Source organism: Nelumbo nucifera, chromosome 3, assembly GCF_055504915.1.
Source record: "Nelumbo nucifera cultivar China Antique chromosome 3, China Antique-T2T, whole genome shotgun sequence".
In the NCBI taxonomy this organism is placed as follows: domain Eukaryota; kingdom Viridiplantae; phylum Streptophyta; class Magnoliopsida; order Proteales; family Nelumbonaceae; genus Nelumbo; species Nelumbo nucifera.
In genome coordinates this window covers 68,543,492-68,615,580 of record NC_142651.1, presented here as the reverse complement: position 1 = coordinate 68,615,580, position 72,089 = coordinate 68,543,492, and the positions used below count along the sequence as shown (strand labels likewise).

The 72,089-nt window shown below is 40.6% G+C and overlaps 2 protein-coding genes and 1 pseudogene across 2 annotated transcripts in view; all 3 read right to left on the bottom strand.

Annotated features, from left to right (window-relative positions):
- Positions 1 to 5,198, bottom strand: part of CKI1 (Signal transduction histidine kinase) — a 13,015-nt gene extending 7,817 nt beyond the window's left edge. Inside the window, exons 1-5 of the mRNA XM_088900381.1 lie at positions 5,103 to 5,198; positions 4,283 to 4,328; positions 3,613 to 3,717; positions 3,271 to 3,467; positions 2,472 to 3,164 (exon numbers count right to left, since the gene is read on the bottom strand). Of these exons, the coding sequence (XP_088756507.1) occupies positions 2,472 to 3,164; positions 3,271 to 3,467; positions 3,613 to 3,717; positions 4,283 to 4,328; positions 5,103 to 5,198 (1,137 nt within the window). The remainder of the gene's footprint in view (positions 1 to 2,471; positions 3,165 to 3,270; positions 3,468 to 3,612; positions 3,718 to 4,282; positions 4,329 to 5,102) is intronic.
- On the bottom strand, positions 5,168 to 7,286 carry LOC109114231 (RING-H2 finger protein ATL46 pseudogene; annotated as a pseudogene).
- A 34,135-nt stretch (positions 7,287 to 41,421) lies between these two features.
- On the bottom strand, positions 41,422 to 54,436 carry LOC104590737 (SSUH2-like protein). The gene is made up of 4 exons (XM_010249480.2): positions 54,174 to 54,436; positions 50,831 to 50,893; positions 41,989 to 42,035; positions 41,422 to 41,891 (listed from the first exon to the last, which is right to left on the bottom strand). The coding sequence occupies exons 1-4, from the start codon at positions 54,330 to 54,332 to the stop codon at positions 41,804 to 41,806; spliced, it is 357 nt and encodes a 118-aa protein (XP_010247782.1). The 5' UTR covers positions 54,333 to 54,436; the 3' UTR covers positions 41,422 to 41,803.
- Positions 54,437 to 72,089: the final 17,653 nt, after the last annotated feature.

The following is a 72,089-nucleotide window of genomic DNA, read 5'->3' as shown; positions in this document are numbered from 1 at the left end:
CTGATTATTTTTCCCTTTATGCTTCAATTGTTTGCATTACAGTTTCAATTGCACACAAATGAATTAGAATGCAAACTCTAGATCACTTCTGCTCCTGATTTTAATTTTACTTCATCTGCACTGCAAAACAAAATAAAACTTAAGGGCCAATACAAGACCTACACTATTTCAGCCCCATGGAGGGAGATGATACAAACCATCCTCCAAGTAGAAGACCCACTAGGCCTCCACATTGACCACATGTTCAGTTTCAAAATTAACACCAGCCCTATACCCCATCTTGTATTGTTAGTTTCCCCAACTAATGGTATCCATTCAAAGTTTTCGATTTTTAATATAAAACTTGCCCACAAATAAGGGTTTATTGTGGACATACATCAAGGGTTTTTTTTATTTGCCCCATGAAAGAAGCTAATGAGAAGATGTGAGGCCTATTTGCACTCCCAAACTGATTTTTCTCTTGGAAGATACCTGGGTCATTCAGAAAGCTCAATAAGCAGTCTAAGTAGTGTCTACCTGTTACATATACAAGGGCTTAACCCAAATAAGGCTATCAAATTGCATATCAATTTGATGATATTGGTTAACATGTGTCTACTACATCAAACATGATTTTAGGTTTTATCCGTTATTATATCAATTTGATGAAATCAAATTGCATATCAATTCTCCGTTGTCGTCAGTGTTGATTCACCATAATGTTGTCAATTCCACTCACATGGAATTAATTCCCTTTTTCTCTTTTATGAAAATCTACCATATTGGGCATTTGGATGTTGCTTTTTGTTCTTTTTTCATTATCTATGAACCAATAACTAAGCATTTTTTTAAACCAGCAAATAGATAGAAAAACTGAAAAACCAAAGAACCGAACCAATCAACCGGTTAACTGATTGATTTTGGTTCAGTTTCGGTTCAGGATTTTACAAAAACCGAATGATCGGATCGATTTAAAAAAAAATCCCACTGTTCGGTTGCCCCTACTGTTGGTCACCTTTATTGTACTTTCATTTTTGCTTTAATAAATTTATTTTTATTACCAAAAAAATTGTTCTCAAAACCTGTGGGCAAAGGAGAATCATCGAGAGCAAAGCTACTATTTACTATTTATGGTAATTTTTCAGACTTACTAGTTACAGCAAGTCTCATAATTATCACTTTTAGTAAACTCATAGTTCACTATTTTTAGCAATTTCTGGTGTCTATAAAGCCAGTTACTCTTAGTGAGATCAATAATGAGTTGTTAAGAATTGTTTGAGGAATTAGTCCTTATTGGAGTGTTCCTTTAGGCTATATTTGATTTGAAGGAAAAGGTAGGGAAAGGAAGGGAAAGGTGGGGAAACCTCATACAAGGTTTGTAAAGGTGTCCCTACCTTTCCCTTCCTTTCCCTACTTTTTCCGTCAAACCAAACACAGCCTTAGGTTACCTATGGATCTGTCTTAATTTCAAAGCAAGTAGAAGTTGTTGACTTATGGGTAAGCTTCTTAGTCAAAATTGGAGCCTGTAAAGGGACATCCATGTTCATAACTTATAAGTTGAGTCAATAAATAGGATCACTGTAATTGGAATTGATTTGAAGAAAAGAAGTTTGGCTTAATGAATTCTGGTTGTTGCCAGAATTTTTTTTTTTCTTTTTTTCCTCTCTCCACCTGTGTCTTGACCTTTCTCATTGTTGTTTACCCCAACAGCAAGAGTTCTCTCTCTTTTAATTTCTCTGCAAGCTATCTACTTGCTTTTCCATCCACATTCTTTATTCCTAATCACTTAAAGCCCTTCCATCACCCCTACAAAGCCCATCACTGATGTTAAATCACTAGGACCCCCACCCCATCCTACATCAATTATATCGACTAATGGTTGGAGTGTCATATAGTGGTAGGCTGGATCACACACAAAAAAGGGGGGACTATGGATGTATAGACATGTAAAGGGAGATAAAGCATTTAATATCAGAACTAAGGGTTCAAATAGTATGGACACCAAGACCAAAAAAAAAAAGAATGGAAAACACTCTAGCTAAACAAAGGTAAACAGAAACCAACTTTTTTTTGGGAGGGGGAGTTACATCAAGGGATGTGGACCCCTAAGATTGTACACACAACTATGAATTGGTTGGGGTAGTTGAGGCTGTCAAATATTTGAAAATCCATATTCTTTTATATAAATCAACAAAATGTGCCTAGCTACCTATCAAAAAAATTAGAAAATGAAAGTGTTAGTTTACTTTTTCATAAAAACTTATGGCATTAAAATCATAAGTTGCGAAGCTAAAAATTATACATTGTACATTGGGGGATACCTCTTTAAATGAAAGTAGGATGTTCATATAAATTACATTATATCTTGGGGGATGCTTCTTTAAACTAACAATTAACAACCTAATGTTCATTTAAACATAAACAAATTTATTTTTAGTTAAAAAAGAAAAGCAACAGGATAAGTTTATTGGTAATAAGTAATCATAACATACCAATTGAACTCCACCAAGTTCAAGAAGGCCACAATATAACGTATACTTCAATCCCCAAACATTCACGCCAAAAGCTTGTAAAGTGCAATTTTGAGGTTCACATGAGATGTTAAAAACCCGACCCACCAAATCACTATTTGGTTTCATTATTTGGATTGAGACCATCTTATTATCAAATATTATGTTAGTATTTGGAGGCCCGGTCTGTGTAAGAACTTTCCCATCTCTTGTAGCCAAGTATAAGTACCCACCATAAAGATATATATCAGAAAACAAACTTCTTAAAGCAATTGCTGGAAACCCAAGAGAGATCACCCCTTTTCCATTTATAGAAACTGTGTGAAGGAACAAGAGATCTTTAGCTTCAATCCATGCTGTCCTTAATGAAGCATATCCATTTTTTCTATTCAAGGCTTCTTGAAACCATGCTTCATTTACAATAGCCACAGAGTTCAAAGTAAGTGCTTGTCCAACTCGTTTCCCAGTCTCGTGATCTACTAGTTGTGTATACCAATGATGCACAATAGTGGCATTTTGAGTAGACCCAAGCGAAGAATTTGAGGTATTAGAATACACTACAAGAGTTTGATTGTGGTGCTTGTAATATGAGAATAAGATGCCATCCACTCCAATATATGAAATTTGTGTCAAATCTGGAACTGCCAAAAATATCAAAAACAAATGTGGAGCCACCTGCAACAGACCAAGAAATGCAATAACTGCATTTTATTAGTTGCATAGAAGTTTGGTTATGGGAAGTAACTTCATTTAATAATAGTATTAGTAGATACACACTAACCTTAGTCTCTACTGTAGAGAATGACAACTCACTCCCATTAAGATAGGAACTTAAAACTCTTGCTACATCCACAGTTGATGAATTTAGTGGAAGTAATAATTTTCCTCTTGTTTCAATGCTCAAGCGTGATTGGTTATGGGCAGCAATTGAAATCAATTTAACAGTGTGCTCAATCCGACTAGTTGTAATATACCAAGCTGTGATAACTAAATTAGGAATTAGCAACACCACCAATCCCTTCATGTCAATTTGATAGAATGTACAACTTCAGGTTAGTTATTTTGTCATATATAACAAAATTTATAGACAATAAATTTCATCATAATGTTATAAAAGAATTACCAGAGCAATGAATAAGCAAACAGGCCGCAACACCATTGAAGGACTGAGCTTCATTGAAACTTTTGATTATGGCCGAGTCAATGGCTAAATTATGCACTTCTGATCCTGTGTTTCTATTTGAAGATAAAAATTAGGTAACAGATTTATAAAAGAACTAAAAATGAAAAAGAGGGCAGATTGCTAACACAAGGTAAAATCATAATATCAAGACACAAAGCCAAGGTTGTACAACACAAGGGTGTCTATCCACCTACTTGGGCATCATCTAGGCAATGAATATTCAAGAATAAACTTTAACATTAGAAAGAGAAATCAAACTTCATTAAATAATAGTGCATATCAACGAGCAAAGCATACTCAATCATCAAACAAAAAGGAAACGGTAAGACTTCAATTTCACTAACAATCACATGATAACTTTGCCAAAAAACAGCAATGAAGAAAAAGTGAGGATGTAGATTGGGAACTCTAAAGGGGTAACCTGACTAGAAACTCAAGACATAGTATAATAAGGGATGAAGAAAAAGTGAGGTCTTACTCTATCAACGAACAGAGATGGGAAAGTCAATACTAAGGTCTAACTCTATCAACGAACAGAGATGGGGAAGTCATGAGGTCTGATCGAATGTAAAAGACCAGGAATTCCAGCAAAACGAAAGAAACAACTTACCTAACAATAGCCTGGGATCCAAGCGCAACCACGGCTTCCTCTTCCGCTACCAAGATGGAAAAAAACAGAATGACAAGCTTTATCTCTCTCTCTCTCTCTCTCTCTATCTCTCTTGCCTCCTCTTCTCGGGAGAAACACAAAAAAGTAAAAACAGTGAAGTAGAAACTAGAAAGGCTAAATAGCAGTTGACAATGGCGTCTATATGGCGGTTCACAATGGCGTAGAACAGTGGAACAATAGTGAATTGCAGTTAGTTTCAAACAGTTTAGTTGATTTTCAAACAATAGGTTGCAGTGGGCCAGCGGCTCCCCTTCTAATGTACAGGATTTTTTGGGTTTAAATGGGGGTTTTTATGGGTAGGTCCACCTCAGAAAACGAAATCTCGAATAGCCTGCTACGGCATTCGAAACCCCCGTCGACCACTCGACCCCACTAAACAAATTAGTTTTACGGGAAACTCCACCGAGTTCGCATTACCGCCCCCCCACCGCGCTTCACCCCACACGACGTGCGAGACACTTGTCCAGTCGTACGCGGTGGAGCGTTCCTGCGTGCGACGCTAAATAGACGGACGTTAACCCTGCCCGTTAGCTGCAAAACTCATTCAAAAGGGCTTTAGTCTGCGACTCTACAAGCTTTTCCCATATTCCCCCCAAGCTCAAATCGGAGCCCTATTCTCTGCCCGAGCTCGAATCTTCGCCCCCATCTCCGGCACCGGCGATCACTCCGGTCATCAGGTAAGCTCTAACCCTCGTTTTTTGTCTAGGGCTTTGGTTTTTTCATTAAACCCTCCTTTGATGTTTTGTTTTTCTTTTCAAACCAGACTTTTTTTACCCTCTTCCACATCCCTCTCCGGCACCAGCAATCGCTCCGAGCCACCGTTTTTTAATTCAACAGATGATGCTTGGTACAGCATCTGGTTTCTTGTTGCCTTGAGGCAACGAATTCCAAATTTTCAGAAGCCCGGTATCTCCCCTTCCTCTAATTCCTCCATGGAAAACATTCCACTGTTATGAAGGGCATCTCTTATTCCTTCCAATTGCATTTCTTCATCAAACTGACCTTCCAGGTCAAGAAATTCATCAGGATTGGCTTGTTCAAAGAGACCTGAGTAAGAATTTCCTCCATTTCCACTGGTTTCTGACTAAAGCAAACCCATCCTCTCCCTCGCCTGGACACCCCGCTATCCTCCCTTAAATCGTCAAAATCAAAAACCAGATTCTCAACGGCAAGGCTAGGGCTGTAAAGCGTCCCTCTACAGAGAGGGCATGTTGAATTTGACAGGAGCCATGCGTCTATACAATTAATATGAAAAGCATGACTACACATAGGAAGCAACCTCAGTTTGTCTGGCTCTGAAAATTCACATAGGCAAACTGCACAGTCAAACGGCTCTTGCAAACCCATTATCTCTTTGTAGTGGAAAACAGGGAGAGCATCTATGAAAGCTTGATCTAGACCAGAGTGATGTAGATGGAAGAACTGTTGCAATTGCCTTTGGAGAGCATCAGAGCCAGAAATTTCCAGGTATCTATTAAACTGAGATGTCGAAGAGGAAGACTGTTGCTTTATTAGGAATCTAACAAACAGGTGGAGCAGGCCGGAGATGAAGAAAATAACGGCTAGAATAACTATAATAGGAAGAACAGCAGGGCTGATTCCACTGCTAGATGATGATGGAGTTGATTCTTTCTGGTAATTATTGTTATTATAAGGAGATGAGAATGAAGATGAAGGGGAAGAAGAAATAGGAGAAAGCAGAGGAGCGAGAGGAGGTGGGTGGGTCAAAAAACCAATGGCCGCTAATCCTAGCTTCGAGCTTCCTTCCAACTGTAAACGGAGGGGGCCTCCAATGATCGAAACTTGGGAATGAAGGAGACCGATGAACAAATGGGGCCCTCAACTGTTGTTGAACGCAAGGAGCCTCTGAGAATCCTTCCAATGGCCGCTAAACCCAACTTAGAGCTTCCTTCCAATGGCCGATGAACGAAGGGTGATGATGATGCGCAATCCGGGCACTCCTAACTAGCTGCTGACTGGCTCCTTGTTGGCAACAGATAGCACCTGAGAAGATGAAAAGAAGGATTCCCGAGGATATACCTAGTGGGAATACTCCAATGCTTAAGTCAGAACGCTAGGGAAGGAGAAAAGAAGAGTGCGAAAGCAAAGAGTGTAGGTCGCACTTTTTCACTGTGCTCGAGAGATTAGCTCGCGAGCAAATATAGATTCAGTCTTCAAGTACGAGGGTGCGGAAATATTCAAAAGTCTCAGAGTCCCTTTTCCCTTCTGTCTCAAGGGCTTTTATAGGGGCACTCTTGTCAGATCGGGCGTAACCGCCACTGGGCCCCTGCCACAGTCGTTACCTGCCAGGGCTGCGCAGGTGGCCGTTGCGACGTACTCCTTGCTCGGATGGGCGACACGTCTCCAAAGGGCAGGCACGCCTCTGCCTGCTGAGAGACATGGGTGCAGACTGTCGAAAGAACAGGGACTGCGTCGTCAGTCAAGGGACGTGGCGCAGTCTGATTGGTACGGTTCCTCAGATAGAAGCTTCCTGAGAAACACTCGCGCTGCTCACTTGCGAGCTACTTTGTAGCGAGCTTAGGAGTACTTCAGGGTTACCCTTATTAGAATTGGTCTCTGGAATGACTTATCTGCTTAGGGGAACCCAGAGCTCGTGTTGTAGCGAGCTGCTTTATAGGCTCGTTACTTAGCTGTTACCAGGCTATGATGTTGAGTTGTCGCTCGTGCTGAGTTAGGTCCATGTGTCATCGTTTCGTAGGTTGGGCCAAATCATCCTCCATCAATTGCCCCCCACTCTTTGAGCTGAGAGTGTTGCCTTAGCGCAAGGAGTTCATGAAGTATGATGGACTGATTTGACCAAAATTCAAACTTGATTGACTACTCACATTAAATGCGTTCGCGGGAATCAGGAGATTTTCTAACTTTTCGAACTCCGAAAACGTGTTGTAGTGGCTCTTAACTCCGGATGTCGTGCAGCCGTCATTACCTCAATCATAAGAGACGTGCAGCCAATCGCTTTTCGGTTTTCAGAAGGCAGCGGTCAGTACACCTGCGAACCTTCGGATCCACCTTAATCTGGGCCGTTGATTCGGAGGCGTGGAGGCTATAAAAAGAAGGGCCCTCTGGGACTCATTTTCCCTCACGCCATCTTGTTGTCTTCGGATTCTGAGGTCGCGCATCTATCAAGTCTACTCGAGTTCCTCAGTTCACTTCGTCCCGTCCCTTTCGGTGAGTCTCGATTACTATCAATCATGTCTGGGTACTTGTACCACACTCGTCAACGGGGCGATGACCAGGATGATGGTGCTCCCTCGAGCTCGGGGGGAACTTGGGAACAGGCCCCGGGGGCCCGGGAGACCTCCGGTGACGGAGCCTCCACTTCCCGGGGAAGGGAGCCCGATACTTTCAGCCCTTCCTCCATGACAGAGGGGAGACTTAGGTCTCTAATTAGCTATTTCCACCTTCCCAGGGACCTCATCTACTGCCTTCCCACTGGTAACTTTTCGTGGGAACATGGTCCCAATGAGATAGTTATCTACCAGGAGCAGCTCGAGGCTGGCCTGCGTCTCCCCCTACACCCCTTGATAGTGGAGGTGCTAAACCACTTTAACGTCACCATCATCAATCAGCTTCATCCCAACGCCGTTCGGAACATGGTTGGGACTATATCCTTGTGTTGTGAATATTGTCTTCCCTTGAACCTCGACATTTTTTCTGCTATCCTTTGTATAAAGAAACCACTCCCGGGGCTCCACCGGAGAGGCGTCTCTACTACTTCTCTCCTCGTCGTGGCTACAAGCTCTTATACGAGCTTCCAAATAATATTCTCGCATGGAAGCGGGATTATTTTTTGGTCCGCAACCCTGAGGGGTGGCCCTTCCCTACTTCTTGGAGGGGCACCATCCAGGACTCCGGGGTCGAGCTGGACCCCGACACTCAAAAAACGATGCTGTCCTGGGCATCAGTTGGATTCCTCTGTTCGGATTACTTGACCCAGGAGAAGCTTGTGCAGGCCGGCCTGAGCCCTGGTAGGTTGCTTCTTTAGGTCGCGTAGTACCTTGTCACAATGTTGTGTATATATACATATACTTTGTTCTTACCAAACTGATACTTTATGGTTTCTTCTTGGCAGCCATCATGTCTGGTGTTGATTTGCGTTGCCTTCTATCAAGCAACCAAAGGCGCAAAGTAAAGAGGTCGCGCCCCGACCAAACTCCCCCCTCCGGGGGTACTAAGTTTGGGCCTGCTGAGCCGAGCTTCACCTCTCCACCGCCCGAAGTTCCGCCGCCTCCATTCGAAGGGGGTGCCGACGCGGCCAGCCTCAAGGAGAGCGAGCTCCCGCAGCAAGAGATAGTCCCCTCGGGTCCCTCTCGGTCGTTTCCCTACCTGCAGCTCCCAGTGGGGAACTGGGAGGGCGTAAACGACTTCGTCGTGGCTCGCAGGAGGAGCCGGAGAGCGATTTGCAATGAGGAGGTTGCTAAGTGGGGAGCGATGGAGCCTGGGGATCTTGTTGCGCTTGCTACCTCTCACTGTATGGTGGTAAGTGGTCTTTCTATCCTCCTTTGTCCTCCTTTCCTTTTTTGTTGTCTTTTGACTCCTGTCTCTTGTTGGCAGGTAAACACCGCCATACACGGCATGGCCCTCCAGACGCACGTTCACTCCTGTGACGCTCATAACCAGGAAGCTCAACATTCAGAAGCTTCAAGGCGAGCTCCTTCACACTCGCAAGGGGAGCGAGTCCCTAGAGCTGCTCGTCCGAGACCAGGAGGCGCAAATTGCCAGGCTTTCTGAAGAGAGCACGCGTTACAGGGGGGAGTCATCAAGGGTGGCAGCGGAGAGGGAGCTCCTTCGCCAACAGGTTCGGGATTTAGAGTCCACTTTTTTGGATCGAACTCGGAATTTCGACAACATGGTGGAGGTCGAGCGAGAGAAGGCGGTCTGGGACTTCAAAGATTCCCAGGAATATCATGACCTCCAGGTATAGTACGGCTCAAGTTCGTACCGCTCCAGGTTCAAGCTCTGTGGGTGGTTGGTCCGGAAGAAATTCTCCGGGCTCAACCTCGACGGCATCACTATGAAGGGCCTATCTCCCGAGACGGCGGACCAGGCGGAGGAAGAGCTGACTCTCCGGAGGACGAGGACGAGGAGGCGGATCCCTAAGGCTTCAGCGGCGTTTGTCTGGACTTCTGATGGCTCCCGGGTGCCATAAACCCGGTCTTGAAAAGATCTTTTGCTGGGCGGTTGTGCCCTTTCACCTTCTGTCAGACTTTCCCAAGCTATTTAGCTCGGTTGTCGCTTTGTCATTTGCTATTTTTCTTTCATGTATTTTTCTTTTTTTTTTTTGAAACAGTGATGAATTTTCCTTTTTGCCAAAATGATCTCATCGTTTCAAGTAACTTAAAACTACTTACTCGAAGTAGGACACTTCGGCAATTGTTGTTCCGAGCCGTCTTTTGACGTTTTAAGGCATCCCTATGGTGCCACGCATGCCCGAGCTATGTGTTTATCAATTGTTCCTTAGTTCAACCAACGCGTTGAGACGAGCCATGCTTCGTAGGATTTGTACCCGAGCTGCTTACACCTCTGCCATTCCATACTTCGCTTATACCACCAAAGCGGCCAAGTCTTTCTTGATGCCGAGGTTTTGGTTAGCTCGGCGCTTTAGCCCTTAGACTGAGGGGGTGACCTGTAGTCTGTCCCTGAAGTTTACCCATGCCGTGGAGGCGACTAGGTCTTATTGCACCGAGGTCATGTTAGTTCGGCATTTTGGCCCTTAGACTTTGGAAGTGACTCGCGGTCTACTCAGTTGTTATAGGTAATATCGTCTTAAGTTGACAATATTTCATCCCCGAGGTACTTGTTTCCCTTCGAGGGTCTCGAGCTCGTATGTTCCTTCCCCGAGAACTCATTTCACTCGGTAAGGCCCTTCCCAATTCGGTTCGAGCTTGCCAACACTAGGTTCGGGTACCATAACTTTCCGAAGGACCAGGTCGCCAACACAGAGGTTGCGCTTCTTGACCCTGGCATTATTGTACCGGGCTACTCTGTTGGTAAGCTGCAGTCCTGATGTATGCGAGGTCCCTTACTTCGTCGAGTAGGTCGAGGTTGGTACGTAGTTCGTCTTCATTTGCCTTGTCGTCGTATGTTTCCAATCGTAACGAAGGAATCTCAATCTCGACTGGAATGACTGCTTTGGTGCCATAGGTGAGGTTGAAGGGAGTTTCTCCTGTGGCGGTCTTTTTTGTAGTTCGGTAGGCCCATAAAACGCTGGGTAGTTCGTCTACCCACAGTCCTTTAGCTCGGTCTAGGCGTGCTTTTAGTCCGCGAAGAATAGCTCTGTTCGTAACCTCTGCTTGTCCGTTCGCTTGAGGGTGTGCAACCGAAGTGAAATTCTGTCATATTCCCATATCTTGGCACCAGTTCTGGAATTTTATGTCCTCGAACTGCTTGCCGTTGTCGGAGATTAACACACGAGATAGACCAAAGCGGCACACTATATTCTTCCAAAAGAAGTTCTGGACATTTAGGGTTGTAATCGTTACAAGAAGTTTAGCTTCTACCCACTTAGTGAAATAATCTACCGCTACCACTAAACTTCCTCTGGACTGTCGCTGGTGGGAACGGCCCAAGTATGTCGATACCCCATTGTGCGAAAGGCCACGGGCTGGTGAGGTATCTGAGGTCAGCAACGAGCTGATGATGGATGTTGGCGAACTTCTAGCATTTGTCACACTTTCTGACAAACTCAACAGCGTCCACTTTCATCGTTGGCCAGTAGTACCCCTGTCACAGTGCTTTTTGGGCAAGGGTCCTGCCCCCCAAGTGTCTGCCGCACAGGCCTTCATGAGTGTCGCGGAGTACAAGCTCGGCTTCAGAAGGTCATAGGTAGTGCAAGTAGGGGAGCGTATAGGATCTTCAATACAGCCATCCGTCTATTATGACGTATTTGGCCGCCTGACGCTTTACCCTTCTGGCGGCATTGCGGTCCGCAGGGAGGGTCCCGTGTAGCAGGAAGCTCGCAAGTGGGTCAATCCAGCTCGGCTCTGCTTGAACGACGGGAGCGACCTCCTCTGCCCCCCCGAGAATGCTAGGCCGAGGCAGGTCCTCTATGTACACGGTCCTCATGGTGATATCACTAGTGCTGGCTAACCGGGACAGAGCATCGGCCTCAGCGTTCTTCGACCTCGGGATTTGCTTGATGAAGTGTGACCGAAAGTTGAGCAGATGACGATATGCTTGGTAATCTCCTGTGACTTGGTTGACTTCGAGCTGGGAATCGCTGCAGATGACGATATGCTTGGCTTTTACTTCACTGGCTAAAGCTAGCCCGGCTATCAACGCTTCGTACTCCGCTTCATTGTTGGATGTTGCGAACTCGAAGCGTAGTGCGTACTCAAGTTTTGTGCCACTTGGGTCGTGCAGAACTATTCTGGCCCTGCTGCCCTGCTGGTTCGAGGAGCCATCTACGTGAAGGATCCAGGGCTCCTCATCCCAGTTCGCGCGTGGCGTAACTAGGAGAGATGCTGCACTGGCTGCTACCTCACGAGGCTCGGACTCAACTGGCCTGGGAGCTCCGGACTTGCCCGAACTGGGGGCCTCGTGCTCAACCAGCCCGGGTATTTCGGAGCTGAAAGTGCACTCCGCAATGAAATCTGCCAAGGCTTGGGCCTTAATAGCAGTTTGCAACTTGTATTGGAGGTCGTACTCGCTGAGCTCAACGGCCCATTTCGTCAGTCGACCAGAGACCTCGGGCTTAAGTAAGACTTGCCTCAGAGGTTTGTTGGTGAGGACGATAACAGTATGAGCTTGGAAGTACGGGCGGAGCTTTCGAGATGCGATGACCAGTGCGTAGGCTAGCTTCTCTATTTCTGGGTATCTCGTCTTTGTTCCCTACAATACTTACTAACATATAGGTCATTGGACCCAATCTACTTCCTTTATCAGTACCGAGCTGACCACTTTGTCACTTGCCGAGAGGTACAGCTCTAAAACATCGCCCTCTTCGGGTCGGGTTAAGATTGGTACACTAGCGAGGTATTTCTTGAGTTCGTCAAATGCGAGCTAGCAGTCTTGGGTCCACTCAAACCCTTTGCTTTTAATTGCTTTAAAGAAAGGCAGACAGCAGTCTGCCGACTTGGACATAAAGCGGCTCAGGGCGGCTATGCGGCCATTCAACCTCTGAACCTCCTTCAATTTCCGGGGTGGTCTTATATCTAGGATGGCCTTAATTTTATCCGAGTTGGCCTCAATGCCGCGTCGGTTGACGATGTACCCCAGGAATTTACCCGAGGTAACACCGAAGACACACTTGTTTGGATTTAACTTCATGTTAAATTGTCACAGAATTTGAAAAACATAATGTAAGTCTTGTATTAATTCATGTGAGAATTGGATTTTGACGGCCATGTCATCTACATAAAACTCTACTTTTCTGCCAATTAATGGCTTAAATAGTTTATTTACAAGCCTTTGAAAGGTTGCCCCAGCATTTTTCAATCCAAACGGCATAACCTTGTAACAATACATACCCAACTCTGTTATGAAGGCAGTCTTTTCTTCGTCCGCCGAGTCCATCCTGACCTGGTTGTAGCCCGAATAGGCGTCTAAGAAACTCAGCAACTCGTGCCCCAAGGTCACGTCCACTAGGCGATCGATTCTGGGAAGGGAGAAGCAATCTTTTGGGCAAGCTCGGTTCAGGTTGGTGTAGTCGGCGCACATGCGCCACTTGTCGTTAGCCTTCTTTACCAAAACGGGGTTGGCTACCCAGCTTGGGTAATGGACTTCTCTTATGAAGTCGGCTGCGAGGAGCTTCCCGACCTCCTCGTCGACTGCTTTCCATCGCTTTGGGGCTAGGTTGTGTTTCTTCTGTCTAACGGGCCTAACTACAGGATCAGTATCAAGTTTGTGAGTTATGAGATTAGGGTCTATGCCGAGCATCTCTGCAGCAGACCATGCAAAAACATCTAAGTTTTGAAGTAGGAAACTTGCTAGTTCGGATCGCAGGGGTTCCTGGACTGAAACACCGACCTTAAGTGTCCGAGTTGGGTCTTCTGCTGAAGTTGGAATAGCAACTGTTTCTTCTGTGGGTGCAGCTCGTTCTTCGCCTTGCTCCGTAGATCGCTCCAGTTTGAGGTTGTCGGCCACCTTGGTCTTTCCCTTGAGGGCAGCGACATAGCATTTACAAGACTCAAGTTGGTCGCCCCGCGCTACCCCCACTCCGAAGTCTGTAGGGAACTTCATTACCAAATAATAACTGGAGACCACCGCCCGTAGGGCATGGGTGATCGGCCGGCCTATTATGGCATTGTACGGGAAGGGGGTCGTGACCACCAAGAAGTCATGGTTGAGCCTTACTACGCTAGGCCATGCGCCGACTTCCACAGGTACTGTTATTTTCCCCAGGGGCCTAACTTCTTCTCCGCTGAAGCCTACCAAGGGAGTATTCGCGGGCCTCAAGTCACTTCCCTGCAGCTGAAGCTGGTCGAATACGGCTATGAAGAGGATATCCGTCGAGCTATCTGAGTCAACGTGGACGCGCCTGATCTCAAAATCATTGATCCTTAGTTTTATGACGAGCACGACGTCGTAGGGGTAGTGGACCCCGCACGCATCGTCCTCCGTGAAGATCGGTTCCTCTATCTTCGGCCGCTTCGGCGGATTCTGTTCTTCTCTGGCAGCTTTGCGAACTGATGTCCGAGCTGCCGCCACGGTACAGTCCGCAACGATCGAGCCTCCAACTATCGCGTGGATGGTGCCCCGAACTGGCCTCTCTTCCGGGGGCTGCTTCTGTGATTGAAGCTAAGGGCATACAAAACTGTCTAACACATGCAAGACTCACTGGCTCTTACCAATTGCATCTGTGATTGGAAAGCGTCTACATGATCATTCAGGTCGAACGACCCATCATACTTATCGAGAGAGGGGAGCTTGAAGTCCTTGGGCATTGGAACGGCCAGGAGCTCAGGAGATAGGGGGGATGGAACAGAAAGGAGATGAGCTTTTACTTCACCCGAGCTTACCTCTTCCCTGCCTCTGAGCTTGGGCAGGTTGTAGGTGGCAATTCGGCGAGCTCGGCGGCAACGCCTTTGCTTCTTGGTGGGCTCCGCGTTGGTGCTACTCGCCTCCGTACTGTCAGGGATAGTTTTCGTAGGAAGCGACTTGGGCTGCTGGTGATGGCTGCGGACGGAGGGGTCCTGCTTAAGAGTTTGCAGCCAGGATCTCGAACCGGTTCTCCAGAAGTGGGGCTTCGAACTTCGATTGCTGGGGTGACACAGGCCTGGCAAGTTGGGATCCTCCCGACCTGACTGCCCGCGGCGAGACCGGAGTGGCTGGTCTTTCCTTCCTGCAGCGGGAGGAGGCTTGGCTCTTAGGGGGGTTCTAGGAAGCCTCTTCTTGGCGAGAAGGGCACTCATTCTAGCAACGAGGCCTAGATTGTCACGAAGCCGGGTGCCGAGGAGGGAGCTGAGGCAATTGAGGGAACTGCTGCTGATAGTGATATTGAGAGACTTGGTGCAGCACCTGCTGCTGGTAGAGCTGAAATTGCTGAAATTGCTACATCTAGGCTTGCATGGCCCGCATGGACTGCACCAGGTTGTCGATTTGGCTCTGGCTTGTCGTCAAAGGGACGATAGAAGGCTCAGTGAAGGTTGTCCCGACCGAGAAAGGTAGGGGGACGCTCAAGGGTGCCATTACTTGCGGCACGTTCAAGCTGGGGACTCCATCCGCGGAGAGTGGAATAGTGAACTGCCCAATGCAGACCACGGGAACCTGGAGTTGTTCCCCGGCGATGTCCATCTCCATGCTCCGTCCGGCGTTGCTTGAAGAAGCCATGGGTGCTAAGTCTTAAAAAGGGAGTTGCAGAAACTAAGGTGAAGCGTATTCCTACAGACGACGCCAAATGATGATGCACGATCCGGGCACTCCTAGCTGGCTGCTGACTGGCTCCTTGTTGGCAACGGACGGCACCTGAGAAGATGAAAAGAAGGATTCCCGGGGATATACCCGGTGGGAATACTCCGATGCTTAAGTTAGAAGGCTAGGGAAGGAGAAAAGAAGAGTGCGGAAGCTAAGAGTGTAAGTCGCGCTTTTTCACTGTGCTCGAGAGATTAGCTCACGAGCAAATATAGATTCAGTCTTGAAGTACGAGGGTGCGGAAATATTCAAAAGTCTAAGAGTCCCTTTTCCTTTCTGCCCCAAGGGCTTTTATAGGGGCATTCTTGTCAGATCGGGCGTAACCGCCACTGGGCCCCTGCCACAACCGTTACCTGCCAGGGCTGCGCAGGTGGCCGTTGCGACATACTCCTTGCTCGGACGGGTGACACGTCTCCAAAGGGCAGGCACGCCTCCGCCTGCTGAGAGACATGGGTGCAAACTATCGAAAAGGACAGAGACTGCGCCGTCAGTCAAGGGACGTGGTGCAGACTATCGAAAAGGACAGAGATTGCGTCGTCAATCAGTCGAAAAGGACAGAGACTGCTACTATGTAGTGAGATTAGGAATACTTCAGGGTTACCCTTATTAGAATTGGTCTCTGGAATGACTTATCTGCTTAGGGGCTTGAGCGAGCTGGTTTCCCTAGCTCGCGAGCTAAAGTAGCCTCGAAATATCCCCTTTAGAGTAGCTCGGGGAACCCGGAGCTCGTGTTGTAGCGAGCTCCTTCTTCAACGAGCTATGATATAGCGAGCTGCTTTATAGACTCGTTACTTAGCTGTTATCAGGCTATGATGCTGAGTTGTCGCTCGTGGTGAGTCAGGTCCATGTGTCATTGTTTCGTAGGTCGGGCCAAATCATCCTCCATCAGGTGTCTTCAACGATCGATGGACGGTAAACCAAGCTTCAAGCTTCCTTCCAATAAAGAATGAAGGGTGCCTCCGATGGCCGGTGAACGAGAGCGAAGAAATTTCTTCTTCTTTTTGCATTCAGGGGTATAATAGGAAAACTCAAAAAATATTTCGCTGACGTGTGAGGTAGGTGGAGTTGCCCATAAATATTGATTTGTTAAGTGGGGTCGACTGGGGTTTCGAATGTCGTAGCAGGCTATTCGAGATTTTGTTTTCTAAGGTGGACTTGCTTGTAAAAACCTCTATTTAAACCCATAAAATCCTATACATTAGAAGGGGAGCCACTGTCCACTGCAACCCTCTCGTTATTTAAATATCCCACACCAACCCTATTGTTCGAAAATCAACTAAACTGTTCGAACCTAACTGCAATTCACCATTGTTCCATTGTTATACACCATTATGAACTGCCATATAAACGCCATTGTCAACCGCTATTTGGCCTTTCTAGTTTCTACTTTGCTGTTTTTACTTTTTTGTGTTTCTCCTGAGAAGAAAAGGAAAGAGAGATAGGGAGAGATAAAGCTCGTCACTTGAGTTGAAATGGAGTCGTCACCCATCAGTTATGGAAATGGAGGTGATGGGACCTGCAAGAATAACATCAAAATCGTTCTTATAAAATAGTGACTCCAGTACCTCGAGGCACCAACTAAACTAGTTCGGACAACACTTGAATGGGAGAAGAAAGGTGTTAGGCACTCGTCTCCCAGTTCCAATAGGTGGGGCCTACATGGGGTTCCAAATAAAAAAAACATAAAATGCAATTTTGCAACCAACTAAATAATAACAAAACAATCAATAACAAACCAATAGAAGAGAAACCACACCATAACATTTTATACATTTATTGTTTTTTATATTTATTTTTTTATTTTTTATTTTTTATTTGAATGTTTTTTACCATTTATTTTCTCTCTTTTTTCTTTTCTTTTCTTTTTTATGTTATTAATAATCCCTTTTTTTATTTTCTTATGACACCTTATTTGCATTTTTGCTTTATGTAATTATTATTTTATTTTCTATTTTTTAATCTTTTATGATTTTATTATTTTTATATATATTTTATTACCATTTATTTTTTTTACCTCCTTGTTTTTTATTACTATTTCTACTGAATTATCCTCTCTTGCGAATGCATCCTAACCATCGAACTAAAATACCCAAATCTGTTGATTACCGCTGTTATCATAAATTTTCATTTTTATTATTTTTTTGCTATTTATCTTTTTTTATTACTACCCTTTTTTTCAACTTTGTTTTGTTTTCCAGCAACTGACATCCCTCTTCATTGTGGTCCAGAAATATTGCTCACCCACCCAGATCTGTCATCTCCCCCCATGTCACTGGTTTTTGAATAATATTTTATTTCTTCACTCTCTTTTTTTCTTTTTACCCTTAACCACTGCATTGCAGACTTACTTGGCCACCCTCTCTTACTCCGGCATTAGTGACATCGAGCAACGAATGGTAAAAATAGCAGAAATGCAAAACGACAGATTCAGCAGAACAAGAGGAAAAAAACTTACAAGCTGAGATGCTAAGCCTTGACAGTCATTCGTTCACATCAGAGAGTTGATCGCAAAGAATAGAACGAAAACGCCACCGCGGTAATCATTGAAAAATAACAGAACGAAAACGCCACCGCTGTATGACCTGAGATGATACAGAGAACTTACCGGGCTGAACCAGCTCCTTCGACAATCTAACTATGTTGGCCTGAGAACGACGATCGAACGGGAAGCTTTAGTTCGTTTTTTGGTTCTACTCCTCCAACCAAAATGAGAAGAGAATGGCTTCAAGTGTCAGCTTTTTCCGTCAGCTCGATCAAATGAAAAGTAGTGAACAGTGAGAGGTAAGGGGATCGGAGGTGGAGAAGGCCACCATTGTTGCCACTATGTGTTAGGTGGAAGAGAAAATGAAAAGTAGTGAACAGTGTCCCCCCGAATTGATTTCGGCCCCCCTCGAATTAGGTTAAGCTTGGATTTTATATTGGGGAGCAAGGATATTTTTGGTAATTTTCAAAAAGTTAGGGGCAATTTTATAATTTCCAGAATGTTTGGTTAAACCGGGTTTAAGGGTAGATGGCAGAGATTGTGGGTCAAAATGTGAAGGGTTGCGATGGGTCTGACGGCAAAGAGGGGCTTTGTGTGTACAAGCTAATAAGATTGACAAAAACGAAATATTTTTAGATGGATGGGTAAATAGTGGTAATTTTTGTTGAAATTTAACACGGTAAGGTTTTTTAGAATTTTGGGTTGAATGGTGGGGTCAGATTGGCCCAACTCGACCTGGATCGGGCAAATATGGAAGGGTAGTAGTTCGATCAATCTAGGGCTTCAAAATGAAATCTAGGTGCAATGAAGGGGCAAACAAAGGTATTTTGGGCTGAAATTTTATAGGTGGATATTTTAGGGTGTCCAAGGTCTACCGGTAATGTCGGTAATGTCTGATTGATTTAGGGGTGTAAGATTGTAAAAATTTGGATCAACGAAGGGATCTAGAACAGAACCTTGGTTTGATGGAAGGGTGAATGGGAGAATCTTGGGTTGAAACTTTATAGGCAGGTGTTTTGGTATATTTTAAGTTTAATGGTGTGGTCTGATCAGTTCGAATGTGTTAAGATTGAGGGCATCTGGGCTGTGGGTGTTTTAGGCTAATGAAAGGGGTCAAAATGGAATCTTCACTTGATGAGAGGGTAAACGGAGGTATTTTAAGTTGAGATTTGTTGGGTAAGTATTTTGGGAGATCTTGAGTTTGGTGGTGGTATCTAATCTGAGGGTCAAAGTGTATATGGGGTTGATTGGGGCCATCGGATTGGTATTAGGTAAGTTTATGGTGGATCTGAAGGCTTTTGGGATTGAGAGTTGGTTTTTCTAGGTGTTTTCAAAGAGGTTGGAAGGGTCTGATCGAGGCGTTCATGGTGAATTAGTGGGTTCAAGTGGCGGACCAAGCAAAATTCGGGTGCCGATAGCTGCCCCTCTTTGTTGTGAAGTAAGAAACTACAAAACAACAAAGACCAAAAGAAGCATACCGAGATTTTTGTGAATGATAGGCTTGGAAGAGGGGCAATACAAGGAAGGAGGAATAAGATGAAGAAAGGGACTTCTCATGCAGCATTGTTTCATCATGTTCAGGCCATTTATTATTGGCAAAATGACCGCTCCTTGATATCAAGAACCTTTGGAATCAAGGTACATTTGTAGTAAAAGAAAACTTCAAAATAAACACATAATGTTTAAAATATTTGCTTTTGGTAGAGTGCCCCTCATAGGTATCAAAAACCTTACAGAATCAAGGTACATTTGCCGCAAAAAAAAAAAATCATATCAAAAGTAAGTCAAAGCGTAGAGGCTGACATGACCAATGGGGGGACAAATGTGGCTCTAAGGCATAGAAGATATGACCAATGGGATGATAGATATGGGTCAAAGCATAGAGGTTGATATAACCGATGGGATTTCTAACGTGGGTCAAAGCATAAAGGCTGACATGACCAATAGGATTTCTGATGCGGGTTAAAGCATAGAAGCTGACATGACCAATAGAATTTTTGACACGGGTCAAAGCATAAAGACCGACATGACCAACCGGATTTTTGATGTGGGTAAAAGCATATTGGTATGACCAATGGGATTTCTAACACGGGTCAAAGGATAGAGGCTAACATGACCGATGGGATTTCTAACGTGAGTCAAAGCATAGAGGCCTGACATGACCAATGGAATATGTTGACTCGAGTCAAAGAATAGAGGTTGATTTGATCAACGGAAGATAGATGCGGGTCAAGGCATAGAGGATGACATGACCAATGAGATTTCTAACATGGTCAAAGCATAGAGGCTAACATGACCAACTGAATTTTTGACACTAGTCAAAGCATCGAGGCTGACATGACCAATGGGATTTCTGACACAAGTCAAAGCATAGAGGCTAACATGACTAACGAGAGGACAGACGTGGGTCAAGGAATAGAAGATGATATGACCAACGGGAGGATAGCTGTGGGTCAAGGCATAGAGGCTAACATGACTGACGAAACTTCTGATGCGGGTCAAAGAATAGAGGCTGCCAACGGATTTTTGACGTGGGTCAAAGCATAGAGGCTGACATGACCAACAGATTTTCTGACGTAGGTCAAAGCATAGAGGCTGACATGACCAACTGGATTTTTGACGTGGGTCAAATCATAGAGGCTAATATGACTGATGGGATTTCTGACATGGGTCAAAGCATAGAGACTAACATAATAGGATTTCTGACGTGGGTCAAAGCATAAAGTCTAACATGACTAACAGAATTTCTGATGTGGGTCAAAGCATAGGGCTGACATGATCGACGAGATTTTTGACATGGGTCAAAGCATTGAGGCTGACATGACCAATGAGATGCCAATGTAAATACCATCAATGAAATTGAGATTTAAATACTTTAGCTAACAAATCTTTAATTAAATTATTAAATCAAGAAGTAGAACATCAAAGTGTGAGATAAACACTCGAATGGATTTTGTGAAAAATAAGGCAATAGTTTTCACGAAAGAGCTCAGAACAACCAACTTATAAGCACACAGAAAGATATGATGTGATGGTAAAGCCAAGATAGAAGCTGAATATGCACTGTAAAAGGTTAAAAACATCTCCTCAAATTGTAGTGCAAGGAATTATTTAATTATCAAGCAATGCACAAGGACACGAAATATGGGAATGGGGAGAAGAAAAATCTTCAAAAATCAAGGGATAAAGTGCCTTCAACCTCAACTCCTATGAGAGTGATTATGTCCAAATGGGTCATTTCTAGTTTGTATAAGGTGAAAGTGTATGTCCCATCTTTAAAACTATCACTTAAAACATGTTGACTTCAAAAGCATGCATGTTGGAATTGTTAGGTGTTAACTAAGGATTCACAATAGGAAAAAGCCTTTATCACAGGGGGCCTACCCCAATTTTTCTTCTTCTCTTTTTTTTTAGGTTTTTCTTCTCTTTTTTTTGCTAACATAAATGATGGGTTATGAAGTTAAGACATCATTAGAGAGAAGGTCCTTCATTGCTGGCCAAATAGGTTTGTCCAATGTTGATTTGCTGATTTTTCAAAGATCAATGAGGCCTTGCTCATTAGGATGAAACATGGCATTGGGTGGAGGTTACAAATGATGGGTTAAAAGGCCTAAATAAAAATTAACACATGCATAAAATGCTCAGATCACCACCTGAGAAATTTAAGTGAACGTCTATTCTCATCATCACATTTTCATCATCTTTTTCTTTTATTCTCTATTTTTCTTTCTTTTGAATTTTTTAGGCTTTCTTCATAGCCTATGGATGGAGATTGCTCTTTATATTCTTCATCAACATGAATCATGCCTTCTTATTAATTAGGGAGAACTTTATTTTGGGACGAAATGTAAATAAACAAGAAAGATCAAGATCAATGGGTGGGTGTTACCATGAAAAATTCCATAGTGATAAAATCATCTTAACTGCCCCATTTTGTTTTGGCTAACTCTTGATCAGGGAGGAGGAGGTGGTTTAGATCAAAAATATTTTGCACGAAAGGCTGCAAATTGAGCTTTCACTTCCTCTAAACTCTTTTGAAGTTCGAGGTATTCAGTATATGAGACCGAGGCTGGTATCTTAGGATCTAATGAAGAAGCAGGTAAGCACGTAGATGAGGAGGTGATTGCATGATCACTTTGAGATGAGTCTTGTGCCATGGATCGGGCGACTGATCTGGTTATTATATGAGCCGAAGGTTTAAGTTTCCCAATGGTGCTCTCCTATCAACATAATTTAGTTAGCAATTGCTTTTTCTTCATTTTGCTCTTACTCGCTCTCTTTCTTTCTTTGATTTTTTTATTATTTTTGGAAATTTTGTTTTTTTTTTTTATTTTAATCTTTATTCATTCTTTATGCTTTTCACTTTTTAACATTGACTTTTATTGCTTATTTTTATTTTATTTTACCTTTATTTTTATCATTTATCTTATTTTATTTCATTATTATTTCCTTGATATTTCCCTTCTCTTTGGATTTTTTCTTTTTCTTTCCTGACTTGATCTGATTTTTTTTATTGTTTGACTTGGATTTATAATTTTTTTAATTTTTGATTTTTTTGATTTTTAATTAATTTTGATTTGATTTTGTTTCTTTGCTTTTTCTATAATTACTTATCCTAAAGAAATAAAGCTAATCTTTCCTATTTAAATGTTTTGGTTTCTTTTTCCCTCTTCTTTCTTCTTTTTAAAAACTTTTTTTAGATTTTATTATTATATTTTATATTTTATATTTGTTATGAATTTGCACTTTAGTTTTTTTTTTCTTTTTGTTTTGAATTTTTTCTTATTTTTTAATATATTTATGCTATGATTAATCTTTCTTAATAATCCAAAGGAAATATGTGGAAGTTTTCTTACTCAAATGATTTTGTTGTTGTTGTTGTTCTTTTCAATTCATTTTTCATTTTTTTCCTTTTTACCTTTTTCCATTTTTTATTTTGTTTGTATTTCTACTTTTACTGATTTTTTGAATTCCTTTTTTTACTATTTTTATTTTGATTTTCATATATTTGTATTTTTTAAATTGTTAATTGTTTATATATATATATATTTTTGTTTTTTTTAATTTATTTTGTTTATTTTTTTGACAATTTACTTTATTTTTGGATTTTTCATAATTTTATTACTTTTTTATATTTTTTCCTTTTCTTTTTTTCTTTTTCCTCTTTTAAAAACTTGACCTTTAATTTTTCTCTTTTGATTTTTTGAATTTATTATATATATATATATATATTTTATTTGATTTTCAATCTTTTTTGGATTATGGTTGTTTTATATATTTTATATATTTTTCTTTTTTCTCTTTTTCTTTTTTCAAATTTTTGTTTAATTTAATTTTTCTCTTGTTTGTGTATGTGTGCTTAACCAACCTTATTACCCCTTTTTATTCCAATTGTTTTTTCTATTTTTATGATTTTATGATTTTTATTTACTTTTTTAATTTTTTATTTTATGTTTTTTTACTTATATATATTTATATATTATATATATATATATATATATATATATATATATATATGTTTTGTCCTATTGTTCTATTCTGTTTTAGTTTTATTGGACTCTTGACTTTTTTATCTATTTTTTTTCATGTTTTTTACATATTTTTTGATTTTATGTCATTAACTTTATGTGGGACCCACAAGGGGTACATAAACAAACAAAGCTGAGGTGGCAAACACCCTAACTGACTGAGTTGTAATGTGATGCATAAGGGGAGGGTTTGACACCTAGACTCAAGGCTCCAACAAGGTTGCTAGTCTTCAAACCTCCACCCATCAGACAAATGGGCTTCTTTGGTTGGTGACTGGTTTAGGTGTTCAATGCGACTATTGGGACCAAGGCCCCAACGACCTGCCACCTAGAACTCTTCCTAATAGGACATGCCTGAGATGCAAAAATTAATGCAAAATGGTGTGTGCAAAGTGTGAATAGGCAAATAAGCAATAAACAACTCACTAATAATAATCAGAAAATAAGCAATTATTATAATAACCAAGGAAAATAACAGAAAAGCATGTAGTATATACAAGAATAGCCATCAAGCCAAATGAGCCCCATGTGGGCCCTATCTATGGTCTAAGAACTTCCTAGTGGAGTCGCTAGTCTATGAACGTCAAGAAATGGCTCACTTGGGCTGAAAATTGAGTCATCACTAGAGGTGAGCATTATTCGATTAAAACCAAAATACCGAATTGAAAAATTCAGTTTTGGTTTTTTCGGTAATTCGGTTCAGTTAATTTGGTTTTTATGAATTTCGGTTTTTGGTTTCGGTTTTCAGAGTTAGAAATTCGGTTAACTGAGAAAATCGAATTAACTGAAATTCATTATATAATATGTAATATATAATATACAATATTTAATATTTAATATATAATATGTTATATATTTATATATTAATATATTATATATAAGGTATTATAATGAAATTCAATTTCATAATATATTATAATATATATATATATTGTAGGTTATAATATATAATATTTTATATATATTAATTAAATTCAGTTTTTAACCAAATAACCAAAAACCAACACAAGTTTTCGGTTTTCTTGTAATTTGGTTTCGGTTCGGTTTTCATTTTTTTTTTGTTTTTAAAATTTTGATTTATTCGGTTTGGTTTTTAACCGAATAAGCTAAATGCTCACATCCCTAGTCGCCACCCATCAGTTATGAAAATGGAGGTGATGGGACCTCCAAGAATATCATCAAAATTGTTCTTATAAAATAGTGATTCCAGTAGCCCGAGGCACCGACTAAATCAATTTGGGTAAGACTTAGATGGGAGAGGGTAGGGGTTAGGCACCCCTCTCCCGAGTCCAATAGGTAGGGCCCACATGGGTTTCCAAATAGGCACAAACATAGAATGCAATTATGCAATTAGCTAAATAATAACAAAACAATTAATAGCAAACCAACGGAAGAGAAATCACACCATAACATTTTATATGTTTGTTGTAGTTATTTTTATTTTTATTTTCTATTTTTTAATCTGTTATGATTTTATTATATTTATATATTTTATTACCATTTATTTTATTTTTTATTTTTTACTTCCTTGTTTTTTATTAGTATTTCTACTGAATTATCCTCTCTTGCCAATGCATCTTAACTATCGAACTAAAATACCCAAATCTGTTGATTATGGTCGTTGTTATAAATTCACCTTTATTATTTTTTTGCTATTTATCAGTTTTTTTATTTCAACTTTGTTTTGTTTTCCGGCAACCGACATGAAGGGATGAGAGATCCATCATATGGATGGCCGAACCCTACAGGTAGGTTGAGCAAAATTTCAAAAATCTCTCTCTCACATGTGGGAATCACATTCCCTATTTTAGAAAACTGCATTTTCAATGATCAATCTTGAACCTAAACTAGACCGGATCTGAAACCAAAAGGTAGGAGAGGGATATACCAAATACGGAGTACTAGTAACCCTAACGAAGGTGTTCACGCCCAAGGAGAATACCAAAGATTGCTCCCACTAAATATGACACAGCGTAGGGTGGAGCATAATTAACAGGATGGTTCTTCAGCAAGAACTCGATAAAGGGTAGGTGAGCACGACTTTTGATTATCTTTTCTCCCAAAAGATAATATTAAGAACTCTTTTTGATTGCTCCTACAGGTGGAGATCGAATTGGTTATGGCGGCAATAACAGGAGAGAACAAGAGCAGAAGATAGAGGCAGTCCAACTGTATGCTACAGTCCAACTGTATGCTATATTCTCAATGGTCTTACACTTAGCCTCTCAGCCCATAATGATCAAACACTGCCCGACAAGAGAGGACCTCTCCCTTAGCTGCAAGGAACAGTGCTGCACTCTCTACTCACATGGATCTCGGGAATTAAAACCTTTTGAAACCATAATATATATGTATATAAATATATTTTGCAAAACAAATTTCAACGGTTGAAATCGACTGCCGACAGTTTTGGTTTCCGTCAGAGAGAGTGCATTCCCGATCATTCACTTTGTCCGACAAAGGGGCTGATCCTGTCACTATGATCACCCACTCAGATGAATTCTTGGACTGTGCCAACATACCCAGGTTTTGATCCCCTCTAAGGATCTTACTAATTGGCATATCAAAGATAGCCCCAATCCGACACCTAGTGCAGTATCATAACCGAGTCTAGGGGTCAGGTGTAACATTCTAGTTTTGCCCATCTATCTCCAAGGTCCAGGGCAATACTGGAATTTTGGTCCAGTTCAGGGTTTCAAGAAAACCCACACTGCATGTACCTCAGGTCTCACCCTGGCAGCTGAGACAAGCCACCCCAACCAACTTGGCGGCACATCAGTGTCAGCCTTGACAGGATAAATCTCCCCAGATCTATCCAACGGCTATGAAGATTTTAAACTAACACGAGTCTTATAAGTGTTCAGTTTAAGGGTATTACACAAAAACACACCATAATAACATGAATCAAATATGTACTTTATTGAAGATAAGGGCATACACTGTCTAACACGACATCCCTTTTCATTGTAGTCCATGAATATTGCTCACCCACACATATTTGTCATCTCGCCCTGTAGGTACATGTTGATCACCACAACACAATATCACAAAAGGTGCTAAACCGATGCCACAGATACCCGTGACGAGTTTAAGACTCGACACATATCTACGATGAGCTCAAAGCCTACACAAACTTGCAATGAGCTCAAAGCATAAAACGAGCTTGCAATGAGCTTAGGGTCACCATGGACCTGCAAAAGATTCAAATCTATGGCACCAGAAAGGAATTCGAAGTCGGTAGAGATCTACGATGAGCACAAAGCCATCGCAAGTCTACGATGAGCTCAGAGCCATCGCGAACCTGCGATGAGCTCACCTCCATCGCTGGTCAAAGATGAATAAAGAAACACGATGATTGACCGACGTTACTCATGATAAGATGCCTAGTAGGATTAAAAGAGACACATTAGATTAGTAATGACATCAACCACGCTACGTAAGTCTAGGAGACTGGAAAAGGAAGTAGCGTACGTGTAATCCGAGAATTCTCAGACGAAAGGAAATCTCGTCCTTGAGATATCTCATAAGACATGTGGCAAAACCCTAGTGGTGTCCCCCTAACAACTGACACTGAGTCAAAGATTACCTTTCCTAGTGGGAATCAAACTCTTTGGTTCCTTCATTTCTAGAGCTTGGGATCTTTCCCTATAAAAGGAGGCCTAACGCATAACGAGGGGGACATTCTGTTAATTAGAGACCCACGTGCATAGCTTTACCACCGCACTCACATTAGAATCTTTGGTTCTTCCTTGATCATGAAGGGTGGCTGCCCGTAGAATTAACCTTTCCCCTATCCCAAACGAACAAGTCAATGAACAAGAGACTATTAACCTGAATATCGGAGACCAAACCGGTTTGGAGTTAGCCGAACTGGTCGACATTGAAATCCTTTCAAACAAGGTGTATGAGTTCGAGACTCGTTTCGACAGAATGGAACAGATGCAAGCCAAGATGAGAAGCACCCTACAGTTACTGCTCTAGAGGTCATCTACAACCGAGCATTCTTTAGTCACCCCGGACGACCCTTCCATATTTATTCCTATCAACCACCCTATAAACCTAAACCATAGCATGATTGAGCACCCTCCCAGAACCAACCTTGTGCCTGCATAAGATATGACACAAAGGACCCGCTTCTCTACCGCCAACACCCCCATATGGTCCCACAAAACAACGTAGTGACAAAATCACCCATCAGCCATGACGAATTGAAAGAGTATGTCTAGGGCCTGATGGAAGAGAGCCAGAACAGGGCCCATTTTGCACTGATATTCCAAAAACCCTATTCTTACTGCATCTTATACAAGACATATGATGAGAATGAAAATTATCATATTTTTATCCCTTAATATTTAGTCTTTTATACTTATTTAGTGCCTAAATGGACTCATTATTTTTATATTTTGATTTATGACACGAAAGGAGGCGTTAAGTGAAAAACAAGGCTAATCGGGTAATTTTGGACAGTTTTGGCACCGTGTCATAATTTGGGCATAACCCTATCATTCGGATCTGATTTAGATGATTCAAGATGCGTTGGAAAGATAAGGAAGAGTTATACAACTTTCATGTTTTGAGTTTTGATAGATACAGACTTAATCAAGGTCAAAATCGGGACCGAATTATCTACAACCGCACTACTGACGTGTTGGAGCCATTCCTTAGCCTGCAAGTTTTTATCAGAGAATGCACCAAAGCTAGGTTCGAACCCCTAAAAGCAAAACTGAAGAAGAGAAGTGCTAGAGAAGGAAGGAGGTTGCTGAATGCGAGTTGAAGAAGAATCACATCAAGGAAATCAAAGATTGATGCAAGAATCATAGGTTGTCTTCTTCTTTGGTTATGCACAATTGGTAACCTAGATTCAGCTAGGGTTTAATGGATTTTTGTCATTGAATCTTTCTTTCTTGCTAGTATTCGAACCATGTTTGGTGCTAATTCAAATATGTAACTAATTCTTTTATGTTATTCAATTGATGAGATTCATTCTTGGTATTTCTTGATTAGGGTTTTTAATTGCTAGAATAATCTTGGCCGAATTGTTCTTAATTCTTGGATTGCTTGAATTGCTTGAGAAAGAGTTTAGGTAATCAAATAATCAAGAAAACGGACTGAATGCATCTTAGAGATAATTTGCATGGTTCATTTGGTGTTTATTCATACCTGAATTGATGTCCTTCGAATTCTTTGTTCTTAATGCATCTATGGGGATTAAATTCTTGATAGAGATATAGGAATTGTCACCCATAGATAGAGTGGGCTGTGTTCGAGAGAGGCTGCTCATACCATTAGGGTTTCGCCAACCCATGATTAAATTCTACATCAGTTGAATAACTTAATGGTTTAATTGCTGAACCGAATCTGCTAGTGTTTACATACAACTTTTCTTCTCATTGCATGAAGGTGGTTTGATCCGAAACTGATTAGGGTAGCTTGCTAATTAGGAATTAGGGTTTTGATTTGTTTAATATTTCGGTTTATCAGATAACAAACAGTTGATTCATTACTAGTAATTGTTGGATCAATCCTCGTAGGAACGATACTTACTCATCATTGTATTACTTGATCGGCTAGTGCACTTGCTAGTGTAATCTATACGCATCACGTTTTTGGCGCCGTTGCCGGGGATTTATCACAACAATATTAGGAACCATCAACTGATGTTAATCTGATTTTAATTTTGTACATTATGTTTTTGATATGTGTGTATTAGTCTTTCTATGACTATGACTTTGATGAGACCAAAAAGAACCCTATTTTTATTCCCTAATATTCACTTTTTTATATTTATTTAGCACTTAAATGGATTCATTACTCTTGCATTTCAATTCGGGCAAGAAAGAAGGCAATTGAAAAAAAACAGGGCAATTCGGATGATTTTGCACAGTTTCGGCAACAATCAGTAATCTAGGAATAACTCTCAATTCCATACTCCGAATTGGACAATTCGAGAGACATCAGAAAGACGAAAGAAAGGCTCACAACTTTTATGTTTTGGGTTTTGACAGATTCGGTCTGCATCGAATACGAAGTCAGGCTTGAAATCGGAGCAAGTTCGCAGCCAGACCCATTTCACAACTGAAGCCCAACTCGTAGAAGAGCCTTGTAGCAGCCCAACTCGAATTCAAGAGCCAAGCTCCCCAATTTTGAATGTAACCTCCAGAAAGAGAGTCTTATTAGATTTAAATTCTTGAATGTAATCCTATCAAGATAAGAAGATTGGATTAGATAACTAAATAAGAGATAGGATATGATTAGTTCAAAATAGATAAGGACTTTTTAATTTGAAGTTAATCTCTTAAAAGGAGTTGGAAAACAACCGTCTCCCTCTGCTATATAAAGAGGGGGGCGGACCAGCTCTAGCATCACTCAACCTAAGGATCCAAGAGATCATCAAGCAACTCAAGCTACCAAGAGAGCAGTTCGGCCACTGAGAAGCAGAGCATGGAGAGTTCGAAGATCATGAGCAGCTAAGCTTTTCTTTTCTGGTTCAAGGGGGGAGGTTCGATTGTGCCATTGTGAGGTTCTGTATTTAATTTAAGATCTTGCTTTTTAATTCAAGTATTCATTGGTTTTTGTGCATATTTCCATTGGATGTTAATGTTAATTATTATGACAAATTAATTAATGTTGATTTTCCTACTGCTATCCATAGTTCGGTGATCCGTAATTGTCAGGAATAATGGTACAAGTAGCAATTACGTTAATATCTTTTTGGGTCAATTGTTCATGACAGCCTTTGACCAATATATTGACATGTTTTAACCTAAAGGGAATCGATGGAACAAAATTCGATAATTGCAGCTATCTCAATTATTGTTATTTTGGTTTAACTGTTTTCACAAAGCTTAATGCAATCACTAGTTGACATGGAACGCTATCGTACCCAGTCGATTAGTGATAAGTGTTGATCGAATGCTGGGTTTGGTCAGCTGATTTAGGAAAACACAAGGTTTATTATGGCTATCCTAATAAATCTAAGGATAAATGCTTGAATTGCAAGACCACCGAAGTTTACCTATGATCGATGGCCAATTGACTAAACCGAACCCTTGAACCAGAATTCGGTAAGACTGATTACTTCTTGTTAGTTGAATTTGCTATTGCTTTCTTGTCCTTTTAATTTTAGTTATTTAATTTTCCCACTTAGTGATAATATTCATTCGGCTGAGAGATTACTGTTAGCTCCTACTACAAATATTTTGTTGTGGGACTAATACTAATTTTGAGGGCTTCGACAACCCGTCAAAATTTTGGCACCGTTGTCGAGGAACTACTTTAATTTCTTAGCTTGTTACCTTCTATTTGTGTTGACCTTCTATGTTTTACGACTCGTGCTTCTCAACGAGGTGAACTAGAGTACAACCCCGAAATTGAGAAGACTACACGTCGTTTAAGGAAGGAGGCAAAGCAATAGAAGGATCGTTCACCTAAAAGGGTGAATTCAGATTTCGATCTACCAACTTGTGATCAACCCATCTTCAAAGAGGAAAGGATGGCTAATAGAGAGAGAACATTGAGGGAGTTGGCTACACCGATTATGAACCAACAACCCCTATGCATAACATATCCCACTCTTGAGGTAGCTTTCGAACTGAAATCTGGTTTAACACAATTGCTGCCTATTTTTCATGGTTTTTCCAGGTGAGGACCCCCATAAGCATCTAAAGGAATTCCATGTCGTCTGTTCGAGCATGCAGCCCCAGGGTATGACCGAGGACTAGGTAAAACTTATAGCTTTTCCATTTACTTTACGAGATAAAGCAAAGGATTGGTTATATATTCTTCCTCCCGGGCTGCAAACATTAGGAAGGAAATATGTGGAGTTTGGCAGTTTGGTGGTGAGGCATTATATGAGTATTGGGAAAGGTTTTAACAACTTATTGCTAGTTGTCCACACCACTAAATACCTGAACAACTGTTGATCCAATACTTCTATGAAGGGCTCCAGCCCATGGATAGAAGTATGGTAGATGCAGCCAGTGGAGGAGCCTTGGTGAACAAAACACCCGAAGCGGCCAGGGAATTAATTTCCAACATGGCCGAAAATTCACAACAGTTTGGCACAAGGACAGATGGCACCTTTAGGCGTGTTAATGAGGTAAATCATGCTAATTTAGAAAATTAGTTTTCAGATTTAACTGCTTTGGTTAAGCAACTGGCTACAAGACAATTACAAACAGTCAAGGTGTGTGTTATCTATTCGAACCTGGGCTCTGATACCACTGAAGGGATGAGAGATCCATCCTATGGACGCCCAAAGATTGCGGAATAAGGGGCGAATTTCAAAAATTTATCTCTCCCTTCAACTGGGATTCGTATTTCCTATTTAGAAAATCATATTTTCCAATATCAATCTTGAACCATAAACTGAACCGGATCTGAACCAAAAGGAGTGGGAGAGGATTATACCTGATACGGAGAAATACTATCTCCCAATGGAGGTGTTCACGCCCAAGGAAGGATCCAAAATCTGCTCCCACTGAAGATGGCGCAGTGAAGGATGGAGCAGAATCAACAACGTTCTTCAAAAGAACTTGACCCTTCGCAAGAATCAACTGGACGGCTTGTGAGTACAGCTCCAACCAATCTTTTCCCAAAAGATTGAGATCAAGATCAAATCTTGATTGCTCCCAAGAATTAGAGATCGAACTGAAGGAATGGCAATGGCAGGAAGGTGGCGGCAGGAGAGAATTCGCAGTATGCAGGAAATCTCTCAATCTCTCTTTTTTTAAGAGAAGAATGCTGTTGATTCATGTAAAAGGCTGCCGCCCCCTTTCCCTTTTATAATCTCAAAGGGATCAGCTCCTAATCAGATTAGGAGTTGCTAATCCAAATCATATTTGGGTTAGAAGTCCCTTAGTGATAAGGGATAATCCTTATCTTATCTGCAAATCAGATCAGCTATCTCCTAATATAATTAGGAGGTTTCCAGATCTACACATCAGCCACATGGGTTCAGCCCAGCCTTTGTTGCAAGGCCTGGCCGAATGCACTGCTGAAGACAGTGTACCCCCTGAAACCCATCAAATAGGCTCTATGGGCCCAACACTTACACTAAGTGGTCCTTGGGCCAAGCCACCTTGTAACACCCAGGGACTGTGGGCAGATGCAAGATTAGCCCATCAGGTGTTATCTTCAATGGTCTTACACTTAATCTCTCAGCCCATAATGATCATACACTGCCCGACAAGAGAGGACCTCTCCCTCGGCTGCAAGGAACAGTGTTGCACTCTCCACTTATATGGATCCCGGGAATTAAAACCTTTTGCAAACCTTTTAGAAACCATAATATATATACTTTTATATCTCATATAAAATATACTTTGCAAAAAACAAATCTCAACGTTTGAAATCGGATGCCGGTAGTCTTGGCTTCCATTAGTGAGAGTGCATCCCCGATCATTACCTTTGTCCGACAAAGGGGCTGATCTTGTCACTATGATCACCCACTCAGATGAATTCTCGGACTGTCCCAACATACCCAGGATTTGACCCCCGCTAAGGATCTCACTGATTGGTACATCAAAGATAGCCCAATCCGACACCTAGTGCAGTATCATAATCGAGTGTAGGGGTCGGGTGTAACTTTCCAGTTTTGCCCATCAATCTCCAAGGTCCAGGGCAATACTGGAAATCTGGTCCAGTTCAAAGATTCAATTAATCCTACACTGTATGTGCCTAGGGTCTCACCCTGGCAGCTGAGACAGGCCACCCCAACCGACTTGGTGGCACTATAGTGTCAGCCTTGTCAGGATAGGTCTCCCCAGACCGACCCACTGGCTGTGAACATTCTAAACTAACACGAGTCTCATTAAGTGTCCAGTTTAAGGGTATTACACAGAAACATACCAAGGGTACATGAATCAAATATGTATCTTTATTCATTTACAATAAACTCATAAAGTACATCATTCTGATTGAAGCTAAGGGCATACAAAACTGTCTAACAGCTCTCCATGCTGTACCTTTTGACAATTTTGTCAATGTAACTAGCCTGGGATAATCCAATTATCCGCTTTGATCTATCTCTATAGAGCCGAAGACCCAGTATATAGGAGGATTTCCAAGATCTTTCATGGAGAACTGCTGTGATAGCCATATCTTGACCGAAGTCAACATTTCTACATCATTCCCAATGAGTAGGATATCACCCACGTACAACACCAAAAAGGTGATTTTATCCCCACTGGACTTCTTGTAAACACAGGGCTCATCCGGATTCTGCTCAAAGTCAAACGTTTTGGCGGCATAATTAAAACGGATGTTCCAACTCCTAGAAGGCTGCTTAAGTCCATATATGGATCTTTTAAGTTTACATACCATGTGTTCCTGACCAGCAGCAATGAAGCTTTGCGGCTGCTGCATGTAGATGTCTTGACTAAGATCTCCATTCAGGAACGTGGTTTTGACATCCACCTGCCAAATCTCGTAGTCATGGTATGCTGCTACAGCTAGTAGGATCCTAGTGGATTTAAGCATGGCCACGGGCGAAAAGGTTTCCTCATAATCGATGCCTTTTTTCTGCGTATACCCTTTCACCACCAAACAAGTTTTGTAGGTCTCAATCCTGCCATCGGGGCCCTTCTTCCTCTTGTAGATCCATTTGCAACAATTGCTTTTACCCCTGAGGGCGGATTTACTAGAGTCCAGATCCCATTGGTTTCCATCGAGTCCATCTCAGCTCTCATGGCCTCCACCCATTTCTGGGTGTCCAAGATGTATTCGGTTTCTAAGAATTGGGCATTTCGACTGCAGAACACTTTCTGCTCACTTTGGTCATAGAATAGATTACCCACCGAATCTTTTGGGTAGCCTATAAATAGGCAACGGCTGGTTTTGGATTCCAATTTGTCCGCACTCATTTTTTTAACGTGAGTAGGACAATCCCAAATCTTCAAGTGTCTTACACTTGGCTTCCTTCCGATCCATAGTTCATATGGAGTTTTCGGAACCGATTTGGTTGGAACCTGATTCAACACGTAGATAGCAGTCTCTAATGCATATACCCAAAAGGATGTGGGTAATTCTGAGCGTACGAGAAGTGACCGGACCATGTCCAACAAGGTCCTATTCCTCTGCTCTGAAACACCGTTGAGTTGAGGTGTAGCAGGATGAGCTAATTGTGACACTATCCCGTTGACCTTCAAGTAGTCTCTGAATTTGTCAGAGAGATACTCGCCACCTCGATCCGATCGAAGGGCCTTAATTTCTCTCCCTAACTGTTTCTCGACTTCCTGTCTGAACTCTTTGAACTTTTCAACGGATTCTGACTTGTGTCTCATTAGGTACACATAACCATATCGTGAAAAATCATCTATAAAGGTGATGAAATACACGTGTTGGTTCCGTGTCCTAACACTCAAGGGACCACATACATCAGTATGTATTAGGTCAAGTGTGCCTGCAGATCTTTCAGGCTTACCGTCAAATGGCCGCTTAGTCATCTTACCTTGGAGGCAAGGCTCACAAGTGGAAAGATTTTCTACGGTTAGAAAATCTAAAGAACCATCCTTTACCGGCCTTGTGATTCGGTCAACACCGGTATGGCCAAGTCGGTAATGCCAGAGGCACGTGGGATTTACTGTATCACGAGTCCTTTTCTTGGGTTTTTTGACCGATGTAGTTTCGGTTAAGTTGGTTTCCAGAGAAGGATGTAGAACATCGAGACCGTTCTCCAGTTCCCCGCATGCGATGAATTTGTTATTCCGTTTAACAGTAATCATATTACTAAAATAAACAGTATATCCATCAGCACACAATTTAGAAACAGAAATTAAATTTCTTCTGAAGTTTTGTATCTAAAGACAATCTTTAAGTACAAGCAATCATTCTCTAAAGACTAATTTTACGGTTCCTATTGCCGCAGCTGCAACACTTGCAGTCGTTCCCAAGAATAGTGTCACTTTGCCTTCACTCAATCTTCTGCTAAGTTTGAACCCCTGCAGTGAGTTACACGCATGAGTTGAAGCCCTAGAGTCAACACACTAGGACACAGAAGTAATTGACATATTAGTTTCTATGACACAAGTTTCGACATTACCTTTCTTAGATTCTAGGTAGGCAGAACAGTTCTTCTTCCAATGGCCGGTCTGCTTGCAGAAGTGACAGACATCAGATGCCTTGTTCTTCTTCTACTTCTTAGGCTTGGCAGCTTTCTTTTGGGGCTTCTTTGCCTTTCTCTTTTTCTTGCTCGATTTGTTAGTTTTAGCAAGCATAACCACAGGCTCATCCTTCTTAAGTAGATCCTCGGCCCTCTGCATCATATTGCTGAGTTCTTGGACGTTGACATTCAGCTTCTTCATGTTGTAGTTCATTGTGAACGCATTGAAGGAAGAGGGCAAAGAATTCAGGATGGCATCCACTTGCGTGCCAAGATCTAGCCCGGATCCAAGGGCTTCAAGTTCGTTAATGTAGCCCATCATCCGAAGACAATGGTCATGAACTTTCTGCCCTTTGGACATCTGCACGGTCATGAACAGTTTCATGACCTTTTGTCGAGTAGAACGATTCTACTCTTCATACATTGTCTTTAGACTGCCCAATATGTCCTTGGCTAGTTCGATCTGATCGAACTGCCTCTGTATTGATTTGTCTAGTGAGGCAATGACAAAGCAGCGAGCTAGGGAGTTCTTATCCTTCCAATCTTGGTAGTCCCTCCTACGGGCCTCAGAAGCCCTATCACCCAGATGCTCTGGGGCAGGATTTTTCACCACCTTATCTAACTTTTCGGAAGTTAGGACCAGCATAAGATTTCTGTACCAGTCGGCATAGTTTGGGCCCTTAAGCTTGTTATCATCTAGAAGCTTTGCGAATTGACCATTTTTCATTTTCTGATAAAACAGCATTGACGTTAGTCCACAACCTTAGTTTGATTCATGTTACCTACATAGATATGGTTTTTAATCTATGTTCCATTCCCATTTGTTCATCTTTGAGATTTTCCTCATTTCTCAGTGACGGAGACGGCGAAGACTGACGAATTGAAGGAGAATCACAGCAAGGAGATCAAAGACTAACGCAAAGATCTTAAGTGTCTTCATCTTTGGTTTTGCAGTTTGGTAACCTAGATTCGATTAGGGTTCTTGAGGTTTCTCTATTGAATCTTTTTCTTTCTTCCTTTTTATGCGAAGCATGATGAGCTTTAATCCTGATTTGTAATTAAACTTAGGCAGATCCGATTGAGTATATTTTGTTCTTGGGATTCTTGATTAGGGGTTCGATTTATAGAACAGTCTTGGCCGAATTGTTCTTGCATCTGTGATTATTTGAATTGCTTGAAAAAGAGTTAGGTAATCAGATTATCTAATCAAGGAACGGACTGAATGCATCTTAGAGATAAATTGCATGGTTCGATTGGCAATCAATTATACCTGAATTGATGACCTGCGAATTCTTTGTTCTTAATGCATCTTTGGTGAGTAAAATCCTGATAGAGATATAGGATTTGTCATTCAGAGATAGGGTGGGCTGCGTTCGAGAATGGCTGCTCATAAATTAGGGTTTTGCCAACCCAAGACTGACTTCACCTCAGTCGGATAGCTTAAAGATTCGATTGCTGAATCGGTTCTATCAATTCTTGTATGTAGTGACTCTTCTTATCATTAAGAGTGGTTTGATCCAAAAGTAATTAGGGTAGTTTGCTTGTTCTTAATTATATCATGAGGGGATAGATTTCTATTGTTAGGGACTAATACTTGATCATGCATTGAATTTCATTTATTAATAAAACCGATGAGGTTTTTGTCATTTTGTGTTATTTGTGCTGATTATGTGTCATTGGTTGATCACCAATGAATCGTTCTTTGATCAAGATTATTCATTGAGAGATGATAATTGCGGTGGAACTAATAACACTTATTCGGCCAATAATTTGGTAGAGATATCAATTGTTGGTAGGATTTCCGTATAGGTGTATTGACAATTTGTGTTTATGTAAAGTGGATTTCAATTAAAAGAATGAGAATTCATTGATCGTAATTCTATTTAATTGAACATAGGTTTAGCTAATTGACTCTTGAGAAAGATCGACTAGTGCTTTTGGGAAACACCTTGGAATATGACAACCCTTGTGAGATATTATTGATGTTGAACCTTGATGATTGTGATATGATTATTCCCTAACAACTTTGTTATTGACTTTGTTCAAGGTACTTGTTTTTGCCATTTAATTTCCTTAATCAGTAGCGCTAGTTTGAATTCCTAAATCGCAAACTAAATTGATTATTGCTTTAAACAAGTTGAGAAGAAATTAATAGGTGGCTAAATAATTCATTCCTCGTGGGAACGATTCTGAACTCCATACTATATTACTTGCACGATCCCGTATTTTTGCGGATAGTTGACACCATACCCCTCTGGCTACGTCCCACTACAACAGTGGCCACAATATGATGGACAGAAGGGAAGCCCACAAGAGCACGTAAACAAGTTCAAAGATGCGTTGGGATCGTTTGCCCTGAACGGAGACCTGAAAGTCCAGGAATTCTCCAATGTGAATATGTTTCTCGGCATGTGGTGTTCGATGAGCAGTTCTTTCTTGGACTTCTCTCTTCCTTGACAAGGACATCTCAACCGTTGAAGGGTGTATTTCTTCATCCTATCAGTTCAGTTCAGCCTTCAACGCTGGTTGATACAACAACAATGATACAGAGATGCTTGACTCTTCTATGGATCAATAATCCGCTTAATAGCCTCACTCACCTAGTCCAACTGAAGTCTCTTCTACAGTGCTGGCCCATAGCCCGTTACAGTCGATTCCTCCCCTCCTCCGACCCACCAGCGTACCAGATGAGTGCAAGAGTTACTACATACCACATCAGTTGTTCCTGCTCCACTAGCTGGTACTCATTCTATAGTGACCAAATCTATGCGCTCCATTCATTCCATTGCTTCGTTGGTTACTTGTCATCCATTGCTATATTGTTTTACCTCTGACATAGTAGCTTGGAAGTAGATCCCACTTCGTACATCCAAACCTCTAATCACAAACATTGGTGTGATGCAATGGAATTTGAATTTGGTGCACTATTGGTGAATGGTACATGGGAGCTTGTATTGTATGACACCTCTATGAATCTGATTGGCTCCAAATGGATCTATAAAGTAAAGAGGAAACGAGATGGGACTATGAATCGCTCCAAGGTCCATCTAGTGTTCCAAGGCTTTACTCATGTTCTCGGCATCGACTTCTTCAACACCTTCAGCCCCGTAGTGAAACCAAGACTGTTAGAACTATTTTATCCATAATTGTCACAAGTGGATGGGATGTTTGTCAACTGGATTTTGATATTGCTTTCTTAAATGGACTTGTCACTTAGAATATCTTCATGTGCCAACCTCGAGGCTTTGAGGACCCAAATTGCCTCACCCATGTTTGTTGAGTTGTTAAGGCACTACTCTATCCCTCTTTCTTCATCTATTCCACTACTACAAATTGTGTCTATCTTATAGTTTGTCAATGATGTGGTTATTAGCTCTTCTACCACCTTGATTCAGTCCCTCATATCTTCTCTCTCACAAGCCTTTAAATTGAAGGATATCAGCCGGTATTTTTTTGGGCCTGGAGGCCCAACGAGATGCTAGTGGACTTTACCTTAGTTAGCACCGTTACATACTTGATATCTTTCATCGATTTGGACTTGAAGGTGCCAAGCCTCTCTTTACACCGATGGTGGCCTCTACTAAATTGTCTAGGTTCCAAGGTTTCCCATTGGCTGATGCCTTTGAGTATTGTAGCATTGTCGGAGCCCTACAATACCTCACCGTTACTAGACCCAACATCAGGCTTGTCGTAAATAAAGCATGCCAATTTTTACATGCTCCCTCCGATGAGCATTGGTTGGATGTAAAACGGATTCTACGGTACTTGAAACAGACGTTGGATCATGCCTTGTTTTTCTCTGCCACCTCATCCATGCAATTAATTGCCTTCTCTAACACTGATTGGGTCGGCTGCCCGAATGACCGTCACTCCACTGGGGGATATTGCATCTTCTTTGGATTTGCTCCCTTGCCAATACTGTCACTGAAATGCTATGGCTTCAATCCCTTCTAAAAGACCTAGAGTTCATTTGCATTCTCCTCCAGTCCTCCAGTGCGATAATAATGGTGCTTCCTACCTCGCTTTTCATCTGGCGTTCCATGCCAGGACCCAACACATTGAAGTTGACTTCCATTTTTTTCGAGACTTAATTCTTAAATGGGCTTTGCTAGTGCATTATACTCCCTCTTGATCAATTGGCTGATGTCTTCACTAAGCCCTTGGCGTCACTTCGGTTTACTTCTCTTGTCAGCAATTTGTATGTACATTCTATGCCCATTCACTTGAGGGGGTGTATTGAGGTTAAGGATAAGATAAGTAACGATCAGCTAACCTGATAAATTACACCACTGTTTGTTTATTATTTTATCTACGTGTAACTCTATCTGTTCAGTGATGTAATTGTACACAAACTCTATCTGATTTGATGATGTAATTGCACACAAACTCTACAACTTATGTTTATAAATGTCAAGGATCGGGTGGAGCTTTAATCACCGATCCACATTATTTTATTCATCTCTCTTCTACTCAAACTTCAAATGAAAGATGATTTCTCACAGTCACTGAAGTATTAATTAAACACCTCATAATCAAGCCCAAGTGCAACGATGACTTGGAAGAACAATGCTGGCCTTGAGAGAGTATAACCTGTTGTTGCAAGTTTGTCATCATCTATGGTTTTGAACTTTGAGGAAATAAGCAGCCATAGATTGGTTGCCCCTTTTGAAACTTCTCAATCCATTCCTTAGCTGTATAATTATTTGAGCATTCGATTTTGAGGCATATTAGTTTCATGTTTGGACCAAAATAGCTTGTGACGTCTCACACCCCACAACTTAAGCTAGACTTGAATCGATTAGTGATAATAGAATCCAGCTTAAGGGAAGCTAAGCCTAAATCTCCTATGCTGAGTATTCAAGATATTGAATGAGTATTAGTGATAGTCATTGATGTATCCCATTGATGTTGTTGGGGATACATCAGTTTGTATCTCCTACTTTATTAGTGATAGTCACAAACTTGAGTGTTAGTATTCAAGATTTTCAATTTGGGTATTCAAGATTTTCAATTTAATAAATCTCCTACTTTATTAAAAAGTTGTTGGGGAAGAGATATATTGAGGAGGTCTTAGATAGAAGCCATTGATGTATCCCATCAGTTTGTGACTTCTTAGAACTAGCACAAACTGAGATCTCCATACGGACCATACCAAACACTTGAGTTCCTTCAAGTTTAACTGAGATAATAGGTGTACATGATATTAAGTCCGAGTGGTTGTTTGAGGAGTGGCAATTATCAACTTCTTAGTAGAGTTGGAGGTCGAGTCTTGAGAGAGAGAAGGGGACAACATGATGAAGCTAATGATCTGGTTACCAAGTTAGTGCTTTGATACCATATGATGATAAGAGAATACATGAGAAGATTTTTGAATCTGATCGTGAGTTGAATGGTGAGGTAAAGAATGACTTGATATTGTTACATTATCACGCATACAACTGTTTATTGTTACAATCATGATTTGAATTAAAAAAATTATAAGAAGAAAATAAGATAAGAGAGAAATGGGAGTTCAAGATAAACTTGAATTCTAATAGAATAAGCCCAAGATTATCCATGTGTATGGAGTGTCTAACAAAAATTTCTTTCTTACAAAAGTAATTTACTTGGTCAACAACATGGTGATCTAACTAATTGAACCATTTGACCTAGTCAATGAGGTCTTGTTTCTCTTTTTATCCTAAATTTTGTATTCAATTTTCATTGTTAATAAAGAATAATTTATTTATCGAACTTATTCTTTAATATAATGAATATATAATATTAGAGATGTACCTAAAATTTTCTATATCTTTTATAACTTTTATATTTGTATCTATTTTTAATTTTTATTATTTAATTATGACATAATGAATTAATCCATTTGACCCTAACGATTAAATGACTAACCCACCACCTAGACTTTCTACCATTAATTGATAAAAATAATTTTTATCTTTCACACTTCCTTGTTTATAATATGATGAACATATAATATTTGAGATATGCCCAAATTTTTTTGTATTGAACTTTGCATTTCCTTTTCCATTATTAATAAAATACTTTTTATTGTTTTTATTTATTATGGTGAACATAAAATATTAATGATGTTCCCAAAATTTTCTATATTTTGTATTTTATCTATTTTACATTTTAAGGATTGGCCCATTTGATTCAAATGGTTGGATTGTTATCTTGCACCTTGATAGGGGTGGATAATTAATGTGCATGAATTTAATTAACAAAATTTTGTGATTAAAAATAGTCACCTTAAATATAGGATTCAACATGAGAATGGGAATAAGAGGAGTATAGTTCAATAAAAAGTAGTATTTAAATTACATTTTTAAGCTCACAATAAATAGGGACCAAATTCTAAAAGTGAAGTATCTTAGTCAAAGAAAGTCCAAAAAATTAAGATATGAAGATCGCGCATTTTTGAGATACTTCTTCATATAGATTTTTCTTATCTTTGTTGTTCTTAGAGCTCATATATATCCTCATCTTTCCCCTCTTTGTTCTGGTGTAAGTCCTCCCTTACCACAGTTAGGACAACTCTTTAAACCAAAACCTTGGCAGTCAAAACACCTAAAATGATAAATGTAAAACCCATTTTAATTTAAAAGTAAAATAACAAATTAAGATCACACATTTAATATGAGTGGTATTCTAAGGAGGTTCTTACTTCCATCTTTCAAAGATGTTTCCATTCTTCTTATTCTTTCCAGTTCCCTAGAAGTAAAAATATATGTCATTGATTTATAGCATAAAAGTAAAAAAAAAAAAAGATGTCATTGATTTGTAATTATTAAAATAACTAGAACCAGAAATAAATAATCCATCACAACTAAATGTGAATGACAAATACCTTCCTATGAAATGCCAGAAAGAAATAATGAGATGATAATTATGGAATGTTGAAAATAATCTATGTTATTATGTTTATACATAAATCTAACTTCATTAATAAATAATAATTTTGTTGCCTTTAATCATTTCGTTAACATATAGATAGATCTAAAGGTGACCAAGTTGTGCTATATATGTCCTCTTTTCATGTTAACTTCTGTACTACATTAATTATCATAACAAATTCTGTGAGCAAAGTCAATATTATATATACTAATAAAAAGACAAGCGATGCAAGAGACAATTCAGTGTACTTGACTGTCTTTTTCTTTTATTAGACTACTATTTGGTTAGATTTATTTGAAGAGAAAAGTTGATGGCAACAATCTTAAATATTCTAGGAGTACTTCAAATTAAGTGTTGGTTGATCGTTATCGGTTCCCTCTTGCTGTATGCGAGTTTCCGCTATAACTCTCATACCTTAAGCATAAATACAATAAGGTTCGAGTGACTCAGCACCGAACTCTTTACCCAGAATCTCTGTATTTGTAATCAGTTCAACTTGGTATCAGAGCCACATGGCTATTACCAACGGTGACAACTCAGTTTCCTCCACAAACAGGTCAGGCTCCGGATCTATTGTTTTGAGTTTGACTCAAAACTCTCTTCCTATTCTATCCAACATCACTCATTACCTATCCATTCAGCTTAACGGAGAGAACTATTTATTGTGGAAGGCTCAATTCCTTCCTTTTCTGCATATGCACAGGTGAATGGGGTTGATTGAGAGTATGTCATTAGAACCACCACAAGAAATTCCAGATCCTATTGATAGCAGCAAAATGATCACAAATCCGGAATACGCTTAATGGATACAACTTGATCAATTGGTGCTCAACTGGTTGGTTGCCTCTTTGACCGAAAGAGTCTTGGCCCAAATTGTTGGCCTCTCATCTGTTGCAGAAGTATGGAATGTGTTGGGGTTCCCTTCTTATGAGGTGGGCCTATTAATAAAGACAAGAAAGAAGAATAAAGAAAAAGACAAAAAGAAGAAAAGTGATTGGAAAGTAAAAGACAAAAAGAAGAAAAGGGGTTGGAAAGTAAAAAGACATTTTGCAATGGCTTGCAATTCGTCCTTGGCTATCTAACGAATTGGGAATAGCTCAGTCACTACTCTATCAAATCTAACAGCTCTCAAAGGGAAAATATTAGAGAAAGGAAAGGGTCTTGAGAAGAAGGTTTTTGGGAAGAAGAAGATTTACAAGGGCTGAAACAAAGAAGATAAATCCGTTTTTTCAGCATCCCTTCTTGCTTCCTTTGTTGTACTTCCATTTGCTATCTATTTTTGTTGATGTTTTTGTTGTTGGAATCAAAGAGTTTTCTTGATGTTCATCATATAGTTGTAACTAGATAGAAAAACATTGTATTCCATTATTATTGTTGATAATAGATGATTTAGATTTTAGTTCTGTGGTTTTTACCCTCACATTGAGGGGTTTTTCACGTAAATTTTGGTGTCTATTACTGTTGCTTGCTTTGCGTTTGATTATTTGTTTCATTATAACACACTTTTTATTTATTGTTAAATTCTCTTTGATTTGCATAAGGAAAATATAGGGATTATTCCCAACAAACTGTTAACAAAGCGCTTGGTTTTTTGTGTGAATCAAGGAAAGAGGTTTAGTTAGAATGATTTTATTAAATAGAAGGAATTGGTCTCTTTGAAAACCGAAAATGAAGGACTTATTGCTTTTCAAAGACTTGTACACACCTATGAGAGGTGATAATGGCAAACTAAAAGATATGTCCAATGAGGATTGAGAACTCCTTGACATAAAAATAGTTGCTTTTATTAGACAATGGTTGGATGATAGTGTCTATCATCTTGTAGCAAATGAAACCTCAATTGTTCCACTTTAGAATAAGTTGGAAGAATTGTATGAGAAGAAAATCACCAGCAATGAGGCTTTATTGATTAGGGAACTTATAAATTTGAAGTACAAGGAAGGTACCTCCATCACCGAACACTTGAATCAAATGAAAGATATTGTAAATCAATTAGCTTCAACGAAGATGGTGTTGGACGATGAGCTTCAAGCTCTATTATTACTTAGCTCATTGCCAGAAAGTTGGAAAACACTTGTGGTATCTCTCAATAGCTTTGCGCTCGATGGAATAGTGACAACAAGTATGGTAAAGAGCAGTTTGCTCAATGAGGAAATTAGAAGAAAATCATTAGAACCAAAACTAGATGCTTTACTTACAAAAAGTTGGGGTAGAAGCCAAATTAGAGGTCCACATAGCCATGACAAGTCCAAAAGAAAGTCTAAGTCAAGGAAAGACATTACATGTTTTCATTGCAAAAAACAAAGTCATTACAAGAGTGAGTATCAGAAACTCAAGAGAGACAATAAGAAAGAAGGGAAAGAAAGTGAGAGATGAAGAAAATGACATCACTACAGTTACAAGTGGAGATATTATTGTTCTTACAAGTTGTGATGAGTCTTGCATCAATTTAGCATGCCATGACATAGATTGAATTGTTAATATAGGTGCTTCCTGTCATGTTACTCCTCACAAAGAATCTTTTATCTCTTACAGTACAAGTGATTTTGGTATTGTAAGAATGAGAAATCGTGGAACTTCCAAAATTTTGGGGATGGGTGATATTTATCTCGAGATTGATGTAGGCTATAAATTAGTTCTCATGGATATCAGATTTGTTCTAGATCTCTGCTTGAATTTGATTTCAGTTGGGAAGTTAGATAAAAAAGGTTTTAATAATCAAGTCGGCAATGGAAAATGGAGACTATCTAAGGGGTCTCTATTGGTAGCAAAAGGCAAGAGATGTTGCACTCTCTACCGCACATAGGGACGCATGTGCAAAGGTGAAATGAACACTATGGAGAAGGAAGTCTCTACAGAATTGTGACATAGAAGATTGGGTCACATGAGTGAGAAGGGAATGCAAATTCTTGACAAGAAAAATCTGTTAACCGGCATGAAAGGTACGCATTTTAATTCATGCATTCATTGTTTAATTGGTAAACAAAATAGTGTTTCATTTCAAAGCTCTCCTCCTCATAGAAGAAATCATGTTTTAGAATTAATTCATTTGATATTAGTGGGCCTATGAAAGTCAAAACTCTAGGTGGTGCATCTTACTTTGTTACTTTCATAGATGATGCTAGTAGAAAAGTATGGGCTTATGCTTTGAAATCTAAGGATTAAATACTAGATGGTTTTAAAATTTTTCATGTTATGGTTGAAAGAGAAATATGTAGACCTTTTATGTGTATACATACTGACAATGGTGATGAGTATGAAGATCCATTTTAGAATCATTGTAAAAACCATGGCATTCGGCATGAGCAATCAATTCCTAGGACCCAATAACAAAATGGTGTACCTAAGAGAATGAACGACACCATTATAGAGAGAATTAGATGCATGCTATCACAAGAAAAGTTGCCAAAATGCTAATGGGGAGAAGCTATGCGTATAATTGTGTACTTGATAATTTTCTCGTGCAATTCCTTTGAATGCTAATGGAAAGCTTCAATCAACTCTGGTGTTGCACTGAAATGACTACAAGAATCATCACTGCACTAGGGTTTCAACAACCCGGACCCAACCTACCATATTAGTAATCACAATAGGAAGCCTAAATAGTTGATTGGAAGTAGCACAGTAGCCGAGGGCTCGACTGCACCCCATATTCTAGGTCTAGCAACCAAGGGTGGCATGACAACCTCCTCTACCCCCCATATCCATTTGAATGAAGTAATTATGATCATGAATAAATTAGTAGAAGATCGAGTCATTAGTCTATCTCCTCCACCTCCTAATGTCAACCCAGAGAAAGATCGACATGGTCCACGATGGTGCGATTTTCACTAATTGCCCAACCACGACCTAATGGACTACTTCACGCTATAAAGAACATTCACCCAAAAGGTGAAATTGAATGGCTTCATAAAGAGCAAGCCAGCCCAAGTTAACACTAACCCCCTGCCCAATCTCCAACAATGGGGGAGTTTGAATGTAGTTGGAGCATTAAACTATGGTAGCACAACACTGGATACACTACTAGTGAGATTCAAACAAAGCAAAGAGCTACAACAATTCTTTTGCAAGCAAGGAGCAAAGGACTCAACGTGCAAAGCAGCCATTAGGGCCTTGGTCGAGATATTCAAGCATCCACAAGAAACACGTCACCCTAGTTGCGTCAACATTGAATTTTGCGCACACAATATGCTAGTCACAAATCCCTATCACAAGAGACCCTTATACATGATGACAAAGATTTGCAGCCATGAAATGAGGAGATCATTAATAGACTAGAGGAGCTCTGTGAACCTAATATCATTGCACACCCTAAAGCTCATGAAAATCATGGAAGATGACATCCATGGCTTGCCCATTGAAGTTACCGACTTCAATTGTAACATCTTTGTGACCTGTGGCTCTATTGTGCTCCCTGTAGTCATTGGCCCATTTTTCATAAAGTAGGAACTTTAAGTAATATTGGGGCAAATGGCATATCATTTATTCCTTGGCCGACCACTGATTCACGCCCTGGCCTTAGTACCATCAACATACCACCAACGCATCAAGGAAAGGCACAATAACACTTTGATTCTTTGTGTTTGTTGCAATCAACCTATTTAAAGGCATTGTTTTATATTTGTGCTTACATTGTTATATTCTTTGTATTTGAGGTGATCAAGGAAGAAATCACTAGTGTTAGTAGGGATAGCACCAAGGAAGTCTATTTAGGTATAGCAAGCACCCAAAAGTCTTACTAGTTTGTAAATGTTTGATTGGCACCTAGGAAGTCTAGTCAATTTGTTAATGGAATTCTCAAGAGAGGCTTGAGGAGAAGACATGGCCAAGCTTGGCTGAACCTATATAGAAATCTCTATGTGCTTTACATTGTTCAAGAGCAGTGAATAGGGCCCATGCAGCTGCAAAGTTGGGTTGTCTTCTAGTTTTTTATCCTATTGTTTTATTCCTTTTATGCTTTCTGAGTTGTTATTCTGGGATTTCTCCAAATGTGTTTAGTTTTTCTTTCTTGCTTTGTTGTTGTTCTGTCTCTGTTTCTCTATTTTAATGAATATCTTTCTTAGAAAAAAAAAAGGCTTTTAATCAATTTTGTTCCTAATATCTCTAATGTCTTCTAACTCCTTCACCTCATTACATTCTTTCATAAGTAATTCCCACTTATGGATATTGTATTTTCCTATAAAAGAAATACATGACAATAGGTGTCTGAATTCACTTAATTAATTGATAGTGGCCAACCCTACCTTAAATTAATTGAATTCATTGACAATAGGCATTAAAGCACGATTGATGAGGGTACATATTGAATTGATGACCAAAGTTATTGAAGCTATAAATAATTTGAAGTTGAACAAAATTGTCCTAATGTGGTCTCAATTTGGCATGTCACAGAGGAAGCACCTATAGGTATTTTCCTCTATCCTTTATAAGTTTGGTTTTGGTTCTTCTTGAAATCTAATAGTAGGGGAATCTGGCGGAAGCATTTACACTAAGGACCATAATGTTTCAGGAAGGTTAGTCTTGGTCTATTCATTATTTAGCTTCCTTATGTGGGATTTGGATAATAAGGGGCTAACGATTGGAGTGAAGCAAGTGTTTGAGAGCAATTTTTAACTGGACAATTTGAAAGGTTTTGATCAGAGGATAGCTGAAGGAAAAAGATCTAACTGTAGTAAAATAATTAGGTAAAGAGATATATGTGCAACCTTATTAGTGATAGTTTTCAAGGATGTTGTATTGATAAATTTTCTAAAACTATGGTCTACAGAACTGAGAAGAAGAGGTTGAAGAAAGTTTGATATATAGAGCTTTTTGTGAAAGGAAAAAGAGCTAAAGGTAATTTTCTATTAAGGGAATCATGCACTAAGGCACACTAAGATAAAAAATCATAAAGGTTGCTTTACTTGCTTACACTTATAATGGTGTTGAAGGGGAATATGATCCATTATTTACAATGGCAACTCCTTTGGAAGAAATCATGCAAGTGATATTATGGTTGATTATATTATTTACATTGTTTACTATTTGGAGGGGAATATCCTGTCGGGTGTACAACTTCCTGCAATCCATAAGATGGACTGCTCTTGATAATTGTTGAGTGTTGTCTAAATTATTAACCTGTTAAATGCTTAAATGCTAAGTTGTTATCTATCACAGCAATAAGTAAATATTGCTGACTTGCATTCTCTTTTTTGGCTTTTGCTAATGTTTTTTACAACGTACTATTGTTTGAGAAATGTCATAGAGATAAAAGGCATGGTGTTGTCTTATCAGTCAGGAGGAATGCGGAATGCTTGGGAAGACACAAGGCAACCAAAAGAGAGCTTGATCTCCCAACTGATGATAATCGGTGCAACAAATGCTTTTGACTATTGCAGTAGCAACATCCTTGAGGGAGCTAGAGAAAGTCTATTGAAGACAATATTAGGAGGGTTTATGAATATGCCCTTTATTTATCAAATGTGATTTTGTAAGGGAAGCTTTTATGAATATGACCTGTATTAGTCAAATGTAATTATGTAAGAAAGCTTTTATCGATGTATCTCTGAATTTTGCATCTCTCTCAAAACATGTCTATTGGACTGAATGTGCATGCCTCTGTCACAACCAAGATATTTGGGTTGAAAGTGTAATGATAAATAAATACGGTATATGTTAACTTTCAACTTTCTGCTATATGCCAATGTAAGTATCACTTAGCTTAGGGGATTCCATTAAAAGTATTAAAATTTTATATATAACTGTAAAGGTGGAGGGTGAAAATGCGACCAAATCTAAAGGTTGGTGCCCCTATTAGATGATATGGGTGAATTATAGCATTAATTCACATGACAAAAGCAAGTGGAGTCATGTAAAAAGCTTTCCTACTTGGCTTGATTAAGAGATCCTTATAGTATTACTGATATTACTAGATTGGTTGCTTTCATTTTCTTGGTCCAACTTGAGTGGTCTTCGATTCAATCAAGTGGTTTGATCACTGTAGAAAATGGTTGAATTTCACTTAGACCCACTTGAGAGAGAGAGAGAGATTCTTGGCAATTGAGTGGGTTGATGATTGTGCCAAAGATCAACTAATATAGGGAACCTTCTTGAGCTTTAGCCTAGATGACCCATTTGAGCCCATAATAACCTACAAATTATAGAGTTTTTATTGAGTTTGAGCTGGACCCAGAATCAATCTATCACATAAAAATATTGCTATTTTAATTAATTAATTTATTTATGTAGGCTGGCCAGGGTCTCTAACAAATGGTATCCCTCATTTCAAGCACAGGAATGGATTTTTTTTCTCCTAAATTCCCATAAGAATGGGAAGTTTCAGCATTCTTTTACTATTCATTAATTTCTAATTTTATGGAGCACAAATTTTTGTTACTAAATTACCAATAAGAAAATTATTTAATTTTTTATTATCATCAATTAATAAAATTAATCAATTTTTGGATTTTCCCATGCATCACACAGGGCCCGCTAGTATACCTATAAAATATGTGTATGTACATTTGCAATTGAAAGTTTTACATATTTTCAATGCATTCTATTTTTAAATTGACCATAAATCTCTATGAAAGATGGCTATATAAAACATATACATAAATTCTTTCAAACCTAACCAACCTGCCCATGCCTAACAAAGTTTGGCCTGGCCCAGCCCAAGCCTGAGCCCAATCCAACTTGTGTTGGGTTAAGCTCAAGTGGACCTAGGTTGATAAACTTTGGCTTAACTTTGGGCTGGGCCAAGCCCCAAACCAAGGTTTTCTCCTTTAGGATTGGGGCTGGGTTGACCTTCAACCCAACCCAACCGATGCCCAAGTTGCACCCCTACATTGATTGTGTATACTTGCCATATACCCAAGGATAATAGGGTGAATAGAGCACATGATGCAATAGTTGTTGAATATAATCAAAAATTAAGATTTTCTATCATCTGTATAAAGTATGTAATCATAGTTGGTCTTAATCTCAACTAATTCAGTGTCTATTTATATTCCTACATTAATGTTGGATAAATATCTTTGAGATAAGTGTGCTTTCTCAAAATATGCTTGCAACTATATGTCTATCTTACCATTACCCGTATTGTACAAGGACCTTAGTAATCTAGAAAACTGTTCTACTTAGCTCTCTTTTAAAATAGGTTTCTTAAGGTTTGTTCTGCCAACACTGATGGGTTCAAATGTATTAAGCTGTATTCTCTTATCAAACAATGAAAAAAAGTATTAAGCTTTGTTCAAAGTAGCATAGTGAAACAATTGGTGATTGAATTGTCAACATTTCCTCGATATAACACAATCCATTCAATCAGCCCTAAAGATTTGATTGCAGAAGTGCCAAGTGCAAACTTGAACCTATTCTAGTGTTTTGCTGTGCAATTTTATTTCCATTAGTAGAAATGCATATGAGTAAAACTTGCACTCTTATATTTTTGCACCAATGAAAATGAAATTGCACTGCAAACAAGCCATGCCTCAGGTAAAAACTAAAAGAATTTTGAAATAAAAATAGAGAAAATACAATATGCAGGGCTGTTTAATGCCTAACAAGGGAGGAATATGTTCATGGACATGCAAGTGTGTTTTTGTGCATTTTATGCTAAGGAGAAGTTACAAAACCTTGCACCCAGGGCATTCTATGGCACCTTGTCCATTGCAAATTCCACACCTACTCTTTGCTGCCTACAGATTCAAGTAAAGTTGGTAGATCTTTGATCAATGATCAAATCATTTGTGAATCAACTCGATAAGATTTGTAGATTTGTTAATTAAGGGGGTGTTCTACAATATGAATGTTTTTTGTTTTAATTTGTTTTTAAAATTATCACATCAGCTAAAAAAAACAAAAATATGTTCTTGAACTGTATTTTGTTTTGATGAGCAAAAACAAGTTGGTTTGTTTCAAAAAACAATACATGTTTTTAATGTTAGTTTGAAAAGGAAAACACATATAATCAAAAACATGTTATCTATGATTTTGTTTTATATACCAATGAGTTCTCAAACTAGATGCTTTTGTTTTATTTTTGGAACTCACAACAAGAAAAACAATTCATATTAGAGAATAACACCTATAAAATTACTTGCTTTTCTTCTTGTTTTATTTTGGTAAAGTTCAACTTGGATACAAAAAAAGGATAAGATCACAAACAATGACCAAACAAGTGACCACCTTGTTGAAGGACAGGCTCTGACAAAGTAATTATTATTTAGAGATAGAGGAAATTCCTACAAGCAAATAAATTCTGATATCTCCAAGACCAACTCTACCAGGTTTTCTTTTACTGAAAGCATGCATTCAATGTCTTATCCCTAAGGGGGTGTTTTCCAATGTGAATTGATTTTCTTTTTGTAAGTTTCAAAAACAAAACAAAAACAACTTGTTTGAAAATAAACTGGTTATTAAAACAAAAACACAGAATCACATTCTTGATCATATATGTGTTTTTTATTTACAAAGGTGAACACAAAACATCTTATTGAAATTTGATTTAAAGAACATGCTTTCATTTGGTTATCTAATATCATGAACCACCAGCTGAGCCTAACTCTACATGATTTTCTTTTAACATATGATTTCCATGCTATAAAATTTGGTTTTGTTTTAAAAACCATTAGAGGGTGTTTTGGCAACATGATTGATTTTGGTTAATTTGCACAAATAAAAGCAATTAAATCATATGTTGTGGCAGATTTTTTCTTTTTCATTGGCAAACACTTCTATGAAACATAACCAACTTGCTTTTGCTTCAAAAAAGATGTCTTTGATCAACGGCCAATATAGTTACCAGTTCAGGTAGGCCTGGGGCATACTATATGTACTAGTTGAGTCAGAATATATTGTTCACCAATTCAGCACTTCACTTAACAATAATCCCTTAAGATTGTGTTTGGTAAGATAAAAAATAAGTGAAACATGAAACGGAGGGAAAATTCTATATCTATCTATTAAAATGTGAATAAGAGTATGAAACTTTTGTTTGACTAGAATATACCCCAATTTTTGAATTTGATCCATCTATAATTGTTAAGACAAATATGTAATTAATTTGAACAATCACTTTTCTCTCATTCAAATTCCTCTCATTAAGTCTTATATTTAAGATATTAAAACCCATTAGTATACATTGAATTATACTCTTGACTAGAATACCCCTATTTGAATTTGTTCACTCTCTAATTGTGAGGGTACAAAATATAATTTGAACTACTACATTTATCCACATTTAATTCCCTCTCATTACGTCTTATATTTAGAGTAAATCTTATTTCTTCATTGAATCCTATATTAATTAACCATATTAAATAAAAATAAGTGTGATAAAGAATGATTGCTTATATTGTTTATAGAAATAAAATATAAATTTAAAATCAACCAAAAAATGAAGTTGTTTTCCTGTTTGGTGGCAAGCCAACAATTCAACCTTTAAGGTTAAAATGCATCATTTGATGTCATAGTTAAATATTAACAAAAATTAAAAAAAAGATGAAAACACAAAAAAGTAAAAGGAAAATACAAAAAAGTTTGTAAAAAACATTTGAAAGATATTATTTATTATCATCATCATCATCATCATGAAAATTGCCACATGAAAAGCACATGCATACTTACTAGTACCACTATTAAAAGTGTGAATGATAATATGAAACTTTTATTTGACTAAAATACTAATTTTGAATTTGGTCCGGAGGTCACTCTCTAATTGTAATGATAGAAATGTAAATTGAACAACCACTTTTTTACTCATTCAAATCCCTCTCATCAAGTCTTATATTTAAGGTATTAATGCTCATTAACACCCACTAAATTCTATTCTTGACTAGAACACCCTTATTTTTGAATTTGGTCCCTCTCTAATTGTGAGGGCGCAAAACGTAATTTGAAAATCTATGTTTCTCCTCATTAAATCTTATATTTAGGGTATTAACTCCCATTATTTCATTGAATCCTATATTCATTAATTGTATTAAAGAAAAATAAGTGTGGAAAGAATAATTGTTTTACTGATGATAGGAATAAAGTACAAATTTAAAACCAACCAAAAAATGGAGTAGTTTTCCTATTTGGTGGTGAGCCAACAATTCAACTTTTTGGGTCAAATGTGTCAAACCTAGATGTTATAATGAAATAATAATAATTGAAATTGATGAAAACACACAAAGGTATAAAACTATAAAAAAATTGTAAAAAATAATTAAGCACATTTCAAATATTGTATATTCACCATATTAAGCAAAAATAAGTGTGACAAATAAGAATAATTTTTATAGACATAGAAATATAAAAAAATGTAAAAATTTTGAAAACATATTATTTACTATCATCATTAAAAATTTCTGCACACTTACTAGTTCTCTAGAAATATCAGAAAATTCCTTAAACAATTTCCCTTGACTTCTTTGACTACATTTGGCATTCCTTATTTTAAGGACTTATCTCCCTTTTTGCGGTTAAAATGCTCCTATCGATACTGAACTTTTTACCAAGTCCTTAAAATAAGGAATGCCAAACACAGCCTTATTTCTCTACGATGTTCTATCAAAACAAACATAGCATAACTGGGTATATGGTTTGAGGTAACTACAGACAAACAAATACATATACTATTCTTAACTTGCATAAAAAATATTTTACTTTTTTTCAGCCCAATTGAACAGGTTAAGCTAGAAGCTATCTGACCTGACCAATTGGGGCTCAAATGTTGGAGCCAGATTTGCTTGAATTCATATTGATCATCAGTTGCTTAGAGCACACTGATTAGATAGCCATGATTTAAATCTTTCGTTTATCATCTCTTTCTCTATGAGTGTATGTAATAGACGAAAGTTTCGTGTAAAGAGCAAACGGGCTCTTAAATTGAAGCAATTAGAGTCGCCACAAAAGAAAATAGAGAAATAGTACTTTGGAACTTGGTAGAGAAGGTGTTTTAAGTTATGTAGACAGGAGAGGTGCATAGCATACCTTATTGATTGAAAATCCGCCTGAGCTGAATGCAGAAGTTGTGAAGGTCTTGGCTCTTTCTGGCTTAATTTGAAACCCATTGAGATTGGGCTGAGGATGGGAAGGTATAATAGACGGCATAGCCACATCGATGAAATTGGAAAAGGAGAGCTTGGCCATTTCTCGAGTCAGAATGAAATTCCTTTTGCTCCAAGATGGCCGATGCTAAGCACAAGTTGGAATGACTGGATAACAAAAAGAAACAATGACATCCACTTGCTTGGTTTGATGGATCATTTTATCCCCACTCCCGCCCTCTCACACACACACATATACACACTAGAGATAAGATTGTGGGATCCAAAATTTTCAGTTATTTGATGGTTTCTGAAAAGACTAAGGGGGGTGTTCTTTTCCTGGATTTTGAGAGGGGGGAAAGTTGGTCAACGGGATTATGATTCTCATTGACCAACAATCATATTATTATTTTTTTTAAGATTTATGTGGGGACCAAGGAAAGTTTATTTTCCTGTGTATCACTTACCCGGACAAGTGATAGTGTGATACCCATCTCTTAGGTGGATAAATAACTTTTCCAACTGGAGGAAAGTTGCCAACACTTGAATGAGACAAAAATACCCCTTTTAATAATGGATTTTTATGGCTAAAATGATCATTGCCTTATTTACATGGAAAATAAAAGAACATAGTAAGTGCACTTACTCGGGTAAGTCTTTCCTAAGAAACACTTACCTGGGTAAGTGACTTACCGAAAAGTGAACGGGGCCTAAATTAAAAGACTTGATATTTTGCCTTTAATGACTGAAGTTGCGGGTGCATGGAAAAAGTTTTGGCTGTTGGGGTCCAACAGCCTATGCTGTTTGAAAACATTCTTGGAAAATCTGCGTTACCATGAGGGCACTTACCCAGATAAATAACTTACAAAAAAAGTGCACCACCTAGATAAATAACTTATCGAAAAGCGAACAGTACCTAAATTAAAAGACTTAATATTTTGCCTTTAATGACTGAAGTTGCGAGTGTACGGGAAAAACTTTGGCTGTTGGACTATGCTGTTTGAGAACATTAATTTTTGAAAATGCCACGTTATCATGAGAGTAGGGTAAAATAGTAATTTCCCCCTTTTTTTACCAAAAGATAGACATGGGCGTGAATGGGTTAATGTGCCCAGCCCAAGAATTTTGACTCCATGTAAATACCACATGGGCGATTTGATTTTAAAGTTGTGTTTAGTTCAATAAGTTAATTATTTTAATTTCTATCAAACCAAATAAAACGTTTAACATGTAAAAATTGTATTTAGCATTTTAGCTTGGTAGATTTGATTTGAAATGTTACACTACATCTTTCATTTATTTTAACCCCAAACTTTATTCCCATATGAGGAGAGGCTACTTACAAAGGGGAGACATTAACACATCACTTCCTTGACTCCGTTGATTTTTTTGGGGGTAAATTGCTGAAGCCTCCCTTGAAGTTTTCTCACCATTACTGAAAATTCCCCTAAAGTTTGATAGTTCCAATCTCCTCTCCTAAACTTCTTAACACAATTTCAAGCGGCCTAGATGAAAAGCTTATTAGTTTGTCTTTTAGTGAATAAGTTTTTAAGGTAGTTGTGGGATCTTTAATTGTTGGAGCTGAAGTTGGGTAGGTTAGTATACCCTTGAATATTTTATTATTTAATTATAAAATAATAAATAATTATTTAGTGAATAAGTTTTTAAGGTAGCTGTGGGATCTTTAATTGCTGGAGCTGAAGTTGGGTAGGTTAGTATACCCTCAAATATTTTATTACACTACAAGAAATATGACCTTTAGCTACGGATAAAACCATGGCTAAAGGTCAAAAAACCATAGCTATAGACCTATACTACGGTTTAGCTATGGACAGAAAACCTTAGCCTATATCCACGGGCTGAACTATAGCTAAAAGATGCATATAGCTACGGTTTATAAATTGTCCGTAGTTATATACCCAAATTTATAACCACGAATTTTTATAAAATCGTAACTATAATTCTTCTATTTATAGCTACTGTTTGCTACAAAACCATAGCTGAATGTACTAACCTATAACCATGGTTTTTTGCTAAAACTGAATTTAAATACTCTAACCTATAGCTACCGTTATTTGACAAACCATGGCTAAAAGATGCAATATATGCCCACAATTTCTTGGAAAACCATAGTTAATTGTTTCAATCTATAGAAAAAATGTGGCTATATTTCAAATAAAATAGTAAAATAATGACAATTAGGACTACCACCTTAAAGCAACACCTACTTTATTCATACATCACCTAAAAATTATATAATAACTTCTAGAAAATACTTATATTATTATAATATTTCAATACATGCCACATATAATTTGAATACATCCATTGTTCTACCAAAAAAAATACATCCATTGTTTAAAATGTATTAAATACCGCACAGGCCCACATGAGTGTTGCGAAGCACGACCTCGGCCTCGAAAGGTCGCAAGCAGTGCAGATAGGGGAGCGTATAAGATCTTCGGTACAACCATTCGTCTATCATGACGTATTTGGCTGCCTGACGCTCTACCCTTCTAGCAACATTACGGTCTGCAGGGAGGGTCCCATGTAGCAGGAAGCTCGCGAGTCGATTGATCCAGATCGGCTCTGCTTGTACGACAGGACCGACCTCCTCTGCCCCCCCCGAAAATGCTAGGCCGAGGCAAGTTCTCTATGTACACGGTTCTCATGGTATTATCACATGTGCTGGCTATCCGGGACAAAGCGTCGGCCTCAGCGTTCTCAGACCTCGGGATTTGCTTGATGAAGTGGGACCAGAAGTTGAGTAGAGCCTCTCTTACATTGGCTAAGTAGGCAACCATGGTTGGCTCGCGAGCTTCATATTCACCTGTGAATTGGTTGACCACGAGCTGGGAGTCACTACAGATGACAATGTGCTTGGCTTTCACTTCATTTGCTAGAGCCAGTCCGGCTATTAATGCCTCTTACTCCACTTCATTCTTGGATGCAGCGAACTCAAAGCATAGCACGTACTCCAATTTCGCACTGCTTGGAATGTACAGAACTATTCCAGCTCCGCTGCCCTGCTGATTTGACGAGCCATCCACATGAAGGATCCAGGGCTCCTCATCCTAGTTTGGGTTTAATCTAACTAGGAGAGAAGCCGCACTGGTTACCTTGCGGTGCTCGGGCTCGTCCGACCTAGGAACTTCGGTGCTGAAACTACATTCTACGACGAAGTCAGCTTAGGCTTGGGCCTTGATAGCAATTCACGGCTTGTACTGGATGTCGTACTCGCTGAGCTCGATGGCCCACTTCGTCAACCTACCAGACACCTCAGGCTTGAGCAAGACTTGCCTCAAACGCATATTGGTGAGAACAACGATAGTATGAGCTTGGAAGTACGGGCGAAGCTTCCGAGCTGCAACAACTAGAGCATATGCCAACTTTTCGATCTCTGGATACCTCATTTCTGCCCCCTGCAACACTTTGTTAACATAGTAGATAGGCCGTTGGACCCGATCTACCTCTTTTGTTAGTACCGAGCTTACTACCTCGTCACTCGCAGAGAGGTATAGCTTCAAAGTGTCTTCGACCTCGGGTCGGGTCAAGGTTGGGATGTGGGCAAGGTACTTTTTGAGCTCGTCGAAAGCGAGCTGACAGTCTTCGGACCATTTGAAGCCTTTGCTTTAAATTGCCTTGAAGAAAGGCAGACAGCGATCTGCCGGCCTAGACATGAAGCGGCTCAGGGCGGCTATGCGGCCATTCAACCTCTGAACCTCCTTCAATTTCCGGGGTGGTCTCATATCTAAGATTGCCCTAATTTTTTCAGGGTTAGCCTCAATGCCACATTGGTTGACGATGTAGCCTAGGAATTTACCTGAGGTGACACTGAAAACGCACTTGTTTGGATTTAACTTCATGTTAAATTTATGCAAGATTTCAAAGACAGAATGTAATTCCTTTATTAAATCACTCAAAAAATGAGTTTTGACAACCATGTTGTCTACATAGCATTCTACTTTCTTGCCGATGATGAATGGCTCAAACAATTTGTTTACAAGTCTTTGGAGTGTTGCCCCGACATTTTTCAGTCTGAAGGGCATGACCTTGTAGCAGTACAGGCCGAGCTCGGTTATGAAGGCTGTTTTTTCTTCATCAGCAGGGTCCATTCTGATCTGGTTGTAGCCCGAACAGACGTCTAAGAAGCTCAGCAACTCATGCCCTGAGGTCACGTCCACCAAACGGTCGATCCTGGGGAGTGGGATGCAGTCCTTCAGGCAGGCCCGGTTCAGGTCGGTATAATCGACACACATGCGCCATTTACCGTTAGCCTTTTTTACCAGAACGGGGTTGGCCACCCTGCTCGGGTAATGGACTTCCTTGATAAAACCGGCTGCGAAGAGCTTCCTGACCTCCTCATCAACTGCTCTCCAATGCTCCGGGGCTAGGTTGCGTTTCTTTTGTCTAACGGGCCTAACTACAGGATCAGTGTTCAGTTTGTGAGTGATGATGCTAGGGTCTATGTCGGGCATCTCTGTCGTGGACCATGCAAAAACATCTAAATTTCTAAGTAAGAAACTTACCAGTTGAGATCACAGAGGCTCCTCGATTGAAGTGCGGATCTGAAGTGTCCGATTGGGTCCTCTGTCGAAGTTGGCACGGAAACAGTCTCTTCCATAGGTGTAGCTCACTCTTCGCAATGCTCCGCAGGTCACTCCAGCTCGAGATCGTCTGCCACCTTGGCTTTTCCTTTGAGAGCGGCGACGTTGCACTTGCGAGACTCGAGTTGGTCACCTCGTGCTACCCCAACTCCAAAGTCCATGGGGAACTTCATTGCCAAATAACAGGTGGAGACCACCGCACGTAGAGCATGGGTGATGGACTGACCTATTATGGTATTGTATGGGAAGGGAGTCATGACCACTAAAAAGTCGTGGTTGAGTCTCACTATGCTAGGCCAGGTGCCGACCTCCACAGGTATAGTGATTCTCCCTAAGGGCCTGACTTCCTCTCCGCTGAAGCCCACCAGGGGAGTACTTGCGGGCTTGAGGTCACTCTCTTGGAGCTGAAGCTTGTCGAATGCGGTTTTGAAGAGCATGTCTGCCAAGCTGCCGGAGTCGACGAGGACGCGCTTAACCTCGAAATCATTGATCCTTATCTTCATGACAAGCGCGCCATCGTGAGGGTAGTGGACTCCGTGTGCGTCGTCCTCGGTGAAGAAGATCGGTTCCTTTGTCCTTGGCCGCTTCAGGGGGTTTTGCTCTTCCCTTCCGATCTCATGAGCTGAGGTCCGAGTTGCGGCCGAAGTGCAGCCCGCAACAATCGATCCTCCGGTGATCATGTGTATGGTCCCCCGAACTGGCCTCTCTTCAGGAGGTGACCTCTGTGGCAGCTCGCCTTGCCTGCTGCTAGATTCGGGGGCGTCTCTGCCTTGCTCACCTTGCCGACCTGTTTTATTATCATTATGTACAAAATTTATTAATATCTGCGACGAATGAGCTCTTCTATCTCATCGCAAAGGTTCTTACAACTTTCGGTACTATGACCACGATCTTTATGAAAATTACAATACAAATTTTTATTTCTAGCACTCGGATCCCCTCTCAGCCGAGGTGGCCACTTTACATACGGAGCGTCCTTAATCGCCATGAGAATCTTCGTCCGCTTTGCGTTCAGAGGTGTATAGTCAGTCCTTTCTGCTAGAGGAGCTCGGAAAGGCTGATCTAGCCTTCCTCCCCGAGCTAGGTCTTTCTTCTTCTTGCTGTCCCCAAGGATCTAGGACTCAGCTTCTCTATTCCTCTTTTCAGGCAAACTTTCATTCTTCTGGTTAATCTCCTCCTCCGTCCCTATGAACTGGTCCGCGAGCTTGAGGAACTCGGTTACAGTCTTAGGCCAGTTGACAACTTACATGCCACTTAAACTCCTTGTGTGTTATGCCTCTCTTGGCTGCTGTGAGGCGCACTGCGGGGTCCAAGTCGGGTATCTGTAGACAAGCATCATTAAACTGCTTGATGTAGTTGCGGATAGACTCCTCTTCCCTCTGGACTACGCCGAGGAGACTTTCTTGGGTTCTCGGGCATCTTTTGCTGGTGACAAAGTGGGAGGTGAAGACCTGCATGAACTATGCCCAACTTTTTATTATCTCAGGTGCGAGATTCCTGTACCACGTGAGGGCTACTCCTTTGAAAGTGGTAGGGAAGGCCACGCACAAGCAGGACTTGCTTGCCCTTGCCAGGTGCATCTGCGACTGGAAGGCATCCACATGATCATTCGGGTCAAACAATCCGTCATACTTGTCCAGGGGAGGTAATTTGAAGTCTTTGGGCATTGGGACGACCAAGAGTTTAGGAGACAGAGGGGATGGTACAGAGAGGAGCGGAGTGGTTTTCAATTTGTCCGAGCTTACCTCCTCTTTTTCTTTGAGTTTAGGCAAGTGGTGTGTCACAGTTCAGCGAGCTCGGTGACGTCTCCACTGCTTCTTCACGGGCTCTGCATGTTAGCCAGTTGTATGTCCTTAGCTTCAATCAGAATTATGTACATTAAGAATTTATTGTAAATGAATAAAGTACACATTTGATTCATGTTCCTGTGGTGTGTTTTTGTTTAATACCCTTAAACTGGACACTTAATGGGACTTGTGTTAGTTTAGAATGTTCACAGCCATTGGGTAAGTCTGGGGAGATTTATCCTGCCAAGGCTGACACTGATGTGCAGCCAACTGTTGGGGTGGCTTGTCTCAGCTACCAGGGTGAGACCCGAAGCACATGCAGTGTAGGATTAATAGAACCTCCGAACTGGACCAGATTTCCAGTATTGCCCTGGACCTTGGAGATAGATGGGCAAAACTGGAAAGTTACACCTGACCCCTAGACTCAATTATGATACTACACTAAGTGTTGGATTGGGCTGTCTTTGATGTACCAAAGTGAGATCCTTAGCAGGGGTCAAAACCTGGGTATGTTGGGACAGTCCGAGAAATCATCTAAGTGGGTGATCATAGTGACAGGATCAGCCCCTTTGTCGGACAAAGGTAATGATCGGGGGTGCACTCTCTCTAATGGAAACCAAGATTGCCGGCAGCCGATTTCAATTGTTGAGATTTTGTTTTGCAAAATATATTTATATAAAGATATATATGTTATGGTTTCAAAATGATTTGCAAAAGGTTTTAATTCTTGGGATCCATGCAAGCGGAGAGTGCAACACTGTTCCATGCAGTCGAGGGAGAGGTCCTCCCTTGTCGGGCAGTGTTTGATCATTATCGGCTAGGAGGTTAAGTGTAAGACCATTGAGGATAATACCTAATGGGCTAATCTTGCATCTGCCCACAGTCCCTAGGTGTTACAAGGTGGCTTGGCCCAGGGACCACTTAGGGTAAGTGTTGGGCCCATAGAGCTCACAAGATGGGTTTCAGGGAGTGCACTGTCCATAACAGTGTATTCGGCCAGGCCTTATAACAAAGACTGGGCTGAACCCATGTGGCTGATGTGTAGATCAATGTTTGGGTTGAAGGGATTGGAGATCCATCCTATGGACGCCCAAAGATTACGGAATAAGGGGCGAATTTCAAAAATTTTTCTCTCCCTTCAACTGGAAATCGTATTCCCTATTTAGAAAATCATATTTTCAAGGATCAATCTTGAACCATAAATTAAACCAGATCTGAACCAAAATAATGGGAGAAGATTATACCAGATACGGAGAAATACTATCTCCCAATGGAGGTGTTCACGCCCAAGGAAGGATCCAAAATCTGCTCCCACTGAAGATGGCGCAGTGCAGGGTGGAGCAGAATCAACAACGTTCTTCAAAAGAACTTGATCCTTCGTAAGGTTGAACTGGACGACTTGAGTACAGCTCCAACCAATCTTTTCACAAAAGATTGAAATCAAGATCCAATCTTGATTGCTCCCAAGAACTGGAGATCGAACTGAAGGAATGGCAATGGCAGGAAGGTGGCGGCAGGAGAGAATTCACAGTATGCAGGAAATCTCTCAATCTCTCTTTCTTTAAGAGAAGAATGCTGTTGATGATGTAAAAGGTTGCCGCCCCCTTCCCCTTTTATAATCTCAAAGGGATCAGCTCCTAATCAGATTAGGAGTTGCTAATCCAAATCATAATTGGGTTAGAAGTCCCTTAGTGATAAGGGATAATCCTTATCTTATCTGCAAATCAGATTAGCTGTCTCCTAATCTAATTAGGAGGTTTCCAGATCTAAATCTTATTTAGATCTTGGACTCTCTGAGTGGATAGGGTCTAAGCCCAATCCTTTTAGCTGACCCACTTCAGAATTCGCCCCCTTTTAAATGACTGATCAAATCAGCCCAGTTCGAAATGGGCTTAAGGCCCATTTAAGGTTATGTACTCAAAAGGCTTCCAAATTGCTGCCCAGTTGGGCTTCCTTGTATGGCGTGGGACCCAAGCATTGATCTACACATCAGCCACATGGGTTCGGCCCAGCCTTTGCTACAAGGCCTGGCCGAATACACTGTTAATGACAGTGCACCCCCTGAAACCCATCAAATGGGCTCTATGGGCCCAACACTTACACTAAGTGGTCCCTGGGCCAAGCCACCTTGTAACACCCAGGGACTGTGGGCAGATGCAAGATTAGCCCATCAGGTATTATCCTCAATGGTCTTACACTTAACCTCTCAGCCCATAATGATCATACACTGCCCGACAAGAGAGGACCTCTCCCTCGGCTGCAAGGAACAGTGTTGCACTCTCCACTTATATGGATCCCGGGAATTAAAACCTTCTTGCAAACATTTTAGAAACCATACATATATACTTTTATATCTTATATAAAATATGTTTTGCAAAACAAATCTCAACGGTTGAAATCGGCTGCCGGCAGTCTTGGTTTCCATCAGTGAGAGTGCATCCCCGATCATTACCTTTGTCCGACAAAGGGGCTGATCCTGTCACTATGATCACCACTCAGATGAATTCTCGGACTGTCCCAACATACCCAGGTTTTGACCCCCGCTAAGGATCTCACTGATTGGTACATCAAAGACAGCCCAGTCCGACACCTAGTGTAGTATCATAATCGAGTCTAGGGGTCGGGTGTAACTTTCCAGTTTTTCCCATCAATCTCCAAGGTCTAGGGCAATACTGGAAATCTGGTCCAGTTCAAAGATTCAATTAATCCTACATGGTATGTGCCTAGGGTCTCACTCTGGCAGCTGAGACAGGCCACCCCAACCGACTTGGTGGCACTACAGTGTCTGCTTTGTCAGGATAGGTCTCCCCAGACCGACCCACTGGCTGTGAACATTCTAAACTAACACGAGTCTCATTAAGTGTCCAGTTTAAGGGTATTACACAGAAACATACCAAGGGAACATGAATCAAATATGTATCTTTATTCATTTACAATAAACTCATAAAGTACATCATTCTGATTGAAGCTAAGGGCACACAAAACTGTCTAACAGCTCCCACTTGCACTTAGGTCCAATCAGGTACTAGCCGGAGTCCCATGCTTTCCACGTGTTTCTCAAACACTTTCTGTGATAGTGGCTTTGTCAATGGGTCTACCACATTCTCCGCTGATGCTACCTCTTTACACTATCCTCCCGTAGGTCCAACGTTGTCATACAATAGTGGAATGGGTGATGTGCTGAATTCCAAATTCAGGAATGAACACCTTCATTCATAAGGCAGCCTCATTTACGGCAATGCTTTCGGCTTGGGTTGTGGACTATTAATTTTCTACTTAGGACCCCTGTCTGCTGACGTTCAGCAAACAGCACACGATCCTATCGTGAAAACATATCCAGATGTAGACTTTCTATCATCTGGGTCTGACTGGAAATTGGCATCTGTAAACCCCTGGATCTGTAGTGAGCTACCGTCGAATACTAGACAAAACTCTTTGGTCCTTCGAAGGTACTTAAGTATGTTTTTCACAGCAGTCCAATGCTCCTGCCCTGGGTTGGCCTGAAATCTGCTTACTACACTCATTGCCTGAGCTATGTCAGGACGAGTGCACAGCATGGCATACATGATGCTCCCTACGGCTGAGGCATAAGGAACGTTTTTCATGCCATCTATCTCCTTAGAAGTCTTAGGAGACATCTTCTTGGAGAGAGTGACTCCGTGCCTGAAAGGAATGTTTCCTTTCTTGGAGTTTTCCATGCTGTATCTCTTGACTATTTTGTCAATGTAAGCAGATTGGGATAATCCTATTATCTGCTTCGATCTATCTCTATAGAGTCGAGGACCCAGTATATAGGAGGCTTCTCCAAGATCTTTCATGGAGAATTGCTGCGAAAGCCATACTTTCACCGTAGTTAACAATCCTACATCATTCCCAATGAGTAGAATGTCATCTACATACAGAACCAAGAAGGTAACCTTATCCCCACTGTACTTCCTATAGACACAGGGTTCATCCAGATTCTGCTCGAAGTCAAACGATTTGACGGCAGAGTTAAAACGGATGTTCCAACTTCTAGAAGCTTGCTTAAGTCCATAAATGGATCTGTTAAGTTTACATACCATGTTTTCCTGACCTGCAGCAACGAAGCCTTGCGGCTGCTGTATATAGATATCTTCAGCAAGATCTCCATTCAGGAATGCAGTTTTGACATCCATCTGCCAAATCTCATAATCATGGTATGCTGCTACAGCTAGCAGGATCCTAATGGATTTAAGCATGGCCACAGGCGAAAAGGTTTCCTCATAATCGATGCCCTCTTTCTGAGTGTACCCTTTCGCCACCAGACGAGCCTTGAAGGTCTCAACTTTACCATCGGGGCCCTTCTTCCTCTTGTAAATCCATTTGCAACCGATTGCCTTTACCCCGGAGGGCGGATCTACTAGAGTCCAGACTCCATTGGTCTCCATTGAGTCCATCTCTGCCCTCATGGCCTCCACCCACTTCTGGGAATCTATGTCCAACATAGCTTCCGCGTAAGTTACGGGATCCTCCTCACTAGTCAAGGTTTCCACCAGGTAACTATCCTGGTCATAACCATAACGGACTGGTGGCCTGGATGCCCGAGTGGATCTTCTAAGTTGGTCACTACCTGGAACTTGTGGGACATCTCCCACTGCTCCTGAGCTCTCCTCATCAAGAACAACTTCCTGACGATGGGTGTCCAGGATATAGTCGGTTTCCAAGAATTGTGCATTTCGACTGCAGAACACTTTCTGCTCACTTGGGTCATAGAAAAGGTAACCTACAGAGCCTTTTGGGTAGCCTACAAATAGGCAACGGCTGGTCTTGGATTCCAACTTGTCTGCACTCGTTCTTTTAACGTGTGCTGGACAACCCCAAATCTTCAAGTGTCTGACACTTGATTTCTTTCCGATCCAAAGTTCATATGGAGTATTTGGAACCGATTTGGTTGGAACCCGATTCAGCACGTATATCGCAGTCTCTAATGCGAAACCCCAAAAGGATGTGGGTAACTCTGAGTGTATGAGAAGCGACCGGACCATATCTAATAAGGTCCTATTCCTCCTCTCTGAAACACCGTTTAGTTGTGGTGTAGCAGGAGGAGCTAATTGTGATACTATCCCATTGTCCTTTAAGTAGTCCCTGAATTCGTCAGAGAGATATTCGCCACCTCGATCGGATCGAAGGGCTTTAATTTCTCTCCCTAACTGTTTCTCGACCTCTTGTCTAAACTCTTTGAACTTTTCAAAGGATTCAGACTTGTGTCTCATTAGGTACACGTAACCATATCGTGAAAAATCATCTGTGAAGGTGATGAAATACACGTGTTGATTTCGTGTCCTAACACTCAGGGGACCACATACATCAGTATGTATTAGGTCAAGTGTGCCTGTACATCTTTCAGGCTTACCGTCAAATGGCCGTTTCGTCATCTTGCCTTGTAGGCAAGGCTCACAGGTGGAAAGATCTTCTACAGCTAGAAAATCCAAAGGACCATCCTTTACCAACCTTGTGATTTGGTCAACACCGATGTGGCCAAGTCGGTAATGCCACAAACACGTGGGATTAACTGTATCACGGGCTCTCTTCTTGGGGTTTTCAACCGACGTAGTTTCGGTTATGTTAGTTTCTAGAGAAGGATGTAGAACAAAGAGACCGTTCTCCAGTTCCCCGTATGCGATGAATCTGTTGTTTCTTTTAATAGTAATCGTATTTCTAAAGAAGACAGAATAACCATCTGCACACAGTTTTGAGACAGAAATCAAATTTCTTCTTAAATTTTGTACATAAAGGCAATCTTTGAGTACAATTATTCCTTCTCTGAAACATAATTCCACGGTTCCTATGGCCGTGGCTGCAACAGTTGCAGTTGTCCCCAAGTAAAGTGTTACTTCTCCTTCACTCAGCCTTCTGCTTACCTTGAACCCCTGCAGTGAGTTACACGCATGAGTTGAAGCCCCGGAGTCAATACACTAGGACGCAGAAGCTACCAACAAATTGGTTTCTATAACACAAGTTTCGAAGTTACCTTTCTTGGATTCCAGGTAGGCAGGACAATTCCTTTTCCAGTGGCCGGTCTTCTTGCAAAAATGACAGGCATATGATGCCTTGTCCTTCCTCTATTTCTTGGGTTTGGCAGCCTTTTTCTGGGGCTTTCTCTTTGCCTTCCTTTTCTTTCCCGATTTGCCAGTTTCAACAAGCATGGCAATGGGCTCATCCTTTTTAATCAATTCTTCGGCCCTCTGCAACATATTGCTGAGTTCCTGCAAGCTGACGTTCAGCTTGTTCATGTTATAGTTCATGATGAATGGATTAAAGGATGGAGGCAGAGAGTTGAGAATAGCATCGATCTGAGTTACCAGATCCAGCCCGGATCCAAGAGCCTCTAGTTCGTTGATATACCCCATCATCCGGAGACAATGGTCGTGAACTTGTTGGCCCTTGGTCATCTGCGCGGTCTTGAACTGTTTCAAGACCTTCTGCCGAGTAGAATGATTCTGCTCTTCGTACATTGTCCTAAGACTGTCCAATACGTCTTTAGCAAGTTCGATCTGATCGAACTGCCTCTGTATCGGATTGTCCAGCGAGGCAATGATGTAACACCGGGCAAGGGAGTTTTTCTCCTCCCATTCTTGATAGTCTCTCCTTCGGGCCTCAGAAGCCCTATCTCCCGGACGCTCCGGGGTAGGTTTCTTTGCCACTTTATCAAGTTTTTCAGAAGCAAGGACCAGCATAAGGTTTCTATACCAGTCAGCATAGTTTGGGCCCTTCAACTTGTTGTCATCAAGTAGCTTTGCAAAAGATCCGTTTGCCATTTTCTGATAAAAGAGCAAACATCAGTCCACGACCTAATTTGATTCATGTTCATTTCATAGATATGGATTTTAATCTACGATCCATTTCCATTTATTCATCTCTGAGATTTCCCTCCTTTCTCAGTGACGGAGACTACGGGTTGTCTCTGGAAATGTGGGAAATCACATAGGGTGCATGAAGCCAACTGTTTCAGCTGCATAACCCCACCACCTTTCTGTGAAGGATCATATCCACCCATCATATGAGTTTTCCCTTTGGCCTCTGTCAGACAAGGTTCAGAGCCATTTTCAGGTAAACCTTTCTGTCCAGTGAGTGCTTACCCATCATATTCGTGAACGCCAAGGTACCGTGAGAGAGTTCCCATTTTCTGGTGAAGCCCCTCCCACATCGGTCTATGACGCCCCTATCATCTTATGAAACGCTTAGACAAGCCCAACAGCAAATGGATAGCGCATTTTCTGGTGCGTTTCCTCACTACTGAAGGACCCATCTTCGTGCTAATGATGGAAGGCCTTTAGAGAGTTCATCATATGAATCTCCCTATCACATGCACTCATATTATCTGGAGGGAACAGATAATTACGCCCTAGTTTTATCTTTAGGTCAAACCAAAGTGGCTCCCACTGACTTTCATAAAGCCAGATTTTGGTGGGCCTAAATCGGCTAGGGTTCCGCACGAGACCTCATGATGAGGTGTGGGGCCCACCACTGAGGGAGGTCATCCAATGACCGAAAGGGACACCATGGCAATGATGTGCATTCAGCCATGGTGTGCGAAAGAGCCACTGTTGATTGAGCATGGGCCAAGTACTTATGGCCCATGTACGTAGCACATCACACATCCATACATCACATGCAGGGATAAATTGATCCAATCAATTAATTATCTGTAAAGCCCATTTGCAGCCCATTTTAAATCCATAATATTAACCATTAATATTATTCAGGTATATGGGCCGAACGGTTCAACCCATATAGCTTTATGTGTTAAGTGGGCTTTTAGCAGTTTTAACTATTTAAAACTGGGCCTTTACAGGTTGGGCCGAATTAACCATTTAATTAAACATCAATCCTCAGGCCCATTAGTGGGAAAATTAGGGCTGACTTTCAGCCTTGATTAAACCCTAGATTTGGTCCAAACAGTTTGAACCAATCTTGGTTCGAATGGGTCTAGGGTTTGATTTCTAATTAAATCTTTAATTCAAGAAAATAATATGAAATTAATTACTGATAAAAGAAAAACAACAATCAGTAAATCAGGGCTGTTCGCACAATCCATCCTGCAAAACAAAGGTTAGATCATAGAATGCAGTTTCACAAACTGCAAATCGCAGATGGCGATTCTCCCATCTGCGAAATCTTCTTCTCTGCGAAATCTCCCTTTCTGCACCGCCATCTTTGATCCATAATTAAAATAAATAGAAATCCTATTTCTATTAATAATTACAACAGATCGAATACCTATACATTGAGTCTAGAAAATAAAAAAAATATTTACAGACCAAATGTAATAAATAAATCAAGAAACTGCAAATCTTGCAGGTTCCCTACGCAAACCAAGATTTCGATCTCCTCTTGTACGAACAGCCCATAAATCAAGAAAATCATAAAGAACAATTCTAAATAATAATCAGATTTATAAAATTAATTTCAGATTATTCGCCCATTATTTTTGGGAACAAAATTTCCCAAAACCCATATCTACGCAAATCAGGTAGAACACCTTCTGCCCATTTGCGCAGGTTCAGATCTGAAACAAACTGGTTCAAGATTTGAACCATGGCTCCGATACCTCTGAAGGGATGAGAGATCCATCCTATGGATGCCCAAAGATTGCGGAATAAGGGGCGAATTTCAAAAATTTTTCTCTCCCTTCAACTGGAAATCGTATTCCCTATTTAGAAAATCATATTTTCAAGGATCAATCTTGAACCATAAACTAAACCAGATCTGAACCAAAATAATGGGAGAGGATTATACCTGATACGGAGAAATACTATCTCCCAATGGAGGTGTTCACGCCCAAGGAAGGATCCAAAATCTGCCCCCACTGAAGATGGCGCAGTGCAGGGTGGAGCAGAATCAGCAACGTTCTTCAAAAGAACTTGATCCTTCGTAAGGTTGAACTGGACGACTTGAGTACAGCTCCAACCAATCTTTTCACAAAAGATTGAAATCAAGATCCAATCTTGATTGCTCCCAAGAACTGGTGATCGAACTGAAGGAATGGCAATGGCAGGAAGGTGGCGGCAGGAGAGAATTCACAGTATGCAGGAAATCTCTCAATCTCTCTTTCTTTAAGAGAAGAATGCTGTTGATGATGTAAAAGGCTGCCGCCCCCTTCCCCTTTTATAATCTCAAAGGGATCAGCTCCTAATCAGATTAGGAGTTGCTAATCCAAATCATATTTGGGTTAGAAGTCCCTTAGTGATAAGGGATAATCCTTATTTTATCGGCAAATCAGATCAGCTGTCTCCTAATCTAATTAGGAGGTTTCCAGATCTAAATCTTATTTAGATCTTGGACTCTCTGAGTGGATAGGGTCTAAGCCCAATCCTTTTAGCTGACCCACTTCAGAATTCGCCCCCTTTTAAATGACTGATCAAATCAGCCCAGTTCGAAATGGGCTTAAGGCCCATTTAAGGTTATGTACTCAAAAGGCTTCCAAATTGCTGCCCAGTTGGGCTTCCTTGTATGGCGTGGGACCCAAGCATTGATCTACACATCAGCCACATGGGTTCGGCCCAGCCTTTGCTACAAGGCCTGGCCGAATACACTGTTAATGACAGTGCACCCCCTGAAACCCATCAAATGGGCTCTATGGGCCCAACACTTACACTAAGTGGTCCCTGGGCCAAGCCACCTTGTAACACCCAGGGACTGTGGGCAGATGCAAGATTAGCCCATCAGGTATTATCCTCAATGGTCTTACACTTAACCTCTCAGCCCATAATGATCATACACTGCCCGACAAGAGAGGACCTCTCCCTCGGCTGCAAGGAACAGTGTTGCACTCTCCACTTATATGGATCCCGGGAATTAAAACCTTCTTGCAAACATTTTAGAAACCATACATATATACTTTTATATCTTATATAAAATATGTTTTGCAAAACAAATCTCAACGGTTGAAATCGGCTGCCGGTAGTCTTGGTTTCCATTAGTGAGAGTGCATCCCCGATCATTACCTTTGTCCGACAAAGGGGCTGATCCTGTCACTATGATCACCACTCAGATGAATTCTCGGACTGTCCCAACATACCCAGGTTTTGACCCCCGCTAAGGATCTCACTGATTGGTACATCAAAGACAGCCCAATCTGACACCTAGTGTAGTATCATAATCGAGTCTAGGGGTCGGGTGTAACTTTCCAGTTTTGCCCATCAATCTCCAAGGTCCAGGGCAATACTAGAAATCTGGTCCAGTTCAAAGATTCAATTAATCCTACACGGTATGTGCCTAGGGTCTCACCCTGGCAGCTGAGACAAGCCACCCCAACCGACTTGGTGGCACTACAGTGTCAGCCTTGTCAGGATAGGTCTCCCCAGACCGACCCACTGGCTGTGAACATTCTAAACTAACACGAGTCTCATTAAGTGTCCAGTTTAAGGGTATTACACAGAAACATACCAAGGGAACATGAATAAAATATGTATCTTTATTCATTTACAATAAACTCATAAAATACATCATTCTGATTGAAGCTAAGGGCATACAAAACTGTCTAACAGCTCCCACTTGCACTTAGGTCCAATCAGGTACTAGTCGGAGTCCCATGCTTTCCACGTGTTTCTCAAACACTTTCTGTGATAGTGGCTTTGTCAATGGGTCTACCACATTCTCCGCTGATGCTACCTCTTTACACTATCCTCCCGTAGGTCCAGCGTTGTCATACAACAGTGGGTCTACCACACTATCCTCCCGTAAGTGAAACGATTTGACAGCAGAGTTAAAACGGATGTTCCAACTTCTAGAAGCTTGCTTAAGTCAATAAATGGATCTGTTAAGTTTACATACCTTGTTTTCCTGACCTGCAGCAACGAAGCCTTGCGGCTGCTGCATATAGATATCTTCAGCAAGATCTCCATTCAGGAATGCAGTTTTGACATCCATCTGCCAAATCTCATAATCATGGTATGCTGCTACAGCTAGCAGGATCCTAATGGATTTAAGGATGGCCACAGGCGAAAATGTTTCCTCATAATCGATGCCCTCTTTCTGAGTGTACCCTTTCGCCACCAGACGAGCCTTGAAGGTCTCAACTTTACCATCGGGGCCCTTCTTCCTCTTGTAAATCCATTTGCAACCGATTGCCTTTACCCCGGAGGGCGGATCTACTAGAGTCCAGACTCCATTGGTCTCCATTGAGTCCATCTCTGCCCTCATGGCCTCCACCCACTTCTGGGAATCTGTGTCCAACATAGCTTCCGCGTAAGTCACGGGATCCTCCTCACTAGTCAAGGTTTCCACCAGGTAACTATCCTGGTCATAACCATAACAGACTGGTGGCCTGGATACCCGAGTGGATCTTCTAAGTTGGTCACTACCTGGAACTTGTGGGACATCTCCCACTGCTCCTGAGCTCTCCTCATCAAGAACAACTTCCTGACGATGGGTGTCCAGGATATAGTCGGTTTCCAAGAATTGTGCATTTCGACTGCAGAACACTTTCTGCTCACTTGGGTC

Bases quoted from the DNA above. Each gene is read 5' to 3' on its own strand.
- LOC104590737 (XM_010249480.2), bottom strand. From the start codon at position 54,332: ATGGCCAAGCTCTCCTTTTCCAATTTCATCGATGTGGCTATGCCGTCT. The intron at 50,894-54,173 runs GTATGCTATGCA...TTGAATCTGTAG, and splicing joins GCGGATTTTCAATCAATAAG to GCAGCAAAGAGTAGGTGTGG. The intron at 41,892-41,988 runs GTAAGAACCTCC...TTATCATTTTAG, and splicing joins AACATCTTTGAAAGATGGAA to GTGTTTTGACTGCCAAGGTT.